The 72089-nt window shown below is 38.1% G+C and overlaps 1 pseudogene; it reads right to left on the minus strand.

The window, feature by feature from the left end:
• Positions 1-28966: 28966 nt before the first annotated feature.
• Positions 28967-42676, minus strand: LOC133763881 (heterogeneous nuclear ribonucleoprotein A1-like 3; annotated as a pseudogene).
• Positions 42677-72089: the final 29413 nt, after the last annotated feature.

Here is a 72089-nt window from a genome sequence, read left to right on the forward strand (position 1 = left end):
CCTTGATGGCCCCATTCTTTCCACTGGGATCTCACTCGCAGAAATCTTTCATTTAGGTCTTTTCTTTTTCTTTTCTTTTCTTTTTTTTTTTCCAGAGTGTCTTGGCTTTCCATGCCTACAATACTCTCCTGGGCTCTTCAGCCAGATCCAAATGCCTTAAGGGCTGATTCTGAGGCCAGAGTGCTATTTAGGACATCTGCCATTCTATGAGTGTGCTGTGTATCCCGCTTCCCATTATGGATTGTTCTCTCCCTTTTTGATTCTATCAGTTAGTATTAGCAGACACTAGTCTTGTTTGTGTGATCCCTTTGACCCTTAGACCTATCAATGTCATCAATTGTGAACTGAAATTGATCACTTGGACTAGTGAGATGGCATTGGTACATGGCACCTTGATGGGATCGTATTGGAACCCCCTTGCACATTTCTAACTCCACTATTAGGGGCAAGTCCAACTGAGCATGTCACAAATTGTACATCTCCTCCCTCTCTTATTCCCACTCTTATATTTAAGAGGGATCACTTTTCAGTTAAAATTTAAACACCTAAGAATAATTGTGTTTTAATTACAGAGTTCAACCAATAGTACTAGAACAAAACAAAGGAAAAAATGCTAAAGTGGATAAAGTATTACATTGTACATCAACAGTCAGCCCAAGATCTGATCAAGTCAATGTTTCTCATAGTGTCCATTTCACTTCAACAGGTTTCCCCTTTGGTGCTGAGTTAGTTGTCGCCGATCACGGAGAACATGTATTTGTCCCTTTGGTAATGGCTTAATTAACTCAGCATGATGTTTTCCAGATTTCTCCATCTTGTTGCAAATGACCGGATTTTGTTGTTTTTTACTGCTATATAGTATTCTATAGAGTACATGTCCCATAATTTCTTTATCCAGTCTACTGTTGATGGGCATTTGGGTTGATTCCAGGTCTTAGCTATTGTGCATTGAGCTGAAATAAACATTGAGGTGCAGACAGCATTTTTGTTCGCCAATTTAATTTCCTTTGGGCAAATTCCAAGAAGTGGGATGGCTGGGTTGTATGGCAGGGTTATATTCAGGTTTCTGAGGAATCTCCAGACTGACACCCATAGTGGCTTTTAACCAGTTTGCATTCCCACCAACAGTGGTTTACTGTCCTTTTCCCCACATCCTCTCCAGCATTTATTGTTGGTAGATTTCTGAATGTGAGCCATTCTAACTGGGGTGAGGTGAAACCTCATTGTGGTTTTGATTTGCATTTCCCTGATTGCTAGTGATCTTGAACATGTTTTCATGTGTCTGTTGGGCATTTGGATTTCCTCTTTTGAAAAATGTCTATTGAGGTCCTTGGCCCATCTCTTCAGTGGGTTGTTTGTTTTGATGTTGTGGAGTTTCTTGATCTCTTTGTAGATTCTGGTTATCAACCCTTTATCTGTTGTGTAGTTTTGCAAATATTTTTTCCCATTCTGTTGGTTGCCTCTTCACTCTCCTGACTGTTTCTTTTGAAGTAGAGAAACTTCTCAATTCGATGCTATCCCAATATTTAATTTTGGCTTTGACTGCCTGCACCTCCAGGTAATTTTCTAGGAAGTCTTTGCCAGTACCTATAGTTATTATATATGATCATGACCAATTTGCAAAAAAAACTAATACATTAAGAATGGATTGAGGTTCAGAAATAAGTATTTTAATGGGTGTTTCAGAGAATCCTTATGTATCAAAGCTTGGATTATTGATGTGTAAATCCAACTTTGAAGATAGGAATGTATAGTGAATAGACATTCACTATACTGACTGGTAATTAACCTTTATATTCCCTAAATTTTCCCTAGAGAGTGGTTAGATGGCCTGACTGCCCTCATTATTTTTAGAAATGCAGTAGTGACAGTACTTTGAGACTCTTTGAAACACCTAGAGTGGAGGTGAGCATTGTAGTACAGTGAGGTTTAAACTATTTCTTGGGTTCCTACATCCCATATCAGAATTCTGGTTCTAGTCACAGCTATTTCTCTTCCAATTAAGCTTCCTAAAAATGTGCCTGGGAAGTATCAGGTGATGCCTCAATTTCTATTAGTTTCTACCTATATGGGAGTCCTGGATAGAGGTCCTTATTCTTATGAGACAATTACATAGAGAAGTAGAGGCAGAAAGAGATTTCTTCTATCTGCTGGTTCACTCCACAAATGGCTGAAATGGCAAGAGCTGGGTGCATCTGAAGCCAGGAGTCGGGAGCTTCTTCCAGGTCTCCCACATGGATGCAGGTGCCCAAGGATTTGGGCCATACACTGCTGCTTTTCCAGACACATTAGCAGGGAGCTGTATCAGAAGTGGAGCGGCCAGGATTCTAAGAGGTGCCCACATGGGATGCAGGTGATGTAGGCCAGGTCTTAAATCTGCTTCACCACAGTGCTGGCCCTGGATAGATGTTCTGACTCCTTGCTTCAGCCTGGCCCAACCCCAGTTGTTGTGGCCATGTGAGGAATGAACCTGTCCTCTGTTACCCTGCCTTTAAAATAAATAATGCAATTATTTAAAGGGAGAAAATGCTGAGGTTACTTTACTCTGTAAGCTCGATATTCTGGCTGGAGATGTTCCAGATGTTATTTCAGTAGATGTAGGAATATTCCAAAGGGACAAAACCAGATAAGCGTCTTAATCGATCCAGAGAGAAGGCATTTAATAAAATGCAACAGTTTTCATGAATAAATACTGAAAAATCAGGTAAAGAGGGAACAACACAATAAATGTTATAGTGACAAACTCATAGCTAAAATAATTTTGAAAAGTGAAAAGTGGAAAGCTTTACCTCTACGATCTGCAACAAGCCAAAGATGTCTAATTTCACTTCAATTTAGTACTGGGAAGTTTTACCCAGGGCAATTAGACAAGAGAAAGAAACAAAAGATATAGTCTTAGGAGAGGTGAAATTAATATCACCTTGTTTGCAGGTAACATGATTCTACATGCAGGAAACCCTTAAGATTCCACCAAGAAACTATTAGACCTGAGAAACAAATCCAATAAATTTGAAGGATACAAAATCAATGTATACAAATCATTAGCATTTTATATGCCAATAACAAATTTACTGAGAAAGAAATGAATAATCCCAATTACAGTAGCTACATATGCACATGAACATACACACACACACACTCACCAGAAAGAAATTTGACTAAGGAATTTAATGATTTCTTCAATGAAAATTATCTGTCAAGCACTGATAAAATAAATTTAAGAGTAAACAAAAATAAAGATATCCTGTATTCATATATTGCCAGAACTAATATTGTTAAAATGTGCATGCTACCCAAAGCAGTCTAAAGATTCAGTGTAATCACTATCAAAACATCAATGTTGTTCTTGATAGAAATAGAAAAAAAAATCCCAAAATTCCCATGGAACCAAAAAGAACCCTAATATCAAAATTAACCCCCCAAGAGAGTAATACTGGTAGCATCCCACCACTGGACTTCAAAATATACCACAAAGCTGTGGAAACAGATAATAGCATACTAGCTTAAAAACAGATGCTTAGGGGCTGACATTGTGGCACAATGTGTTAAGCCACCATCCACAATGCCAGCATTCCCTATGAACACAGGATTGAGTCCTGGCAACTCCACTTCAGATCCAGTTCCCTTCTAATACGCCTGGGAAAGCAGTGGAAGATTGCTTAGACCTCTGTAACCCTTGTGGGAAACCCAGGTGGAGTTCCAGGCTCCTAGTTTGGCCTGGCCTTGCCCTGGTCACTGAGGCCATCTGGGAAGCAATCCAGGGGATAGAGGAGCTCTCTCTGTTTCTCACTTTCTCTCTGTAACTATGACTTTCAAATGACTGTATCTTAAAAAGAAAAAAAAATACATAGACCAAGGGAACAAATATGGAAATACGAAATAAATTTTCAGGTTTAAATCCAACTGACTTTTGAGAAAGGGACCAAGAGCCTATCTTAGAGAAAGCAGTCTTTTCAGTCAATAGTGTTGGAAAAATTGGATAGCCACATGAAGATTAAATCTGAGCCCCTATTTTCCATGCCATGTACAAAAATCAACTCAAAAATGTAGTTAAATATAAAACCTCAAACTATGAAACTATTAGAAGAAAACTCAGAGAAAACACTTTAGAAGTATAGAGCAAAGATTATTAGGATAAGTCCTCAAAAGCAAGTACGAAAAAAGAAAGGTAGATGCTTGGATATAAATCAACCTCAAAAGTTACTGCACAGCAAAGGGAACCAGAGACAACCTGTAGAATGACAGAAATTATTTGCAAACTGTTCACCTGACAAGGGATTAATGCCCACTGGACAGAAGAAACTTTAACAATGCAATGGCAAAAATACTCCACAAATATTCCAATTGAAAAAAAAAAGGCCACTGACTTGAAGAGCCATTTCTCAAGAGACATTCAAATGATCAATGAGTATATGAAATAAAATATCAAATAGGAAATGCAAATCACAACCACAACAAGCTCTCATCTCACCCTAGGTAGAGTGACTACAATCCAAAAGACAAAAGCAAATTCTTATGTGAATGTGGCAGAAATAAACATTAGGGTAGCCATTACTGAAAAGAGTGTGAGGGTTCTTTACATAAGTAAAAGTAGAATAACATGTTCCAGCAATCCAAACTGTTTGTATATATCCATAGTACAGGAAATCACTATACCAAAGAGATGTGCACCTCCATGTTTATTGTAGTACAATTCACAAGAGTTAACATACTGAATCGACCTGAGTGTCCATGCATGCAACTACAAGTTGATACAGAAAATGTGGTTCATATACTAAATGAGTTGCTTTGCATAAAAAGTATGAAATTTGGTCATTTACTGCGATGTAGATAGACCTGGAGAATATTATGCTATGTTCAGTGTTCCAAGGCCAGAAAGACAGCATAGGTTCTGAAAAATATGGTTTTGAAGAAGTGCAAATTTGAACCATGGTCACCAGTACCTACAAAGAGTAGGAGGCAGAAAGGGGTTGAAAAGTATTGGTTATTGAGGAAAAGAATACAGTTTTGTAAGAGTATTTAGTTCCAGTGTTCTATAGAACAGGATATGGCTATACTTAACAATTTATTGAACATTTTAAAATAGCTTGAAGAAAGGATTTTCAGTGTTTCCTGCACCAGGAAGAGATGCTCCTGTTGATATGCTGATGACTCCAATTTGATCAGTGCACATTCTATATATGTACTGAAATGATGCAAGGTAGCTCATGAGTATGTGCAAATTTGAATTAATTAAATAAAGAACAGGATCAAATGCAAAAGAAGCATAAAAATTTCATTGTGGAATTCATAGTTTGGTAAACAGTTAAATTCACTTTAATAAAACTTTTTAAGAGTATTTGTTGTTTCACATTAGGGAATACCGTAGAGAGCAAGAGAAATAGGTGTACTTACCTACATAGGTGGCAAGCTGCCTAGGATCCAGAATAAGTTCATCCCCAGTGACCAGGGGTTGTGGCTCATTGACAGGAGTATAAGGAAAATATCATTTTAAAAAGTGAAGTTTTGTAACACCTGTATAACCCCTTCAAACAATATGAGAGTGTTTTAACTCACCATATTAAAGGGTTGACTTAAAACAAGATTTTCATACCCAGATTCTCATCAAAAATGGTGATACTGAGTAGTTTTTAAAAAGAAATTTGCAACAGTATCATAATTATCTTCAGTGAGCCTCTTTCCCATATTTACTACAGAGGAGGGGGTTACCATTACCAAGGCAAATATGCTTTGAAGGAAAGGTAAAGCCCAATAATTTTAAGTAGTTTCTTGATTTATTTCTTGTAACTTACAACTCAGAATGCTATAATAGAATTTTAGTATTGTGCAGGTTTACGGAGTCATCTGAAACAAAGCAGCTTCCAAATATTGCACAGAAGTTCAAGTGCTTGTTCAAACTAGCACTTGTTCAAACATCTTGATTATCTGAGTTTGTACATATATATTTGTAACTGAGACCTCAGAATCACACAGAATCCTCATTTGTCCATGTGTGTGACCCAGAGGTTAATACCTGTTATGGTAGAAAAAACAAAGAGGGCATGCTTGGAATGCTCTGTAACAACCAAAAGATAGTAAAGAATGGTACTTCATCTCTGGGCAAATGGCATATATTAATTTTACCTTCAAATCAGAAGTTGTAGTCAATGGTTCTAGACCTATTTAAATTCTAGTTTCACCTTGGTAGACAGTAGATACACCTGATAGCTAAGCGACACGGCACAAAGATCTTGCCTTAAGATGAGGAATGACGAGGTTGGAAAACTACAGGAAACACTTGGAAACAGAGGACAATAGCAGCCAGAGGTACATTTTCTTTTTACCCTGAACATGCCTGTTGGTATTCTCTGTTATGCTGTGCTAACACTTGACTCTGGACTTCCTGACACTGCTTTGTATAACTCTTGAATGCCATTGCTGCAGACCAGGGCTGGGTCTTCCATGGCTTGTTCTTACATGATAGATATGGTCTGTGTACAAAATCTAGAGAATGAGAGGAGAGACCTTATTTAGAGAGGAAATTTTGGGTTCAGTTGTTGAAGATATGAGATAGAATGTATTGCATAGTAAGAAAAAATGAATTAAGCCAGTCCCAAAGGAACAAATATCATATGTTCTCCCTGATCAGTGACAACTAACCAAGCACAAAAAAAGCAAACCTGTTGAAGTGAAAGGGACGCTATGAGAAACAGTGGCTTGATCAGCCCTTGTCCTGACTGTTGATGTACATTTTAATACTTTATCCCTTTTAGTATTTTTTTTGTTCTACTTAATACTATTGGTTGAACACTATAATTAACACACATTTATTCTTAGATGTTGAAATTTAACTGAAAAGTGACCCCTGTTAAATATAAGAGTGGGAGTAAGAGAGGGAGGAGATGTACAGTTTGGGACATGCTCAACCGGACTTGCCCCAAATGGTGGAGTTAGAAACATGCCAGGGGATTCCAATACAATCCCATCAAGGTGGCAAAAAAAAAGAGGACCTAAATGAAAGATCTCTGCAAGTTAGATCCCAGTAGAAAGAACAGGGCCATCAAAGAAGGAGGTACCTTTCTCTGAAGGGAGGAGAGAACTTCCACTTTGACTATGACCTTGTCTGAATAAGATCGAAGTCAGCGAACTCAAAAGGCTTCCATAGCCTTGGCAACTCATGACTAGAGCCTAGGGAGATTACTGATGCCATAAACAAGAGTGTCAAATTGTTAAGTCAACAACAGGAGTCACTGTGTACTTACTTGTAATGTGGGATCTGTCCTTAATGTGTTGTCCAATGTGAAGTAATGCTATAACTAGTATTGAAACAGTATTTTACACTTTGTGTTTTTGTGTGGGTGCAAACTGATGAAGTCTTTACTTAATATATACTGAATCGATCTTCTGTATATAAAGAGAATTGAAAATGAATCTTGATGTGAATGGAATGGGAGAGGGAGCGGGAGATGGGAGGGGTGCGAGTGGGAGGGAAGTTATGGGAGGGGGGAAAGCCATTGTAATCTATAAACTGTACTTTGGAAATTTATATTTACTAAATAAAAGTTTAAAAAAAATTTTAAATATATATTTAAAATAAAAAAAAAAAGGATCTGACCTAAGATAGGAAGTCCACAAGTGTTGAAATAACAGATCATGAGTTATTCCCCAGATAAAAGAACAAGATCACTTCATAGCTTTGGTTATTATAACTGCCTTCAATTTGGTGTGCTTAAAAGATTGAACCTTATAAATTACATAAATTATAGAAATTTATTAGAATTATTTGAACTTATAAATGAAGTAATTGATTCCAGGTTTCTGGGTTTTGCTTCCATTGTTCTTAACATAAAGACTTCTAAGTACTTACATGAAAAATGCATAGCTTTCTGCATTACAGGTTTTATGTTGTGTGACTTAGCCTTGTAATGATACTCGATTAACTTCTAAAGATTTCTTAGCACTAATTTCTTTGTAAATTAAGTAATAATCATTTACATAGAAAGTGAATTCTTCCACCTTTTCCCTACCTAAGTTTTAAAAATGTTCCATTGGAATATAGCAATGCCAAGGTATCCAATTTATACCAGGATAGTGAACGTTGGAAGTTTCATTAAAAAGTTGATTTCCCTGCTGGCGCCGTGGCTCAACAGGCTAATCCTCCGCCTTGCGGCGCCAGCACACTGGGTTCTAGTCCCAGTCGGGGCGCCGGATTCTGTCCCAGTTGCCCCTCTTCCAGGCCAGCTCTCTGCTATGGCCCGGGAGTGCAGAGGAGGATGGCCCAAGTCCTTGGGCCCTGCACCCCATGGGAGACCAGGATAAGCACCTGGCTCCTGCCTTGGGATCAGCGCAGTGCACCGGCCGAGGCGGCCATTAGAGGGAGAACCAACGGCAAAGGAAGACCTTTCTCTCTGTCTCTCTCTCTCACTGTCCACTCTGCCTGTCAAAAATTTAAAAAAAAAAAAATTGATTTCCTATTGCCTCCAGCAATAATTCCTAGAATGAAGAAATGATTCCTAGGTTACACTCTATTAAAAGTATGGTTACTATGTTTCTTGTAAACATTAGTTTCTATATACTTTGTCTACAACAAGTTGATAATCGAAGGTCAAGTTGTAGGGGATGCATCCACATTTCTCTCTACCACCTTCACTGTTACCAAATCTATAATCATCTCTCAGTTAAACTATGCCTTCTAATTCTCCTTTCATCCATTGAAATATAAACATTATCATACTAATTCTTTTTCCTAAAACCTTAGAATAAAGTTCAGTATCTTCAGAATGTTTTAAGGACTGTGATGAGTTGACTTTCTTCTCCCTCTGAAGGTTTGTGCTTCCAGTGTCTTCTTTATAGCACTGCACTTTTTTATGGTAAAGGTTCTCATACAAAAACAATTAGAAAAAAAAAAAAACAGTGGGATAACCATCCCAGCTTACAAAGAAGTTTCACAAGCATATGATATTCAGAAACTTCCCAGTGAGTATGTTTTTAGATCCACCTTACTTGGTGGACCTCAGGAGCAGAAATAGTGAATCACATCCTCCTTTTGTGACAAGTAACTTCATTACTCCTTGACACCCTGCTTTTTACTTGTTTAATTCCCTTTTTTGTTTTTCCCCTATAATGTTACTCTCATATGTTGATAGGGATCCTTAATTCTATGTGGATCTGTATACAGATCTGTTTTTACAGGTATAATTTTAAATTTCATCATGACATCACATTATCAACTTTACTTTGTATACAAGGGAAAGCAGATAAAAATTAAATCCAGTTTCTTGGATTTCAGGAAACTTAACTTGTTTTAAGTGCTGAAATCTGACACTCTGATAGCAGGAGAATGTGGATACTACTTCAAACATTGTTTCCAAATCTTGATACAAATCTAAAGTGAATTAAAATGTTTATTTTTTATGAAAGGAATTAAAATCTTTGCATACAGGGCACTTCAAAAAGTTCATGGAGAAGTGTGTTATGAAAAAAAGTGATGCATATATTTCAATATTTTTTCACAAAAAATAAAAAAAAAAACTATAACCAGGGTCAGTGAACTGCTGGTTTTGATGCCAAGGATCCCATATCAGAGTGCTGGTGCAAGGCCTGATGTTCCACTTCGGATTCAGCTCCCTGATAATGTGCCTGGCATAGCACTGGAGGATAGCACAAGTGCTTGGGCTCCTGCCACCCACAGGAGAGATGCAGTGGAGTCACTGCCTCCTGGCTTCAGCCTGACCTAGCCCTGGCTGTTGCAGTCATTTGGGGAGTAAATAAGCAGATGGAAAATGTTTCACTCTGTCTATCTCCCTCTCTCTCTGTAACTCTGCCTTTCAAATAAATAAAACAAATCTTTGATAAAATAAAAATAAACATAATCTTTCAGTCCATTTGCCCATATTTTTCTAATTATCTTATGTAATTTGCAGATACTATATCTTCCTTTTTCAAGAATGGCCTGTACTCTTCTATTTTCCTGGAATTATGAATTACTCCTCCATCTCTTTCTCCTTTTCCCATGCCCACATTCCTTCACTTGGTTAATTCCTTGTGTATCCTTCACTTTTTGTTTCAAAAATCTACAGCCAGATCTTTGGTGATCCCCATACTAGAAAATGTACCCTTTATATGTCCTATCTCAACCACTTTTCCTTTGTATTTATTTGTACATCATCATTAAGTACTTAAATATCTGACTTCAACTTAAAATGCAAGTTACATTTGGGTATTCTGCCTGACTTCTTGTATTTTTATCCACAAGACCCAGAGTATTTTTTTTCTTAGTATGTGCTCAGTAGATATAAGCCAAGTGATATAATGATGACAATGTTATTTTATAGAAAGTAAAAATCACTAATGAATTACTTTTTAGAAAGGCTGGGTTTGAAGTAAGAAGTTAGACATATAACTAAACCAGTATTTTCCTCAAAAGTGCTTGATGATTTAAAACCAAAAGTGGAGAAAACTGGAGATTGGGAAAGATAAGGCTAATATTTTCCAGTGATAAATATATAAATACAGGATTAGCATTAAACTGATTTTTTCAATTTTTAAATTTGAGAAGCAGAGAGAGAAACAGTGTACACATTCAGCGGTTCATTCCCCAAATTCCTAGAACATCTGGGGCTGGCCAGGGCAGAGTCAGGTGCTGAGAATTCAGTTCAAGTTTCCCATGTTGTTGTAGCAACCCAACTACTTTAATCATCTACTGTCTCTGAGGATGTGCATCAGCAGGAAGCTGGACTCAGGAGCAGAGCCAGAACTCAAACTCAGGTACTCTGAATGGGATGTGCATCTACCAAAGGACATCCTAACTGCTAGGGCACATCCCAGTCTCTAAGTTGATTTTTATGCATACAGAGTTGGCATGGTCTAATTGCTTTTGTGATTATGGTAGTGAAACGACAGGTTGAGTCTTATTCCAAATTTATCACACAGTGAGTCAAGTGAATTCATAGAACCATTATGGTTTTCCCCCTATATCCAGCACATGGAGTGGTAACTGATCTCCTTACTAACTTGCAGAATTTCTAATTGATTCCCCAGTATTTCAGTATAGTGTCATGGTAGAATGGATTCCTGGAGTTACCATCACTCACATTTTACCCTTCATGGTCAAATAATAGCCAAAAGCAATACTGCATCCCTGTGTAGAGAACACTTCCGTCAATAACATCAAAGCTGAATGTGTGCTAATCCTTTAAATACTCATACCTAGCTGACTTCTGGGGTAAGTGAAAAAATCGAATAAGTTGGAGAAAATGTCTAGATCACTGTACATTTAGTCAATTAGTGATACAGCTTGAGTATCCCTTAATGGAAATTCTTGGGATCCACAAGTGCTTCAGATTTCAAATATTCTTTTGGACTTCAGATCACAAGTATTTACATGTATATAGATATAGATATAGATATAGATATAGATATCTTAGAAATGATACCAAGTCTAACATGAAGTTTACTTATATATATGTATATGATTATAATAATACCCTGAATATACATTTATATAGTATTTTAGTATATCTTGCATCATGTCAACTATTAAAAAGTTTCATATTTTGAATCATTTGGTATTTTGAATGAGATATCCAACTAGTTATAGAATTAGCAAAATATTGGAATGCAGCTATTTATGTATGACATTATTTCTATTGGTTGCCTTCAGTGAAGACTTCAGAAATAGTTTCTTTATCTCTCTTAGAAAACTATATCACTATTTCCTTAGCTCAAAGTTATGTTAATTCTCATGCTCCCTGTCATAACATAGTTCTAGGAAACTTCATCATCTTGTTATCCCTCAGAGGATCCTCTTTGTCAAAAATACACATGTTATTCAAATTGAATCTTATAAGCAAGAAATTGGAAACAGTATAGATGCCATAGATTAAAATGTATCAGAATTTATGAACAAATTCAAGGGTAAATGAATCTTTCAAAATTCTAGAGATCTAGTTTTGGGGTTCATCTATTTTAAAAATACAAGACAAGTTGCTGTTATTTCCACCACCGATTAGGTTGGGTTTAAGATTTTAGTGGTAAAAAAATTAGTGAAGCTCGAATCAATTTATCAAGCTTCTAGTGCTGCTAGTTTCAGTGATACATAGAGCAAGAAAAGACACTGTATGTCATCTAGACTTGGATAAGCAGCCTGCTCATTTGCATCATATGATCCAACAGTGCATGTACAGTTTCTACTACATATATATGCAGTGATGCCTTTAGCAAGCCAATAGAAGAATCACAGTGAAGGCTCACAAATGTTGAAAAAAAGATAATGTTATATTCTACTGACAAAATATTGAATTTATTTAAAGAGTTCCTATCCTGAGAAAAGACTCAAAGAGACACAATGCCAAGTCATGGAAAATTAAGTGAATTTGAAACTCAAGATATCTGTTGTTTATATAATATGTGCTCTCTGATCCACTCAGTCATAATGTTGGGCATATGAGCAAGCATTCTGATATTAAATGAGTATGGTATATCATGAAAGTAACCACGGAAGTACTGACAGTACACATACATTGATGAGAAGGTCACTCACACTATATGGTGGGCTCTAAATGCTGATCCCCTGCCCTTCTCCCTTTCAACCTAAATATATGGACTCATATGGAGTTTCTGATATCCAGTGAACTGATTGCCTAGTACACCGTGTTTGGGTCAGGCATGTTAATAGATCTGCATGATATTTGGCACTACTGGAAGTATATGTCACTGCACTATAGCCTCACTTCCAAATTACTCTGATGAATGGTATGGAAAGAAAACCTACCATTGAGAAGAGCACTGAGTAGCAGATACATTACATACTCTGCAGGAATGATAGATGTTTTGGGATAGGTATTCTTAGAGATGCACGTAGAGTGGTGCATGGATTGGGATGTACAAAGAACAAAAGAGAAGTCTGGTTACAAGGTGATCCTCTAGCTAGTTGCACTATGAATATATTTATGTAAATTCTCACTAGAATGTTTCTTGGCCAGAGAAACCCATTCTCTAAACCTCTTTGAATAGTCTCCAGTGTACTTTCTCTGATAATTGCTGGTTGTAATCACTCAAAAGCATCTGAATAGATAGAACTGTAGTAAGGATTGTTGCAGTCTCAATCTCAGAGTGAGCTGCAAAACAATAAATACATTGCTTTATCATCCTATAGGATTTAATATATGACCAGTGGTTAAGATTCCCATGTACCATACTGAAGTGCTTGGTTTCAGTGGTTGGCTCTAGTTCCTGACTTGAGTGTTTCACTGATGCAGAGCCCAGGAGTCAGTAGGGATTGCTCAAATAACTGGATTCATGCCACCCACTTGAGAGACTTGGGTTGGGTATCCAGCTCCTGGATTTTGCTGGTTTAGTCATGGAAGTTGCAGGCATTTGGTGAATGAATCAACAGATGGGAATTAATTTTCCCTATCTCTCTGTTTATCCTTGAGTCTATCAAATTAAAAAAGGTGAACGACTAGGCTGATCTTTTCTAGATTTCTCAATTTTTAATGGCCTTCTTCTGTCTTGGGTTTGGTGGCTTAGTAGATACAAGTACTCAAGAAAAAAAATACTTTATCCAGAAACATGGCCTTTCTTATTTTCACATGGAAGCTGACATTTGTCCCAGATTATTTTAGATTGCTTGTGCTACTAAATCAGCATGCTTCTGAATTGCTAACCTGGGTAGGATTCTTGATCCCCTTGATTGTGGTAAATTGCATTATAGCTATACAGTACAGCAAGTAGAACTTCTTCTGAAATCTGGAGAATCATTTGGGTGTAGATCAGTGTTCTTGTTTTTGGTGATAATAAGAAAAAGAAATGACCTCATGAAGATAGGCACTATAAAGATTTGGGGATTGTAGTGATAGATGTTGGAGGCATTCCTCTAGAAATAAAAAAAAAAACTTTTAGTAATGTTGGCAGAAGGCAGAAAAAGATACAATGTACAGTATCACAAAGAAGCTATGGTGTCTGATTGAGGTTTTGTTACCATCCATGAAGTGGGGTCTATAGCAACTCAATTTGATGTTCATTAATATTTTACCCTCCCTTTACTCTACAAATGCATTTGTGGTATTGTGTATTGTGACTAATTTCTACCGATATAAACATACCCTAAATTTTCTGGTGCCCGATGAGACATTGCATTTTTCCTTTATGAAGGAATGAGAGTTTCTTCATCTAAGTAATTACTATGAATGTTCTTGAGAAAATTAATGTTGAATGGAAAAACCAGTAGGTTCTATGCCTAGAGAAATTAGCTTCTAGATTGTATTATATAAACTCTACTTTCTCTTGATTCTAAGATACTGTAAATGAAGACAGATAAAAAGAAGTTGATATGGAAGTCTGAGATGCCCTTGCTTCATCTCTTTCCATGGTTGGCCATTGGTGAGGTTGAGCAATGGCTGTCGCTGTAGCTCTGACTTACGTTGGTTGGCCTTTCTTCCTTTGACTCTACTCTTTTGTCCATCAGAAATTTATTTACTTATTTATTTGGGAGAGATAGAAACATTTTATCTGTTGGTTTTCCAAAAATGGTAGCATTTGGGCAATCTTCTGCTCCTTTCCCAAGCACATGAGCAGTGAGCAGGACTGTAGCTGATGCTCCTATATGTGACGTGTGCCTTGAAGGCAGCAGCTTCACTTACTGCACCATAACACCAGCCCCTCTTCTCCTACTTCTGATGTTCTCTCCAGTTCCTTGTTTCATTAGGTCAGTATGATAGCAACGGTGATAATTCTTTCCCTTTATTTATGGACTTTGGGTACTTCACCACCTATGTAGATTTCTTTTTGTTTTTAATACTTATTTATTTGAAAGGCAGAGAGACAGCTCTTCCATCTGCTCTTCCATATTACTCAGATGACCATAAGAGCCAGGCCAAAGCCAGGGTCCAAGACCTCCATCCAGGTCTCCCAACTGGGTGATAGGGGTTGGAGTACCTTAGGCCATCTTGTGCTGCCTTCCCAGATGCATTAACAGGAAGCTGGATCAGAGGCAGAGTAGCTAGGACTGGAACTGGCATCTCAGTAATGGGAACTGGCATTAAAATTGGCAGTTTAACACCACAATGCCAGCCTATGTTGTAGATTTCTTAATCCACCCTATCTCTTTGAAGGATCCCTTTATTATATTCTGTTCATGTAGATCCTTTAAGTATGCCATTGATTTATGCCAGTCCTATAACTGATTTAAAAGTCATTAAAATTACTTTCAAATCTAATATTTTGTTTCTATAGAAAAAGATAATTTCCATACAGTGTAGCTATAAAATATAATGAGATTTTAGAAATTTGTATGGGCACAATATAATTAATTCTGTGCCCCACACTATTGATTTTAAAATGCCATCCTTTATACTGCTGGAGCTAAGTAGCATGCTGTTTATATATATATATATATATATATATATATATATATATATATATATAGTATTTAGATTTATTTTACATGGAGACATGCTAAGTAATAACCTTATGAAAAGGGATACATTTTAAAAAGGCGGAATAATTTTATGGAAATGTTGCTAAGTTGCTGAGGAGAATTTATCATTAGTTTAAAGAATAAGAGCCCTGAGTCCCTTAAAGTACAAATATGACTTTCATATTCACGAAGTCATGGTCACATTATTCTCTTTCCTTTTTATAACCGCACATCACAGGAATTTGTTCACTCTCCCTTGTGACCTTGTGAAGGAGAGCAAACATATCCTTTTGTCACCTGAAACATTTTATTCATTTCAAAATGGCCACCATGACACTGTGGCTATTTTAAGCTTCTCATTGTTTGTCTAAAATAGATTCTGCTGGCAGAGTGTATGTTCTGAAAATTGTTTTCTTAGTGTGCTCATTACTTCATGTCAACTTTCAGAATGGCAATTTCTAACAATTTCTAAACATCCTTTCCCAAACAGGTCAAGTGAATGATGCTATTTAAGTGTATGGTTTGTGGGCTGTGAGCGAGCTGGGCAATAGTGTGAGTGAAGAATAGGCAGACATACACTCCAACAATCTCTTCTCTGCTTCCTGGGGTAAGCCAGCCAATTTACACAGAACTGTAGAGAATGGAAAATGTGCAGAAGACCAATCAACGTTCAGTTATATCAGGGGCAAGTATGGCAGGTACATAACGGAGTTGATGGATATAGATAGGATAAAATGAACTCTATAGGCCAAAGAGCTGATTTGCATTTCCCAACTCCTTCCTCACTCCACTTCATCTTCCATAGGGACAGGAGAAATAACATAAAGAAAATTTAATTGTGCCACTAATTTACATAATAACACCAGCCTTCAATTTGCCTCTTTCAGGTTTTCTTATTGCCAATGAACTCAAGCTCAAGCCACTTCCCAGTCCCCCAGTTCATTTGTCATTATTCCTTTCTACATATCTCCTATTATCTGTGGTTTTTCATCATTTCTCCAGTCTGTCTTAAATGCATCACCATTTTGACAAGCATAGAATAATTTATTTTTGTTTTAAACTGCATATTGGGCTCAATTGCTTATGCAACATGTATAAATAAGCATTTGGTTGGTGTCATGCAAAATTTAACTTGGGGAGCCAAAGAAAGATCAGAATTGTACTGGAATATGTGAGACCTTGGCTGCAAAAAATTGCGAATCCCTGCTCTCATCCCAGTGGATAGACTCTGTGAATATCACTTCATACATCTTCACAATTTTTCTATTACTTCCTCCAGTGTCCTTTGCCTTGGAGAAGTTTAATGTCTATTCCTTAGCATACACACTCAAGTCACACTTTTTAGGAAAATCCCATCCTGCAGGTAGATAGGTTATTAGCTTCTCTGATCTCTCAGTTATTTCTTCATGGGCCATTAGCTGAGGTGTCTGAGTGTGTTGTATTTCCTCATTTTCACCCCTAGTAAGGGAATTTCTTCAGATTAGAACTTCAATGCAAAATGAAAGAAGACATATAAAGTTGGAGGAAGGAACAATGACAGATGGCTAACTCAGCACAACAGAGAAAACTGTATCTGTCAGTTGATGGAGAGAAAAGCCAACACTAAGACTATTCAGACTGTAAAGTCATAAAGAGTCTTGGGAAGTAGAGATACCAGTTCACTTTGAAAATGGGGACAGAGGATGTGGCAACACAAACAGGAAGAATATATTGAATTTTTTAAAAAGTACTAGCATCATGCTTGTTTGTTTCAGCGCACGTGTGTGTGTGTGTGTGTGTATGAATTATGAATTTGTTTGAAAGGCAGAGTTGCAGAGAAGGAGGGAAGTGGGAGGAGAAAGAGAAAGAGAGAGATTGTCCATCTTCTGATTCACTCCCCAAATGCCTGCAGTGACCAGAACTGCGCCAGGTCAAAACCAGGAACCTGGAACCCAATCCGTGTCTTCCACATGGGTGGCAGGGCCCCATGTGCTTGGGCCATCTTCCACTGTTTTCCTAGGTGCATTAGCTGGGAGCCAGATTGGAAGAGACTCCGGCCAGTGCTCACCTGGGATGCTGATGTCCCAGGAAGAGGCTTAACTGTTGGTGCCACAATGCAGGCCCCAGCATATACTTCTTAGCTTCACACAGCAGAGACTATCCCTCCTCTAGTGCAGCTGAAAAGAGTCTACTCTATGGAAAATTAATACTTAAAAGTTTTACACTTGAATATGTTGAAGAAAGCTAAGAAGGCTGTAGGGCACATGAAGATATTAAAATACGAAGATTAGATAAATTTCTCCTTAGTAAACTAAGACTGCCTCCCACTTTGCTCAGCTTTTAGAATGCTAAAAGCAAGATTTACACTACCAATTTTGAGAAAGAGTCTGAATCATGACACAAAGTTAAAAATACTGAAATGACTGGATCAAAATAAAGAACATATTAACTACCAAAAAAGTTAGCCATTCATATTTTGGATCACCTCACACCACAGATGTTTTATCCTGAATAATTGATAACTAAATGAATCTTAAATAGGAATGGACAGCTAACATATATGAGTAACTTTGAACACAGATACCTAGACAAATACATGTATGTATAGAGCAAAACAAAAACAAAAAAAATGGACAGATCAAACAGAGGAGAACTTCAAAAATAATAAATACAATTTCAACAGCAACAGTAATACCAAGAGATGTGAAATCATGGTACAGTAATATGTTATTTTTATTTTTTATTTTTATTTTTTGACAGGCAGAGTGGACAGTGTGAGAGAGAGAGATAGAGAGAAAGGTCTTCCTTTGCCATTGGTTCACCCTCCAATGGCCGCCGCGGCTGGCGCGCTGCGACCAGCGCACCACGCTGATCCGATGGCAGGAGCCAGGTGCTTCTCCTGGTCTCCCATGGGGTGCAGGTCCCAAGGACTTGGGCCATCCTCCACTGCACTCCCTGGCCACAGCAGAGAGCTGGCCTGGAAGAGGGGCAACCGGGATAGAATCCAGTGCCCCAACCGGGACTAGAACCCGATGTGCCAGCGCCGCAAGGTGGAGGATTAGCCTGTTGAGCTGCGGCACTGGCCAAGATATTATTTTTAAAGTACAGCATTCAGCCAATAAAATAGTTCTGAAAAATTTTAAAATGTAGGGTCAGCATTGTGGCACTGTGGTTAAGTCACTGCCTGCCATGCTTCAATCCCATCTGGGTGCCAGATTGAGTCCTGGCTGCTCCCACTTCCTGCTGGAAGATATTAGCAAATATATTATCAAATCAATTAAAATAAGCTTTCCTTAAATACAAGGGACATGATGTTCCAGATTGAAAGAATGTTAAATGTGAGCCCAGTCAAATTATTACTAAAAACACAGATGATGACATATCACTGTGCAATTTACAGTTCTCAATATAAAGGGAATATTCTAACATACTGAGGACAATATGTCTCTATATGGGTATCTGTACAGATATTTATCTAAGAGCATCAGAATCAAAATGCTTGGAACAAGAGTAGATAAAACAAATTCTACACTTAAATAAATTATCCTAGTGCAGCAGTGTGGAATAAATTTATTTTCATATATGCAAAAGTTGTATATTTTGATTCCCATGAACAATTTTCATAGTTTATGGATATGTTTCATAAAATGAAAGAGTAAGTCAATAAAGAAAAAATTATAAAGATTTTTAAAAGGAATTTGAATATCCAAGAGGCTGAAACGGAAACACCAGGATGACGACTTTGTAATACTCTGGAAAGTACCCAGCAGAGATTGATGTGGCCAGATGGAGTTTTTAAGGGTCAAAGGATAGAATCTTAACTTCTTGATCACTGGGTAATGGTGACAGGAGGATTTAATCTTTAACTAAGAGACTGGAGAAAGAAATTCTAAGTAAACAAAGTATTAGCATAATTATAGAAAACAAGTATGGAGTGTGAGGTGCCCATCTAAGTGTTTTATACACAATAACTTACTAAACTCCATAGCAACCATATACATTCAGTAATTTTACTATCATTGCTTTCCAAATGAGTAAATTCTACAAAAATAAGGTATTATACTAGAATATGTAGTTTAGTTATTTTTTTACCTTTTTATTTATTTTTATTGTTTGTGATAGGGACAGAGAGACAGAGATCTCTATCTGTGGGTTCATTTGCCAAATGGCAGTAACAGCTGGGACATCTTCAAGCCGAAGAGAGGAGCCAGGGACTCCATCCAGGACTCCCATGTTGGGGGCAGAGACTCAACTACTTGAGCCATCACCACCCAAGATGATCATTAGCAGGAAGCTAGAATAGAGTGTAGTCATGTCTCAAACCCAGGCACCCTGATAAGAGGGACAGGCAGTAAGCAGTGTCTCAATCACTGCCAAACACCCAGCTCTGGTTTAGTTGTTAATATTTAAATAGAAACACTTAAGAGATGGGCCAAGGACCTCAATAGACATTTTTCAAAAGAGGAAATCCAAATGCCCAACAGACACATGAAAAAATGTTCAAGATCACTAGCCATCAGGGAAATGCAAATCAAAACCACAATGAGGTTTCATTTCACCACGGTTAGAATGGCTCACATTCAGAAATCTACCAACAACAGATGCTGGAGAGGATGTAGGGAAAAGGGGACACTATCCCACTGTTGGAGGGAATGCAAACTGGTTAAAAGCCACTATGGAAGTCTGTCTGGAGATTCCTCAGAAACCTGAATATAACCCTACCATACAACCCAGCCATCCCACTCCTTGGAATTTACCCAAAGGAAATTAAATTGGCGAACAAAAATGCTATCTGCACCTCAATGTTTATTGCAGCTCAATTCACAATAGCTAAGACCTGGAACCAACCCAAATGCCCATCAACAGTAGACTGGATAAAGAAATTATGGGACATGTACTCCATAGAATACTATACAGCAGTAAAAAACAATGAAACCCAGTCATTTGCAACAAGATGGAGGAATCTGGAAAACATTATGCTGAGTGAAATAAGCTAGTCTCAAAGAGAAAAATATCATATGTTCTCCCTGATCAGCAAAAACTAACTGAGCACCAAAGGGAAACCTGTTGAAGTAAAATGGACACTATGAGAAACAGTGACTTGATCAGCTCTTGTGCTGACTGTTGATGTACAATGTAATACTTTATCCATTTTAGTATTTATTTTGTTCTAGTACTATTGGTTGAACTCTGTAATTAACACACAATTATTCTTAGGTGTTTAAATTTTAACTGAAAAGGGATCCCTCTTAAATATAAGAGTGGGAATAAGAGAGGGAGGAGATGTACAATTTGGGACATGCTCAATCGGACTTGCCCCAAATGGTGGAGTTAGAAACATGCCAGGGGATTCCAATACAATCCCATCAAGGTGGCATGTACCAATGCTATCTCACTAGTCCAAGTGATCAATTTCAGTTCACAATTGATCACACTGATAGGTCTAAGGGTCAAAGGGATCACACAAGCAAGACTAGTGTCTGCTAATACTAACTGATAGAATCGAAAAGGGAGAGAAGGATCCAACATGGGAAGTGGCATACACAGCAGACCCATAGAATGGCGGATGTCCTAAACAGCACTCTGGCTTCAGAATCAGCCCTTAAGGCATTCAGATCTGGCTGAAGAGCCCATGAGAGTATTGTAGGCGTGGAAAGCCAAGACACCATGGAAAAGAAAAAAAAGAAGACCTAAATGAAAGATCTCTGTGAGTAAGATCCCAGTGGAAAGAACAGGGCCATCAAAGAAGGAGGTACCTTTCTCTGAAGGGAGGAGAGAACTTCCACTTTGACTATGACCCTATCAGAATAAGATCGAAGTCGTCGAACTCAAAAGGCTTCCATAGCCTTGGCAACTCATGACTAGAGCCTAGGGAGATTACTGATGCCATAAACAAGAGTGTCAAATTGTTAAGTCAAGGAGTCACTGTGTACTTACTTCTCATGTGGGATCTGTCCTTAATGTGTTGTCCAATGTGAAGTAATGCTATAACTAGTATTGAAACACTATTTTTACACTTTGTGTTTCTGTGTGGGTTCAAACTGATGAAATCTTTACTTAATATATACTAAATTAATCTTCTGTATATAAAGAGAATTGAAAATGAATCTTGATGTGAATGGAATGGGAGAGGGAGCGGGAGATGGGGGGGTGCGAGTGGGAGGGAAATTATGGGGGGGGAAGCCATTGTAATCCATAAACTGTACTTTGGAAATTTATATTTAATAAATAAAATAAATTTAAATAGTCATAATATGTCAGTTGAAATATCTGTGCACACTTAACTAAAAGTAGTGAAATTATAGGAAGTGGGGAGGGGAAGCTTTTGATGTGAGGCCAGGATGTATGTGGAAAAAATAGAAGATGTTTCCTCATCTTTTATGATGGAACTTGTAATGTCAAAAACTGTGGAATGAAGAAATAGCAAAATTTTATCTCATACAACCTGTCTTAGAGTATTCAGAATGGTGGATAATCTTTCGATGGGGCCCATGATTACATAAGTAAATTGAATTAAAATATGTAACAAAACCCATTGGTCCATGTCAGATGCAGTTTGAACATTTCTAATCTAAAAATCCAGTTTCTTGACTGTTAATTGTGTTGAGATTCCAGAACATTTGTGTTTTTAGATTTTTGCATTAGGGTTGCTTATCTAGTGAAGTCTATGCAAATATTCCAAATTCTGAGAAACTCTCAAATAACACTTCTGCTCACAAGCATTTTGAATAAAGGGCACTGAATTGTAGAGGTGTTTAATTTACTGAATATGTGGAAAACAGATGAAGTACTCATCTATTTGTAAATACCATAGCTTATAGGCATCAAATCTTCCTGTTCAGGTCCAGGAACCATGGCTTTCAGTTCTTTATTGAAAAAAAATGTCATCCCTGGGTAATTATATATCTCTCAAAATGAGAAAAAATATCAATAATATTGATAACACATAGAGCTTCAGAACCTGCCTGTATTACAACAAAGATGTTTCCAAACTCTATTTATTTGAAGGCTAGTTATATCAGTACTGCTTTTGCATACCAGCTTCAAATGACTTTGGAAAGTAGTTAATGTATTGGAGCAAGTACTGTGGTATAATGGCTTAAACTGTCACATGGATAGTCCCACATCAGAGTGCGTGAGTTTGAATCCTAGCCTCTCTGTTTTCCATCTAGCTTCTTGCTAATGCACCTGGGAGGCAGCACTACAGTACTTGAGTTGCTGCTACCTACACGAGAGACCTGGAGTAAATTCCTGGTTCCTGTCTTTGACTTGGCCCAGTCCCACTTACTGGGGGCCTTTGTGTAGTGAAACAATGGGTGGGAGATCTTTCTCTGTCTCTGTCATTATGCCTTTCAACTAAATAAATCTTAGAAAAATGTGTTGAACTGATGATGATCACAAATCGAAGTCCTTTCTAGAGTGTGCAGGGGTATGTGAATGGCAATGTTCTTTGTTGTTGTTGTTGTTGTTTTTGTTAAAATTACCATTTGGAATTTTAGAGTGAGAAGATAGAACAATACCTTTCTAGCCATGTCTTCTTGAACTCTGTAGACTATAATTTCTCAGTTCCTAGGATGTAATATTGGCCAAATCCCTTCCTTTATTTTTTAAATAGTTGGCATTTTTTAAAAAATATTTAACATGTACAAATTTAATGTATTTCATATCTACAGACTTAGGGACATAGTGATACTTCCCACCCTAGCCTCTTGCCCACCCACACTCCCACCCTTCCTTTCTTATTCCCTCTGTTAGTGTTGACAATGATCTACTTTAGGTTTACTTTATACTAATAAGATTAGCCTTGCACTAAGTAAAGAGTTCAACAAATAGTATGAAGAAGAAGACGACAGCACTGTTCAGGGCTATCGCTTGCCACAAGCATGAAGATAAGTGAGGGCAGATGAGTGGAGACAGAAAGAGTGGCACTGCTTATGGAGTGACTGTTCATCCACATCATATCGCCTCTATTGGAGGCCGAAGCCAAAACTGATAAAAAGTGCCAATGATGCAGTTGAGAAGTAGTCTTGACAGCTTTTGGAGAAGATAACACAGCCACTCCTATAGGAGCTGGTGGATGATACCGGCAGCAAGAACACAGAGGATGAAGAATGCCTGCCATCACCACACCTCACCCTTGGATACTGTACAGCTGGAGTGGTAGGGTAATCAGAACATGGATGAGCGAGAGCCAAGGCATGCGCCATCGATGTGCATCTCCAGGTCAGATTTCAACAATAGATTGTAGGTATCTCAGGGTCAGAAATCATCCTATATCTGGAATAAATAATTCACCTCAAATTGGCATCATTTTGACAGTTCAATCTTTTGAGATACCAAGAAAGAAATGCTCACATTATCCAGGAGTAATCACCTGATAATCAGGCCACTGTCCGAGAACTAGATCCATACTTGTCTGGTCTAAGAATTGTACTGATAGGAAACATGGAAGCAAAAAAGAGTGAGTTGTAGTGTTGAGCTCATTTATTCTAGGGGCAGTCTGAGGAGGAAGAAGTATCAAGTCAAGGGATTTTTTTTTTTTAATAAACCTTGTAAACTACATGGATGCATTAAAAAGAGAAAAGAAAAATGAAATCTTTCCATTTAAAAAAAAAATTTCCCCAGCTCCAAACTGCCATATAAGCTTAGCTTATGGGGAGTTGAATACACTATAAAATATTAGAAAAAATCCAGTTGCTTCCCATTTATCTTTAAAGGGCTACATTTAAATATGTCTTGATTGGTCTCATAGAAACCTAAAGGTCAGTGACCAACAAAGTGAGATTTTAACTTAAGCCACTTAGAAGAAATAAGAGGGAAACCCTTGGTATCATTAGAGATACAGAAGTAGTTAAGGCCAGAGCTAGGCCAAAGATACAAATCCAAGGTTGCTCATCTATGGTGCCCTGCCTTCCAGATCCTGTCTTCCCCTGGGGGTTCCTTTGCTTGCTGTCAATTAAACCCCACTAATGAAGACACAGATAACAACAGCATAAGAAAGGCTCCTCTCCATTGAGTATTTTCTTTCTAATAAGAAATGTCTTATTACAAGCCATTTTGAAACTCCAATGAAACCTGAAAAATGACTAATTTTAGTCATTGTTACTGGCAATAACAGTGATATTTAGAGACCTTATGAACTCTCTACTTGCCCTCAAGTTTTGCTTTAGAGTTGGCTGAATATTATGAAGCTGACCCTAGTAATATATGACCTTGATAAAATGGTCATTGTTTTAAATAAAAAAAAATGCCATGTTGAATGAAACAGGATATATTTTTAATTTATCTTATTTGAGAAAGAGAAATATTCTATCTCCGATTCAGTCCCCAAATGCCCAGTAGCCTGAAAATCAATCCATCTCTCCCATATGCATGTCAGGGATCGAAGTACTTGAGCCATCACCTGTGACATCTTAGGATCATTTGGCACTCTATTGTTGGATGCAGGCATCTTCATTGCTAGGCTAAATACCTGCTCCAAAAACAGGTGTTTTGGTTTGGCTTTATTTGCATACAGGCTTTGGCATATGAGAATATATCATAAGGGTATGAAAATTAATTTGATTATGTGCATTTATTTCAAGGAACCATGAAAGCATCCCTACACATGTACATATATAAATTGTTAGATCTCATTGAACAAAGCTTCCTAAAAAAGAGGATAGGTCATATTCTACATAAGTATAACTTAAATATGTAAATAATCTGTGCCTGCATACTCACAGGGAAACACACAGTAATATCTAATTAGCTTTGTAGCATGAGAGAATCATTCTTTATATATGAATTAAAAGAAATGTAATTAAGTCCTGTGATGTGGCTCAGTGGGTCAAAGCCTGCCACGCCAGCATCCCATATGGGCGCCGGTTCAAGTCCTATCTGTTCCACTTCAGATCAGGCTCCCTGCTATTGCACCTGGGAAAGCAGTGGAGGATGGCTCAAGGCCTTGGGGTATAGGAATCCAAGAGGAGACCCAGAAGAGGGTTCTGGTTCTTGGCTTCAGCCTAGCTTAGGCAGTTAACCAGCAGATGAAATATCTGTCTCTCCTCTCTGTAACTCTGCCTTTCAAATAAATAAGTAATCTTTTTAAAAATTACAAATATGATTTGTGTTTTTAAGTGATTTCTATGTTATATCACCATTCCTTATTCTCCAAATTCCTGAATTGCTTGTAAAGATTTCAGAGGCAAAGAGTTATGGTAAAATATGAATTGACATGTATGTTATAATTGCTACCCCCTGCAAACATTCTGGTTAGTCTCAGAAAACTCTGCTAGTTACTTTGTTTTTGTAACTTTTTCACACTGGCAGGCTATCCAGTGTCCCTTTTTATTTCTGTCAAAATGTTCTACTCTAGCTGCTGATTTTTTTCTATCCTAGGATAAGTGTTCAATAACTATATTGTTGAATTAAGCAACATTGTTCTCTACTCTTGGACAGTGTTATTGTAAAGAAATATGAATAAAGAACTGAACTGTTTTTACAGATCACAAACCATGCATTATTTTTTCACTTTGACTGTACCAGCCACTTAACCATACCTGATTTATTTTCAAATCAACTCAAGCACTGAAGGTTAACACCCTGGCAATAAAAATTCAGTTAGCTCTGATCAGTGTGAGAATACATCTAATAATCACTGACATATGGCTCCTCTTTCTGGGAGTGAGCTAAGTATTGTCTGTTACAGAACTGAATGTGGAGGGATACTGACAGCATTTGTAAGAGGATTTGAAACCATCCCTTCATAACCCACATCATGATGCTCCTGCCTAACAATTGCTGTGAGTCTGGAGAACGTATGGCTCATCAGGAGCATATGTCTGAAGCCATATGTGCTGGTAGTTAACACTGATCTTTTCATTTCCTTCTACTATCATCACTACCCCTCCCTTCAAAGTAAATTTTCTGTTGAATGTCTATTTTAATGCTTATTCCACATCCCCTCGAGGTACTAAGCAATTTCACTTAGAAATTAGAAAACTGGAAGGCAGAAGACCATTTTAAAGCTGGTTTATTTCATGACCTCATATTTTTAAGAGTCTTGAAAGACTCATCTCCAAGCAATCAAGGCAGTCAAGTTTGACTTTATGGTTACCCTAGGCAGAACCCTTTGATGGATTAAAAATTGTTTTTTATCAAATTGACATCTGCGGCTTTGATGATACAATGTAGACATTTTAGGTTTATATTCTAAATGGAAATCTGACTTCAGTACATTGAAAGTAAGGTTCAGGAACACTAATTGCCACATTAGTGTCTTTGAATAATTTCTAGTGATGGTTGTAAAATAATAGCACTGGAGATATTTGCTATGGAAGCAACATAGTCTACTAGTAGGAATGATGGCATCAAGCTTAACTTGAAGATTTTTAAAGGCTGGTGTTATACCAAAGTCTCTGCATATTTATAATGGATGCTTCTTTCTCTAGGTTTTAAGATTTAATTGTATTTATTAGAAAGGCAGAGTGACAGAGAGGAAGAGTCAGAGAGAAAAATATCTTTCATCTACTGGTTTACTCCCCAATGGCTGTAATTGCAGGGGCTGGGCCAAACCAAAGCAAAGAGCCTGAAACTCCATTCAGGTCTCCTGCATGGGCATCAGAGGTCCACATCCTTGAGCCATAATTTGCTGTTCCCCAAGCCTATTTGCCTATTTATCTTCCATAAGCTGTACTTTGGAAATTTATATGCATTAAATAAAAGTTAAAAAAATCAATAGATGGTAAATGTGAGGATTTATTTTTGGACTCTAAATTCTATTATATGTGTGTACAATTGTGAATAGTTAATTTGCATCTGTGTGTGTATGTATGTGTGTGTGTGTCTGTAGGTGTGCACCCAACATTTTGATAGTACCACTCTGTTTATTGTATAGATTTGTACTAAGTTTTTTTTTTTTTTTTTTTTTTGATAGGCAGAGTGGAGAGTGAGAGAGAGACAGAGAGAAAGGTCTTCTTTTGCCATTGGTCCACCCTCCAATGGCCGCCACGCTGATCCAAAGCCAGGAGCCAGGTGCTTAGCCTGGTTTCCCATGGGGTGCAGGGCCCAAGCACTTGGGCCATCCTCCACTGCACTGCCGGCCGCAGCAGAGAGCTGGCCTGGAAGAGGGGCAACCGGGACAGAATCCGGCGCCCCGACCGGGACTAGAACCCGGTGTGCCGGTGCCGCTAGGCAGAGGATTAGCCTGTTGAGCCACAGCGCCGGCCATGTACTAAGTTTTAAATCCAGGAAGTGTGAATAATACCGTCTTGTTATTTTTAAAGATTATTTTTACAATCTGCATACTTGAATGCCCATTTGAATTTTAGAGTCAGCTCACTAATTATCTGCAAGCAGACAGCTGGAATTTTAACAGGACCTTCACTAATTCTGTAAATTGATTTGGAATTCCTACCATTTAAACATTAATTAATCATCTGATCTATGAACATGGTATATATTTCCATTTATCAATATTTTCATCAATTTGTAATAGTGTTCTATAATTTTCAGGATGCTAGTTTTGAAATCACTTCATTAAACCTAAATTCCTAAGCATACAATTGTTTTCATAATTCAGTATTTTTTTTCATGCAAGTGTGTGGATATACAAATGGGTTTTGTGTAGCAATCTTACATGCTGCAGTGTTGCTGGTGGACTTCTTAGGATAGCATATATACAAGTCATGTAATCTGCAAAGACAAATAGCATTCAAACCTGGATCTCTTTTCTTTATTTTGCTTGTCCTGTTGCCCTTACTAGAACTTACAGTATGATGTTATAAAAGAAAAAAGGTGATAAAATCATTGCCTGTTGAAAAAATAAGGATTTTAAGGGAACAGTATGTATGTAGTCTTTCACCATTACTTGGTGCTATTTCTTGGATTTTGGTAGATGCCATTCATCAGTTGAGAAAAATTCCTTATAATCATAGTTTGTGGGAGATTTTTATAATGTGGGGATATTTGATTTCGCCCAATTTAATCTCTATTGTAAAAATCATTCTTCTGTTTTTACTGCATTGAAATGTTGCATTACCTTACATAATTTTTGCATATTAAATCCACTTTGCATTCCTGGTATACATTTGCACGCTGGTCAGGTGTCTAAAATTTTTATGTGTGGTTGGATTCGATGTGCTGGTTTTGCTCCTTTCATTTAAATTATCTAATTTGTATGATATTAATGAGTTTTCTGTGACAATACATTATTTCTTCAAGGTTGATAATAATGCCTTTCTTTTATTTTTTAAAAATAAGATATTTACTCAGCATCATTATCAGACTATTATATCTAGCAATCAACAGCATGGGTACAAAAAGAGAAAAAAGAAATATAAAGAAAGAACTGCATTAAAACTCTTCATTGGAATGCTTTAAATCTTCCACAGAACAGAAACTAAAGTAACCTATTATACAGTTAGTCCCAAATACAGTCCTTGATTGTTTTTGCCCATACATATGAGTATTGTCCAATATATGTCTTCTTTGTAGCAGCTAGGCCATGCCACCACTGTGCTTGGCTGTGTTGACAAATCTGTTGTAACCTGTAGCTTTCCTGCCACATCTCAGGGTTTCCTCTCCTACTGTTTTATTTCCTGGAAGTTATTAAAACCTGCCACTGAAATAGCTACTGCTGCTGTTAGAATCACCATAGCCACCTTGATTTGGAGGTTTGGCAAAATATTGGTCACTACCACCACAGAGGCCAGAGCTTCTGCCTCTAAAATTTTATCCCTTCCTGAGTACAAAATTTGAATTTTGTAATTGTTCTCACTGCCAAAATCATTGTAGCTTCCACCACTTCCAAACTAACTTCCATCATTACCAAATCCATTGTAACCATCCCCATTGCCACCGTAAGCACCACCACCTCAGCTGCACCAAAGCCCCCACGACCATTTAAGTTTCATCCACAACCAAGGTTATCATAGCCACAACCTGTCCCCCGACCCCATGACCAAAGTTTCCAGAACTATTTCGACCTCTAGAGGTGGATGAAGCACTGGCCATCTCCTGCTTCAATAGAGCCTTCCTTACTTCACAGTTGTGACCATTCGCAGAATGGCATTTCTGAATGACGATCTTATCCAGAATCACGGTCGTCAAAGGCACAAAAGCAGAACCCTTCTTCTTGCCACTGCCTCATTCAGTCATGATCTCAATCACTTCAATTTACCCATACTGTTTAAAATCGTCTCGTAGATGATGCTCTTCGGTGTCTTCATTAATGCCACCAACCAAGATCTTTTTCAGCTTGATGGGCACCTGATCTTTGGGAATCTTGTCTTGAGGCAGCCCTCTTTCGCTCCACAACTCTTCCACCTACATTGTGTGGCTTTGCATTCATGGCTGCATCCACCTGTTCCACAGTGGCATAGGTGACGAACCAAAGCCCCTGGAACACTTGGTGTTCAGGTCTCTTGTTACCACACAGTATTTGAGTGTTCCTTATTGCTCCAGATGGCTGCTCAGGTTCTCATTCTGTTGTTGCAAAGCTCAGCTCTCTGATGAAGAGCTTCCAAGGCTCTTCCAGCTCTTCAGTAAGGTTTTGACTTGGACATGAAGGTGGTGGGAAGAGAGAATTTGACAGTGCTTCCTAGGCAGCATCCACTGCTTTGGTAATGATGGAAGCTAGTTTGGAGGTAATGCCTTTTTTACATTCCTGATTTTAATTCTGGATTCTCAGAGTCCAGAATAGTAGGTCAGTTCTTTCTGAGTGACCACTGCTTTAAGAAAACAGTGATGGGCAGTGTGAATGTCTCTGGTTTCTTCGCAGGCTCTTTCTAGTGTGGATTCTTTCTTAGAAATAAGTGGTGTGAGAGCTCTCATGGCCTCTGGTATTCTCAGCATGCTGTGTCTAGGGAGCCTCTACTGATGAATAGCACTCAGTGAATTGAAGGTAGTCCTTGACCTCTTCAGCACTCAGCTGCAATTTATCCTCTGCAAAATAGAGACAAAGTAGAAAAAAAAACTTTCTGGTGACCTGCTCCTCAGTCAGATACAATGTGCTGTGTTCTTGGTTGTAGCCACTTGAAAGGGGGCGGGGCGGGCTTTGCTTCAGATTTCTGACACATTCTCATTGTTCTCAAAAGTTTCAGCAGATCTTCTTGAATAAATGTATCTTTATTTTCTGTGTGCTCTTAGATTAATTCCAGGGACAATAATTTACCTGGATAGCATTTAGGCATCAATAACCTGTTTTAATATCTGCAAAAGGGTTGTCTTATTTTAAATTGTTCAGAAATAAAAGTACATACACATAAAATATTTTTATCATTTATATTTGTTTCATGGGGAAATATTGTCCATTCAGTTCTCCGTGATGTCATTACAGAAGTAGAACTCACTTATATGAAGTTATTTTTTCTTAGTGTATTTTTGTGTAACTGAAATAGTTGTAGGCTGCAGAGAAGAATATACACATTTAAAAATTAAGACATATCTATGAATAAATAATCTATCCTTACACAGCATAAACATTATGTTAGTAAGCTCTGTTACTGCCACTGAAATACTTGAGGAAAGATACCTACGAAGGAAGGAGGTTTATTTTTGGCCCATGGTTTGTAGGCTTACAGTCCAATTAATATTAGCTCAATTAATCTAACATCTGATGAAGATGGAGGTTGGCAATGGCAGAGTATGTGTAGAGGCTCAGTCACATGGAAACCTAGGAAACAGAAAGAGGTATGATGAAGTCTCTCCCTATAATCATGATTTATTCTTGGGGCTTTTCTCTGGCAACGTAATCCATTCACTCCCCAAAAGAATTTCAGGCACCCTAATTGGATTAATTTGACATCATTAACATTAATCCCTTAACTGTTTATATAGAATTTTGAGAGTTAAATCTCTGAATAAGTTGGGTAGCCAAAACTTGTTTAACACATAGCATTATGTTCTTGGCTCCAAAAACAAATGTCTTCTTTACATATAATATATAATCAATTCATCTCCAGTAGTGTTAAAATCTTAACCCAGATCAACAATAATTTAAACATCCAAATTCTCACCTGAGACTCAAGGCAAAATCCTTCTATTGTGAGCTCCATACAATCAAAACTAAGTTTTAAACTTCTAAGATACAATGGCAACACAGGGCATATATTTACATTTCAGAAGTGGAGAGACAGAGAAATAGAAAGGAATAGAGACTAAAGTATGACCAGAAACCCATGGGTCAGACATTAAATCCTAAAACTTTAGGTCCAGAAGCATAATAGCCCCTATGGCTTTGCTGGTCAGAGCTCATACTTCAGTTCCCATAGGTTGGAGTTTCCTCTCTGCAACGCCTCTATGCATTTCTTTAGTGGGGACTCTCACAAACTGAACCCATTTCTAGTTGACATTGCCTAGTCCAGGCTTTTGGCAGTGGCTCCAGCCCAACAGCGGGTTCTTTCTTGGGCCCCCAGGTTATCAGCAATGTCAACTGCATTACAGTTGGAGTTCTCCAAGTCTGTGTGGCTCACTTGGTTTCTGACCAAATAGTATTCTCTTAGGCTGAATTGTGGTATCTGCAGCTTTCCCAGGCTTGCTTGGAGACACTACTGTAGTTTTCTCACCGGGTACCTTAAATGGCTAGTATCCCTTTCTTGAGTCTCCACTGTGGCTTTATCCACTGCCTAACTAGGCACAATCTCATCAAGCACTCTGTGCAGAAATGCAAACCATGTGGTGTGACTCTGTCAGGTTTCACAGGATTTCCTTTGAAATCTCTCTGGAGCCCAACACAGCCCCATAAATTTTGTATTCTGCACACCTGTGAAGCCAGCATCATGCAGTTGCTGCCAAGATCTACCCCAGCAGGAACCACACCTGGGCCTCCTTGAAACCTGATTGCAGCAGCCATAGGGAACTTTGCCAGCAAGCCAGAATCCAGAGCCAACTGTAATTAGACAAGAGGTCCTCAGGTTCATTCTTTAAATGTTTCTGTCTCAAAAAATCTTTAATACAGCTACAGATTTCTAGGCCACTATTGGGACTAGGATAACAATTGCTCCTGGAAAACTCTGCAATGCCTCTAAATTTGAACCCATTGCTTTGCTCAGTAACACATGGCTCCCTTTTCTTTCCTCCTTTCTTTTTTAAAAGATTTGTTTGTTTATATGAAAGAGTTAGAGAGAGGAAGAGACAGAGAGATCTTCCATCTACTAGTTCACTCCCCAAGATGACTGTAAAAACCACAGCTGAGGCAGGCTGAAACCAGAAGTCAGGATCTTTATATGGGTCTCCCATATGGGTGGTGAGGGCCCAAATAACTATGCCATCTTCTGATGCTTTTCCCAGGCACATTATAAATGGCTCCTTTTTACCTGTACTCTTATCTATACCTCCCATGCCCTTTTTAACAAGCTTTTTCTCCACCATACTCTGAACAGAACATGCTTTTTCTTTGTTCCTTATCTGGACAGACTGAGAATTTTCCCCATCTTATGATCTGCTCCTTCTTGTCTGATTCTCACTGTAAAATTACCAATAGAAGGCTATAATATTCATGCTGTTGCCTGAACAGTCTAGGGCCTTGAAATTTCCTCTGCCTAACAAACTGGTTCACCATCTTTAAGTTCAGCCTCTCACAGTGCAAGGAGAGGGACACAGTACAGTCACATTTATTGCAATGGTATAACAAGAGGCAGACCTTCAGTCCATTCTCAACATAATCTTCCTTTCAGTCAGAAAACTTAGCAGCATGGTTTTACCATCCACACATCACCGTGGTTATTTAAACCCCCATCGAACTGCCTGAAATGCTCAACAATTTGGGTTTTTTCAAACTTTCACATCCTATTGTAGTAAGCCAATTGCAAACACTGCCTCACAACTTTAAACACAGTTAATAGTAGTGACAATCCCACTCTTGGTACCAATTTTCTGTATTACTCAGACTTTTGTTACTTCAACTAAAATACCTGAGAGAAGGTTCTTCTGAAGGGAGATTATTTCAGCTCATAAATCATATGTTCATAGTCCCATGATCATGCAGCCCCATTTGCCTAGCAACTGGTAAGGGTAAAAGCTAGCAATGGTGGAGCATGTGTAGAGGAAAAATTATGTGCAAGTTAGGAAGCAGAGAGAGAGAGAAAAAACATGCTCTTCTTTGTGTTGCCTTCTAATCCAATCAATCGCTTCCTAAAAGGCTTATGCCTATATAACACAATCGACTTAACTCTCTACCTTTAACTAATTAACCATTAACATAATTTGTCTGCATTTGTTGAGGTGTCTAAATCTTGTTCAAGCCATACTAGACACCCACATACCCAAAAAAGCATAAAATTGTTCCCAATCACTTTAACTTTCAAATAAAAAACATATATTTTATATATAATTATATATAATTATTACTCCTTGGTAAACTACTTTATATTAAATTGTACAATAATTTTTCAGAACTTACTATACATAACTAAATCACTAAACCCTTTTTAAATATGTAGTGGTCCATCCCAGTGTCTATTATTGTATTATCAGTCAATTTATTCATTCTTGTGGTAACAGATTTTAAGAAGAAGGGATAGAAATATAGGTCATGCAAGGGATTGGCTTTTGACTTTTTAAAGCTAGGATGATAAGTAAGATTGCTTTCCTTTCTAGTGCTAAGTTGGTCTAAGAAAATAAACTTTTTATATGTAAGAGAATTGACAATTGATGTCATTCATATCCAAAGTATACATCCTTGAATGTAACTAAAGTCAAACATTAATTACCTTTTAAATGACGTGTGTCTGAAAGATGGTGTAGTCTTTAGTTTTCGCTTCAATTAACTCAAGTTGACTTTAATTACTTGGAGTCAAAGGATACTGACTGATTAATATGCATAGCAAATGCTGACCAATCATTTAGTCTGAAAACACATTCCACAAGGGTTTTATAAACTTCCAATTAACATGTAATAAGTGTGTACACTTACGGCATACAGTGTGATATTTTAAGATGGTTATATGGTATGTACTGATAATCTCATAGTAACTAGCATTCATCAGAAAGTTCTTGAAATTAAGGGGGAGTGGAGATTCTAGCCTTGAGTAAGTGTGAGTTCCAGGATTAATCTGGTAAACTGTATGATTAACCTTGGACTCAAAGCATTACAAGAACTGAAAGAAATAGGAGAAATTTAAGAATTTTAGGAGGTAAAAAGTTAATGAAAACCAAATATTTCCTATTAAAAATGTAGTTCTTTTAGTTAATAAAATATTTATAAACTAGAAATCCTTTTCACATATGCTTAAATCTATGGAATAAAAATCAAGTGAATATCTTACAAAGCTACTATAAAGGGGATGGCACTGTGACGGAGCAGTTTAAAGCTCCGGCTCAGTTCTGGCATCCCATGTGGGCACCAGTTCAAGTCGCCGCTGCTCACTTTCCAATCCAGCTCTCTGCTATGGCCTGGGAAAGCAGTAGAAGATGGCCCAAGTCCTTGGGCTCCTGCACCTGCATGGGAGACCTGGAAGAAGCTCCTGGCTTTGGGTCAGCCCAGGTCCAGCTGTTGTGGCCATCTGGGGAGTGAACCAGTGGTTCATATACTTGGGTCTGACCCCCAAGTTGGAAATCTGGATGAAGTTTCAAGCACTCCTGATTTTGGCTTGGATGAACCCTAGATGTTATGGTCATTTTGGGAATCAGCCAGCAGGTGGAAGATCTCTGCTTCTGTCTCTCTCATAGCAACCCTCCCTTTTCCTCCCCTCTTCTCTCTTCCCCTAATCTAAATGTTTCAGAAAAGCATTAAGTGAAATAATTGATTAAATAAAATTTAATTGCAGATTGTTGGGAGATTAAAAAAGCCAAAGACTATACTTTAATATTGAGGAAAATATTTTGGGAGATTTTTTTCTACATTATAGAAGTTTTGTTTTTGTCATATTATGAATTTATTTTCTTTTGGCTTTCTAACACATATCTACTATGTTAAATGTAGAGATCAGAGGAAATGGTAGTTTTGAACTTAGACTTGTGTCAGAGATTTGAAAGGGAGGAAAATTGTCTTATTCTCAGTGTGTTGCAGATTGTCTGTAATAATCTTGGAAAATTTACAAATCGAATGACAGTTGAAGGCTAAGAGTATGGCAACTTTGCCAACTTGAACATATGCCTGCTGTACTAAAATTTGAGCAGTTCTAAGAATTATTGTAATGAGAGTACATTCATTTACCATTGGTAAGCATGCACCAAGAGCAGTACTTGACCCAAGATAATTTTTTTTTCCCAGTAAGTTAAGCTGGAACTGTACCATACAGGAATTTTTTCCCTCAAGCATAATAAGGCACTTGAATGAATCATTTTGAATGAATCATATTTAATTTTAGGTTTCAAGTTTACTCAATATTCATCTGTGACATCCTTTACATAAAAAACCAAGAGTAAAAGTACTTGAAGCTTATAATTTTGATGTTTTGAATGATAGCTCATGTTTTTGTTTTTGGTATACATACTTCTTTAACACTGATCTATATTTAGTAACATATTTTGCAACTGAGTGGTCAAATGTATAAAACAATTCATAGACTAGATCATTCTAAATGGTCATCTCCTATTGAGTTCAAAGCAAATATTTTAAGGCTTGGTCCCCATTAATACATTTTTTCATCCAGTATGAATTATGTAAGGACTTTATCAAGTTCAACTTTTCCTTGATGACATTAATAATGGCAGTCTTCAACAAGTAAAATGTAGGAAGACAACAGTTCTACTATGGTTTGTGGTGACTTAAACCTATGATTACAGAGTGGATTAAATTTATGTCTTTATAAAAATTCAAGAGGAAAAAGAAAAGGAAGTAGGAGGACTGAGGGAGGAAGAGAAGTGTGGTTAACTTCTTAGAACTATGCCCATGAAATACATGAAATCTGTTCTCTTTATATTAATAGAAATTTTTAAATTTATTTTTATTAGACAGGCAAAGTTAGACAGTGAGAGAGAGAGACAGAGAAAGGTCTTCCTTCCATGGATTCACCCCCCAAAAGCCCACTACAGCCGGCACTGTGCCGATCTGAAGCCAGGAGTCAGGTGCTTCCTCCTGATCTCCACGCAGGTGCAGGGCCCAAGCACTTGGGCCATCCTCCACTGCCTTCCGGGCCATTGCAGTGAGCTGGACCGGAAGAGGAGCAACTGTGACTAGAACCCGGTGCTCATATGGGATGCCAGCACCGCAGGCAGAGGATTAACCAAGCAGAGGATTAACCAAGTGAGCCACGTCGTGGGCCCTAATAGAATTTTTTAAATAGATAAAAAATAGCAATCTTTGGTAAAGTCACGGAGATGCAGAATTAAGAAAATAGAAAGCATGCCTTAAAATGCATATTTAATTATTGAGTCTATAAGAAGTGGAAGTGTGGTAGAAGGGGATAGGTTCTATATTAGAAATTAAGTATTAGAATACTGATTACATCATGTAAAATTGGACAAATCACTTGTCTCCCAGTGCCATATTTTTCACGGACTGTTTTTGAAGAGTATGACTACAAACATGTAAATTAAATTCTGTGAAAGAAAGTTTGAAAATGCTACAGATTTACATGGTGTAAATAAAGGTTAGTGTGATACTCAAGTGTAATACTAAAATGTCTTTTTCATAAGTAATGAATCAGTAAGTGTACTCAAGGGATTCTAGAGCTTTGAAAAACATGAAGAAGGCAGCATTTTACATAGTAAGAGAAAAGGAAACCAAATTAATCAATGAAAATAAAAAAAATCACAGAAAAATATTTGTAAAAACAAAACATTATTTTTAGCTACAGAAATTATAAATTCCAAATTTCTTTAAGTGGCAAAACCAGTAGTTGACACAATTAAATGCATCACCTTGAAAACTCTGTAGAGTGCTATTCAGGTGTATCTTTGAGGTTGGGCTTCTCTACTTCACATCTACTTTTTTGTTCAGATTCCCATCATATCTCAGAGCATTCTTGTTAAATTTTCCATTTCAGTCATTATCAATATGTTTCCCCAAATTATCTTTAAATAAAAATTTGAGAATATGCCCATTTTAATTTACAGAACTCTTCATTTGCATGCTGCCTTGATTTTAAAAATCATTAAAAATCCCCCTTCTTTGCACACTAAATGCAGCCATAAACTCTCTCTCATCAATTCTTACATGCATCTAACTTCCTCTTTAACTTTCACTTTACACAAATTTGTCAGTATTGCTATTTTCATCTGTAACTTGGGATCAAGTTTTTCTAGAATGCCTTCCTCCCCTTTTCACTCCTGACAAATTTGTGCTCATTCTTTAAGACCCAACTCAAATAGCCCATCCTCAGAGAAACATTCTCCAACTCTAGAACCCTTGTTTTTCTCTATGTCAGTGCTATCATCGCATTTTCTCTGTTGTGGGGGTAATTATTTTGCTATGATTATTTTTTGCTAAGTTGCAAGTCTCTGTTTACAAACAGTTTTATAATATTTTTGTACACTTAAATCCTTAGTGTGTGGATGCACAGATATGTAGACAGAAAAAGAGGAATATGGTAGTCTTAGGACCAAAGAATCAGTCCCATTATCAGTTCAGTTCTCTTGTTTCTCTATTTCCTATACAATATATCTATTCTGCCCTTACTTCGGTTCTTTCTTGACTAAAGTAACTATCTCTTGTGCATCTCCCATGAAGTAGGGACAACTCAGTACATTTCTTCTCTATCCTTATAGAGAAGACCTGGGTAAATCCAGGGGGTCTTAGGCGGGAAATATTTGAAACCAAACCACAGTGTTAGTTCAAGGAATACTTAAAGATGCTACCTGTTGCTATTAGAATTAGGTCTTTTTTCTCAGTTACCGGCAATTAAAAATATAGTGCTATTATTCATAATAGAATACTCCGTTGGTGTAGTAACAATTTTATCTTGACTGAGTGTGATGTATGAATATTACCAGACTTCCCAACACTCCTGAATGGGCATGTCCAGAAATGACACTCTTTCAAGAATGTCACCTTAATAATGCCAGAGTGTATCTGCTAACTACAAATCGCTGCTTTTCAGAAGTACATTACTTTTAAACCAGTGGGAAAGAATTCTTGCTTTAAATATTTCTCATGCTCATTCTAGTTTACTCTAGTTCCTGGACTGAGGCCAATGCTTAATTCTAGCCTCCTACAAATACGAACAAGTGAGTGACAGAAAACAAATTATTGAAGTCTCCTGCCTATAAGCCAATGCAGTCAAAATGTTAACAAGGAACTCTGATTCCATAAATAAGAGTTTCCTTACCGGCAGTAAAATTTCTAGAAACTCCTGCTGTGTAAGCTAGAAGGCTTCAAGCTGAGCTCTTTTTTTTTTAGTGGCAAGTTGCCCTTAGATAAATTACACTGATGACTAAGTGAAATGCAGGTAATGTGAGACCAGAGTATAGCTAACATTCTTCACGTCATGCACCATTATCAGACTCAATGAAGCAAGCCTTTGGAGATCAAAGAATAAACCTTGTCCTCACTGCTTTCTGCTGTGCTCAAAATTTTAACTGCTTGGTTAGTCTATTTTTAACTTATTTAAATGGAGACAACTGCTTACTGGCTCACAGGGTGCCGAGCTGAGAAACTACGGCATGGTTTATGTGGTCCTATCGTTTAAGCACCCAATGCCCTAGATTTTCCAAGCCAGGCCCTTTTTTAGGAGTTCCAGGTTTAAGATCTGATTTGCATGCTCCAGTTCCAGTGTACATTAATTTAAAACCAATCATTTGGAGATAGAATTCATATTAGGGGTGATGCTAGATTAAAAGACCTGAGTAACAGTTGGAATGTAGAATAAATGTCATAGACCATAAACCCCTATACTAGATTCTTGACTTGAAAGGAGCATGATAAATTTTTAATAAAAGCCAGTACACTAGACAATACTGCATATTATGTATTAATTATGGAGTTATAATGGTATTAAGATACTGTGGTTGACTGCTTTGCTACTTATCTATCCTTAAGCTTTGTGTGTTGAGAAACCACCTCAGAGCTGAAAACTGCCCTCTGTAGAAGAAAAGGCCAGATTTAAAAAAAAAAAAAATGCAGCAGCAGCTGCAGATCCCTCCATAATGACTGCATCACTGAAAATCCACTAGAAAAGAAATTAGGAGACTTAATTTCAGGAAGAAGTTTGCAAATGGGGGACCTGCAGCCTTTGGTATAAAAGGAAACTATGCTCTGAAGAAACAGAGAGGCTCTGTCTCACACAGAGAAATTTCTCACCCACATTCCTACTACTACCCATTGCTATGCAAATGAAAGATACAAGCTTTCTGGAAAGCATCCAGTCTTGACTCATAGACTTTTAAAAGTGACTTCAGGTCACAGTTCATTGGGCAGGTCCAGGTAGTGAAATGGGACTTTTCAGAGGCTGATTAACTCATCAGTTACAGGAGGAATATGTCTGGGTCAGGACCACAATCACAGAGTGCAAATGAATCTTCTGGTCAACGAATGGCTGCTCAGTTCCCTTTGGAATTTTAGGACTATAGCTCTACTCAGGAGGTTCAGCTTTCTCATAGTAGACAGTAGGTAAAGATTTATATTGGTGGAACTTAAGGAGGAGAGAGCCATGTGGGCAAGATCCCTAGGGCAACTGACTGTGATTCTATGTGGTACATCACTACAGTGATGCTGCCACTCTTATTGTTGCTGCACACAAGCATTCAGTCCACCTGTGGTGTAAACAATTAGCCTCAAAGGGGAGTTGCTCAAAGGAAGGATTTATTTACCTGTGGCAACTAAAGGTGACAGTGGGAAGATGTAGTTCCTGAAAAGAACCTGCCTCCTGAGAAGTAATTTGACATTGAAGGTTAGAGGAGTGTCCAAGGGACAAATTTAAAGAGAGGAAGGCCCCTCCTACTCATACACATAAGCACTTGAGAGTTTTCTGTTTCTTCCCCCCATGTGGAGAAGTTAGTATTTTAATGAAGAAAGTACATCTTAGGTCACAATGATCTGTTTCAAACTACTTTCTTGCCCCCTCAACTGCTCCTGGTTTGTAGCAGTCTGATCCCATTCTAAGTACAATGCAGCAAGATAAGCTCTTCTGGAGCAATCTCTGAAAAGCAAGCTTGAGAGAGTTCAGGTTCTCTGCTTGTGTTCCAGTGCCCCCTCCTGCCATTTTTGTCTAAAGTTCACATTCTTTCTTAAGTTATCTGGCATTCTGTTTTGATAATGGCAAAAGTCCCACCTTGCACCAAACTTAAAATATCTAGTGCCTTTTATTTTAAAAAGCAGGTGTTTTCTTATGTGCATTGTTTCTATGTTTATGACTGGAATGGTCTGTCTACTGTTGCTGAGAACTTATCTGGAAAAATTGATTAATGTTGTTTCTATGAGTTTTTTTTACTTTTTAAACTAACTTAACTAATAAAGAGGGCAGCTAGATGATCCTACCAGTAAGAGAGAGATGTCCTCATCTGGTTTTGGAGTATGTGTCATTGTCTGTTTATTTAGTTCCCATACCACTGACCAATGCCCTAGCAACCTGGGGGGCAGTGGAGCATCCAGGGCCACAGGTTTACACTACCCAGTCATTGTGTTTTGCTGGGGGCCACCTAGTATATGTCCGGTCAGCCCTTCTAGTCAGTGGATAACAGGGATAGTCATAGATTTATGACATTATAGATATACAGAGACACTCTGTGCATATATGGACAGATCTGTGAAACTTTGTCCTTAATGTGGTTCTTTGTTTCTAGCAGGGAGGACCAATTGACTCAGCTTTCATACCATGGGATTATACATTTATTTCAGATCTCTATGAATCTTTTGCTAACTCTTTCACCACTGATTTTGGGACTATTTTGAAGCTTTTTCCCCTCTTTGTGGTGTTAGCACATACAAAGAATCCATTGGCTTGAAATGTCCCCAAATAATAAGTCTTAATCAGTAGCCGCTGAGGAACTCTTGACTAATTTGTGGTAAGTAGGGAAGTATAGTTCCTGAAAAGAAACTGCCCAAGGGTGAGCTTTTGGTGCAGTGATTAAGTCAACACTTGGGACCCCAGAATCCCACAGTGGAGGGTCTGGGTTTGAGTCCTGGGTCTGGTACCTATTTCACTTTCTTGCCAGTGTGCACTCCAGACGACAACAAGTTTTGGTTAACATGGTTGGGGTTCTGGCACTTAAGTGGGAGACTGGAATTGAGTTCTGACTGACTCAACACTGGCTGTTGTGAGCATTTCTAGACCTCCTCCTTCAACAGGGATTACACCAGTAGGTTGGTCAAGAGTAGTTTAAACATCAGGTGCCCAGAGTGGTTTCCTGGGAGGAGTGCACCCTATGAGACAGAGGGAGAGATAACATAGCTTCCTGTGATTTTTGTCACTGTGTGAGGAAGTTTATAACCTAGGCGAGGGACCTGGAGACTTCCCTCGGAAAAATGTGAGTCCCTTTCCCTTGGAATGTTATGACCTCAGATCCAATTTTGAAGTATGGCCGGAGTCCAGTCAGAAATGTGAGGTCTTACACCATTTAGGACTCTGAATCCCACCAAGCTTGGTGGGGTATCCCATGCCAGTTTCAACTGCAGAGAGCACTCTTTTAATACAATGTCTCTAGGGGTATATTCCCATATTGCGTTTAGTAGGTGCCAGTTGTGCCATGATTGCTTCTTGCTCTGTGTGTCATACATTTACATATATCTAGGGCTTGTGTAAGTGCTGATATCTGCTATGTGGATACCCTGGATTTATTTGTTTGTTTTTCCCATAGCTACTCTTTTGGTTGTAGGTTACAGGATACATGGAAGTGATGTGGAATTTACTTTGTTGTGTGCACTCTTGTATGTCATGTCCTTTAAAATAAATATGTTCCAATTATGGGACATATCATATAAAACAGTTAATATTTGTCATTCTCAAATTGCTGCTTATTGGTTAGCTCTGTTACAGGGGGAGACCTGCATTAGGCCAGAAGCTGGGATCACACACATTATTGCATACTTTGCACTGTCACTTGTGGATCAGTGCAATTTATCTGCCATTCTTTGACGGTTGCCATGCCTGCATGTATCTGCCCAGGAAGCTTAGGTAAAATCCTTGAGTGCTGAAGGGATAGGCTGGATACCATTTTATCATCTGTCGGATATTATTAACTTCACAAGCACACCTGTATTCTTGGCAATTTTAATTTTACACTTGTCTGTTTGTGTCCACTTTGCTTATGAACCTTCAGTGCTGTGTCCTCTGTTGGTGGACCACAGTACCCATTCTGAGGGCAATCTCTTACTGATGCCCAGTGGTAGCAAATGGTGTGGGCTGAAATGAGGAACACTTTCATACTTGCATGGGGTTTCTGTAGGCTGTCATATATGGCCTGCCTCATTTCTTTTTCACAGATGTACTTTCCCACCATTATCTACTTCTTGATTTTCTATTTCCCTATCCAGAGTCAACCCTTTCTGGGTGGCCCAAGTATTAGTGCAGAGTATTAAAGGCTAGGTTCAGGCATGAGAGTCATCCATACAAGCTGGAACTGTTCCTGGCCACTCAAGTATTCCCTGAGCTCAACCCAAGTTGTATCTCTTTCAGGATGAAATAGTACTGCTGTGGTAGAGAAGGATTACTTAGCTGGACTTATCTCTGTGTCATGCCTGTGGTGGAATAAGGCCCTTTCTTTCCTAGACTGTCTGTGGCACTGCCTCAGGAATCTGGGAAAGCACAGATTTTTGCTTGGACCTCAGTAAAATCCTCTATTTTCCAGCAGCGGGTTTGTAGGTAGATTTACTGTTTGAGGTATTCAGTCCCTAATTATTTCCTTTTGCTGAAGTGGTACACTTTGAGTAGCTATTCTCCTTTTGCTAGTGTCCTCACTTTACTCTGGAATCATTCAATTGCTCTCAGATCAGTAATAATCTGCCTCGCTTAGTGGACCCCCTGGTCTGTAAGAGTTGAGCATAGAAACTAAGGTTCCGTGGCAAGTAGAGGAGTTTATTCTTTCTTTCTTTCTTTTTTTTGACAGGCAGAGTGGACAGTGAGAGAGAGAGACAGAGAGAAAGGTCTTCCTTTTACCATTGGTTCACCCTCCAATGGCCACTATGGCCGGCACACCGCACTGATCCGAAGCAAGGAGCCAGGTGCTTCTCCTGGTCTCCCATGCGGGCGCAGGGCCCAAGCACTTGGGCCATCCTCCACTGCACTCCCGGGCCAGAGCAGAGAGCTAGACTGGAAGAGGAGCAACTGGGACAGAATCCGGCACCCCAACTGGGACTAGAACCCGGGGTGCTGGTGCCGCAGGCGGAGGATTAGCCTATTGAGCTGCAGCGCCGGCCAGAGGAGTTTATTTCAAGATAATGCTTTTCATCTCTACAATGCAAATGACTTTGTCTAGCCTCTTAGAGGGAGACTTGGACACTGCCTGTGACATTCCCAAATCCCTTGTTTGCTGTACTTCCTCTAAAACTACCAGTTTACTGTTGTGGCCTAGAAAGCCCCTCGTTATTGGCCCGTGGTTGCTGAATGGAAGTAATAACCCAATTTTATAGCAAGTGGGAGCCCGAGATGCTTCTCATTCCAGATAAGCCCTGTGACAGAGCAGGATGGGAAGTTATATTGCTCACTTTTTCTAGGTTTTGCTGGTGAGAGAAATGCATTGTCGACCCATAACCTCACCAGTTGTTGCAGAAAGGCTCTCCCTAGGTTTCTCTCTACACTTGGCAGTAATCTCCATTAGTTCAGCAGGTGTGTCTCCTTACAAGCTACATGTTTATTGCCTGGTGCCTACTCCAGCCTGTGCCTGCATCTGGTCAGTCTTCAGCTTAAACTGAATATCAGGCTGAACATTGCATGTTTTTAAATATGTTTATGACTACTCTAGTATTGTTGTTAGATTTATTTTTCTCAGTTTCTGTGACATTGTACACTAATACATCCACAATACAGTAGCACTAACTTTTATCTTACTGAGCTTACTTCTGCATACTTTAGTGCACCTACATGCTAGAATTTTTACTCTTTAATCTGAGTCTCAACCTTATTTACAAGCCCTGTGTGGCCAACAGAGTAGCCAGCATTTGCATATTCTTTTCTAATTTCAGTTTCATTTCCAAATTCCTTAACTTGCTACTGCTCCTGTGAATCCATTGCCTCTTTTTTATTAATTATTTTATTTATATGAATGGAACAAATTTCATGCATCACACATAATTTTAAGAACATAATAACAATTCCTAACCCCATCTTCCCTTCCTCCTTCTCACCCTTCCTCCTACATACTTTCTTATTTTTCTTTTAACTTTTGCAATAATATACTTTGTTTCTTTGAGAACAGTTGTATCATTAATTGAAAAAGTACCTAAGAAGACAAGCAATGGAGTTAGACGTTTAGGCTTATTTAAAACTTCTGAGACATAAGAATATCCTCTACTTAACATACTAAAATAAAGCGTATCTTTGAGAACAAGTCTTACTATTATCTCTTCTAACTCTCAACTCTTTGAGCACAGAGGTTCTGCATGGGGAGTCAGTACACAGTGATTCCTGTTGTTAATTTAATAGTTAACACTGTTTTGTAATCACCCAAGGCTCTTGACATGAGCTGCCTAGGCTATGGAAGCCTTTTGAATCAGTAAACTCCTTCAATATTTAGATTAGGCCACAAACAAAGGGGAATTTCTCTCCTGCATTCAGAGAAAAGTACTTCTTTGATGACCACTTCTTTCCACTGGGGCCTCACCCACAGAAGTCCTTCATGTAGGACACTTTTTTGCCACAGTGTCTTGGCTTTCCATGCCTAAAATTATCCGGTGGGCTTTTCCACCAGACTAGAATGCATTAAGGGCTGATTATGAGGTCCTAGTGCTACTTTATGAGTGATTGTCTATCTATGAGTCAGGCTGTGTGGACTTGCTTTCCATGTTGGATCATTCATGACTTTTTAATTCTATCTATTATTACCAAACACAAAATCCTATTTACATGATCTCTTTAACACTTAATCCTATCTTTATGATCACTTTTATACTATCCCTGTTATATGATCTATGATCACTTTAACAGTTAAAATACTTCCCCTACACCCTTGCTTGTGTGCATTTGGCATCCCATGACAAGTTTTTAAAGTGTACATTTAAAGGAAGTCCACAGGAATGTGTGCAGAATTATACAGCTTTATACATTTCCATAATTACAACTCTAGGAACATGGTGATTCTTCCCATCATGACAGCCCTCCCCACCACACTCCCAACCCTCTTCCTTCTCTCTCTTATTTCCATTCTTATTTCTCACTAAGAACTATTTTAATTAACTTTATACACATATGATTAACTCTGTGCTAAGTAATGAGTTCAACAAATAGTATAAGGGGGGAAAAAAAAAACTGTTTCCCAACAGTCAAAACAAGGGCTGATCAAAGTCATTGTTTCTCAAAGTGTCAATTTCACTTCTACAGATTGCCTTTTAGGTGATATATTACTTATTACAGGTCAGGGAGAACATATGGTATTTGTCCCTTTGGGACTGGCTTATTTCATTAAGTATGATGTTTTTCAGTTTCATCCATTCTGTTGCAAATGACCAGATTTCATTTTTTGTTTGTTTTACTGCTGTATAGTATTCCATGGTGTACATATCCCATGATTTCTTTATCTAGTCTTCAGCTGATGGACATTTGGGTTGATTCCATGTCTTAGCTAATATGAATTGAGCTGCAATAAACATAGGGGTACAGATAACTCTTTCATATGCTGATCTCATTCCCCTTGGGTAAATTCACAAGAGTGGGATAGTTGGGTCATATGGTAGGCCTATCTTCAGATATCCGAGAAATCTCCTTAGAGTCCTCTATAGTGGCTTTACCAGTTTACATTCCCACCAGCAGTGGATTAGGGACCTTTTCCCCCACATCCTCACCAACATTTGTTGTCTGTTGATTTCTATGTGAAAGCCATTCTAATCGGGGTGAGATGAAATCTCATTGTGGTTTTGAATTGCATTTCCCTACAGGCAAGTGATCCTGGGCATTTTTTCATATGTCTGTTGACCATTTGGATTTCCTCTTTTGAAAAATGTCTGTTTAAGTCCTTTTCCCATTTCTTCACTGGGTTGTTTTGTTGTTGTTGAGTTTCTTCATCTCTTTGTATATTCTAGTTATTAATCCCCTTTATCAGTTGTGTAGTTTGTAAATAATTTCTCCCATTCTGTCAGTTGCCTCTTCACTTTGCTTATTGTTCTTTTGCAGTACAGAAGCTTCTCAATTTGATATAATCTTATTTGTCAATTTTGGCCTTGATTACCTGTGCCTCTGGGATCTTTTCCAACAAGTTTTTGCCTATGCCAATGTCTTTCAGGGTTTCTCGAATGTTCTGTAATAATGTGATGATATCAGGCCATAGATTTAGGTCTTTAATCCATTCTGAGTGGATTTTTTTCTGTAAGGGGTAAGGTAGCAGTCTTGCTTTATACTTCTGCATGTGGAAATACAGTTTTCCCAGCACCATTTGTTGAAGAGACTGTCCTTCCTCCAGGGGTTGGTTTTAGCTCCTTTGTCAAAAACAAGTTGGCTATAGATGCATTGGTTGATTTTTGGTGTTACTATTCTGTTCCATTCATCTATCCATCTGTTTTTTTCACCTGTACTAGGTTGTTTTAATTATAACTGCCCTGTAGTATGTCAAAATCTGGTATTGTGATGCCTCCAGCTTTGTTTTTGTTGTATAAGATTGCTTTAGTTATGTGAGTTCTCCTATGTTTCCATATGAATTGCAGCATCATATTTTCTATATCTGAAAAGAATCTACTTGGTGTTTTCATTGGTATTACATTGAATCTGTAGATATCTGTCTATAGTATGGATGCACTGATTCTTCTAATCCATGGATATGGACTATTTTTCCATTTTTTGGTTTCTTCATTTTTTTATGTTTTGTAATTTTCATTGTAGAAATGTTTGATATTCTTGGTTAAAGTTATTCCATGGTAGGTAGTTGATTATTTTTGTAGCTACTGTGAATGGGACTGATCTTAGCTATTCTTTATCATCCATGGTGCTCTCTGTGTATACAAATGCTATTGATTTTTGTGTTATTATTTCATATCCTGCCTCTTTACCAAACTTTTCTATGAATCCCAGTAGCCTTTTATTTAATCTTTTGTATCACCTTTACATAGTATCATGTCATCTGCAAATAGAGATAGTTTGATTTTCTCCTTTCCAATTTGTATCATTTTGATTTATTTTTCTAGCCTAGTGGCTCTGGCTAAATCTTCCAGGCCAATATTGAGTAGCAATGGAGAGAGTGGGACATCCTTGTCTGATTCTGGATCTCAGGGGAATGCTTCCAAGTTTTCCCCATTCGATAGGATGCTGACTGTGGGTTTGTCATAAATTGCTTTGATTATGTTGAGGAATGTTCCTTCTGAATCCAATCTGCTTAAAGTTTTCATCTCAAAAGGGTATTCTATTTTGTCAAATGCTTTCTCTGTGTCTATTGAAATAATTATATAATTTTTTTCTTCATTTTTTAATTTGATGTATCAAATTGATTGATGTGCAAATGTTGAACCATCCATTCATAATAGGGATAAATCCCACTTGGTCCAGGTGAATGATCTTTCTGATGTGTTGTTGGAGTGAATTGGCTAGAAGTTTTTTGAGGATTTTTGCATCTATATTCATCAGGGAAAATGGTCTGTAGTTCTCTTTGTTGTATCTTTTTTCAAGTTTATGAATTAAGGTGATGCTGGCTTCATAGAAATAATTTGGGAGGACTCCCTACTTTTCAATTGCTTCGAATAGGTTTAGAAGAATTGGAGTTAGTTCTTTTTTTTTTTTTTTTTTTTTGGACAGGTAGAGTGGACAGTGAGAGAGAGACAGAGAGAAAGGTCTTCCTTTACTGTTGGTTCACTCTCCAATGGCTGCTGTGGCCGGCGTGGTGCGGCCGGTGCACTGCATTGATCCGAAGCCAGGAACCAGGTGCTTCTCCTTGTCTCCCATGTTGGTGCAGTGCCCAATTACTTGGGCCATCCTCCACTGCACTCCCGGGCCACAGCAGAGAACTGGACTGGAAAAGGGGCAACCGGGACAGAATCCGGCACCCCGACCGGGACTAGAACCCAGGGTGCTGGCACCGCAGGCAGAAGATTAGCCTATTGAGCCGCAGTGCTGGTCTGGAGTGAGTTCTTTAAATGTCTAATAGAATTCCTCAGTGAAGCCATCTGTTCCTGGCATTTTCTTTGTTGGGAGATTCTTTGTTACTGATTCAATTTCTGTCTCAGTTATGGATCTGATTAGGTGTTCTAGGTCTTCATGATTCAATTTAGGTAGGTTGTATCTCTCCAGGAATCTATCCATTTCTTCTAGGTTTCCCAGTTTGTTGGCATACAGCTCTTTGTACTAATATCTGATGATTCTTTTTATTTCTGTGGTGTCTTTTAAAGTTCCTTTTTCATCTCTGATTTTATTTGTATCTCCTCCCTCTTTTTTCATTAAAATTTTTTTCAATAAAACACCTTTATTTCACTGTTTTGTTTTTTTTTTTTTGTAGTTTTTTTGGTTTCAATTTTGCTTATTATCTAATTTTAATTATTTCTTTTCTCCTACCAGTTTTAGGTTTGGTTTGTTGTTGATATTCTAGGTCCTTGAGATGCCTGGATAGCTTATTTATTTGGTACCCTTCCAGTTTCTTCATATAGGCTCTGATTGCTATGGACTGCCCTCTCAACACTGCTTTTGTTGTATCCCATAGGTTTTGGTATCATGTATTGCCATCTTCATTTGTTTCCAGAAAGTATTTGACCTCCCTTTTGATTTGTTCTATTTCCCATTGTTCATTCAAGAGCATGTTGTTCAGTTTCCACATATTTATGTATGATTTAGGGATTTTTGAGTTGTTGACTTCTAGCTTTATACTGTTATCAGAGAAGGTGCATGGAATGATTTTGATTTTTTGAATTTGCTGAGACTTTGACTGTGGCTTAGTATATGACCTATCCTAGAAAAGCTTCCATGTGATGGTGAGAAGAATGTGTATCCTGCCACTGTAGGGTGAAAGGTTCTGTAGATATCTGTTAGCTCCATTTGGTCAGCAGTGTCAATTAACTGTTGTTTCCTTGCTGATTTTCTGTCCGGTTGATCTGTGCATTGCTGAGAGTGGGGTTTTGAAGTCCTCTGTTACTATTTTATTGCCATCTATGTCTCCATTTAGGTCTATTAGTATATTTTTAAGTAGCCAGGAGCCCTATAATTGGGTGCATATACTTTTATTATTGTCACAGCTTCTTGTTGGGCAGATCCCTTTATAATTACATAGTGCACATCTTAATTATTTTTAATTGTTGTTATGTTAAAGTCTATTTTGTTTGATATTAGAATGACAACTCCAGTTTTTTATTTATTTATTTTTTATTTATTTATTTTGGTTTCTGTTAGCATGGACTATCTTTTTCCAGCCTTTCTCTTTCAGTCTGCATGTTTCTTTGTTGGTGCAATGTTTTTCTTGTAAGCAGCATAGAGATGGGTCCTGTTTTCAATCCAGTCAAACAATCTGTATCTTTTAACTGGAGAGTTGAGGCCTTTTGGATTCAAGGTGACTATTGATAAGTAATGACTTTGTCCTGCCATTTTTCTGTAGTTATTCCTATTGTTTACTCTGGTCTTCTTTTGTAATTCTTCCAGAGTTTCTTCTGCCTTCTCATTCTTTCATAATGGTGGCAATCTTCTTGTGTTTCTGTGTTTGTAACACATCCTTAAGCATCTTCCATAAGGCTGGATGAGTGTCAACAAATTCTATCAATTTCTGTTTGTTAAATAAGGTCTTTATTCCACCATCATTCATAAATGTAAGCTTTGTGGGATACAGTATTCTGAGTTGACAGATTTTTCTTTTAAGACTTGGACTCTATGTTGCCATTCTCTTTTGGCATGTAGGGTGTCTGATGAGAAATTAGCTATGAATCTAATTGGAGATCCTCTAAAAGTGTTGTGGCATTTTTCTCAGGCCCATTTTAGAATCTTCTCTTTATGTTTTGTTGTGGAGAATTTAACTAAAATATGTCATGAGGAAGATCTTTTCTGGTCATGTCTGTTAGGAGTTATATGTGATTCCTCTAGTTGAACATCCCTTTCTCCCATTTGGGGAAGATTTCTGTAATTATTTCACTAAATAGGTTTTCTATTCTCTTCTATCTTTTCACTCCTTCAGACACTGCTAAGGCCCATATGTTTGGTCATTTGATAGTATCCTGTAGGTCTCCAACACTGTTTTTACATTTCCAATTTTCTTTTTATGTTGTGTTATTTATTTATTTATTTATTTATTTATTTATTTTTACTGTTGTTGTTTTCTGACTGTATGATTTCCAAGGATTTGTCTTCTAGTTTGGGTAATCTATCTTCTGCCTCATCAAGTCTTGTGTTAAGACTTTACATCACATTTTTTTATTTGATCCATTGAATTCTTCATTTACAAGAATTCATTTTGATTTCTCTTTATATTCTTGATTTCCTGGGAAAAGTTTTCTTTCATGTCTTGTATAGTTTTCTTTGGTTCATGGAGTTGCTTCTGATTTTTTTTAATAATCTTATTATTAACTTAATTTCATTTTTGGAATGTCCTCAATCTCTTTATCTTCACATTCTAATATTGAAATCCTGTTGTATTCCTCTTTTTATTATTTGAATTTTGCTTCTTATTTTTTGGCACTTTTGGAATTGGTTTTTAATTTTTTTTCTTCTCTTACCTTTTTTGGCCAGAGGGATGGAGGTTATGGATCCATATGGGTCTGTGTCTTCCTGGGATGTCTGCACTTTCAGTGTATACCAGGAGGTTTGTGGTAGTTATGGCTTGGGGGTTCTGGTCAGTGTTCTAGCTGGGGTGAGTTTCTATGGAAATGATTCCCAGCTATGCCCTGCAGCTTTTCATGTAGCCACCTAGGCCCCAGGTCCCAGCACTGCTACTGTGGTGCCCCTTAGTTTCTGTTAGCTGCCAGCCTCTTCCTGGTCAATCTCTGAAGCAGTGGGGGCTGTGGGCCATTTCCTCAGTTCCTAGCTCTGGGTCACATGCCACAGTTATTGGATTAATGCCTGCCAGTGCTGCGTTCACAAGCCCTGTCTCTGTGGGCTGTTATGTGCACACCTGCAGGCTTCCCTGGCTGCAGTCCTCATTCAAAATGGCATCCACCCCTTTCTCAGCTGGGTCATGGATTTTGTTTTGAGGGGCCTGGTTTGAAGGGTGCCTCTCTGCAATTGTACTTCAACCTCTGGCGACCACCATCACCTGCTGGCTCCCTGGGTTCTCGACTAGAAAGTACTACACTCTTGTGGATTATTGCCATCTTGTCCTGCACCCTCTGCCCTGTATCAAAAATGCCTCCAGCTCTTGCTATTGGCAGCTCTGGGTGTGTGAGCTCTCTGGGTGCATGCCAATACTCACTACGCTGGTTCAGGCTGATTTCCCTCCTCCCATGGGGCTTTCAGGGAAATATTCTCTCTTAATCTCCATCAAGTATATACCTCTTATGCTTCTCTTTGCTGTTTCTCCATAGCCCTACAAAGTGTGCCACTCCCTAATTCCCCTCTTGAATCACCCACAACAGAGATTGCCCTATTGCAGTCATCTCTCTTTTTTATCCCTTTCTGCCACGGATTATTTGTAGTTCCTTAAATAGATCTTTCCAGTACATTCCCATGCTCATGCAGAGGTGTGCATATACCAAGTATATAAACCACTGATATCCACAAGACATAGGCTATCAACCCAGGATTTCTGCAGTAGATGCCTCATTTCTCAAACCTGTGTTTCTGTTCTATTATTCTTTGGCTCATCATTTGTTGAAAAAATACCATTTATCCTCCATTAGCAGAGGCAAAGTCTAGACCCTCCACCCCTGAAAAATGAAGACTACTTCAGGTTGGTAGGTTGTCAAATATTTATTCAAGAAAAACTGTGTGCAAAGCAGTCTTGGGCAGCAGCAAGACAAGGAAGATCTTTGTGCTTGTACTGCACACTTACCTGGTTTTTATACCATGAGAAGGAAAAGGGAATGAGGAAAAGAACAGCAAAAGTAATTGATAGCATATTAAGTCATCTGTTTGCTTTCTTACTTGGTTTGCTCTCTATTGAAAGGGATAGTTTGGGTTACCTACAACATGGTCATCTTTCTTAAGGAAGCTGGGTGTTCCAGGCATTAGAAGTTGCATTGGTGAGGCTGCGTTTCGTTCAGTCACTAAAACTCATTTTGCAGCCATGCGCCCAAAATACATTTCATAGCATTGTATAAGCCATATAAATTATTTTGGTCCAAGTACAGATATTACCTAATTAGAATGTCTGTTAAGCATGTGATGAGTTTCTAGAATGGGGCCAGGTATACTGTAGTCTCTCAATAAATAATTGGGGAATTAATGAGACAATGTGGCTGAAAGAAAGCAAGATGTAAATGCAAAAACCATTACTACAGGGCATGTGTAGGCTTGCTTTAAATTAAAAAAAAAGACTTCAAATTAAGTTTGGGGAACACAATGTATATTTTTGAAAATGAGAATAATTAATAGTGAATAGTGATCAGAGGGCTGCAATAGCTTTTTAAATCCCTATATTTTTACTGTCTCTGTATTTCTCCAATGTCGCCTTCTCAATAATCTGTAAAATCTCTCCCTCTGCCAAATTAATAAACTTAGCCATTCCTACAGAAGCCTTTGCTTTTTTTGCTTTTCATCATTTCTTATACTGATCTCCTACTTATAATGCATCTTCTCCCATCCAACTGCTTTAATCTTGCATGTTCTTAAAGAACCAGCCCAATTCCAATCTCTCTCATGAAATTTTTTTTTCTCTCACTTGGGTTTCTCAGGAGATATTCTCAATTTCAATGTTATTTTGTGTTACTACTCAAGCCTTTAATGTATGTACATTTTTTGTTTTATTTCTATGCCATGACTCCACAAGTGTCATGCTTATGAGAGCATGGATTCTATATCATGCTATGAACTAAATGACCAAAGTGATGGTTGGTAGTCTGTTTAATCCAGGATCTCAAATAAAACTGCAAGGACTGTTTCTGACAGTTCATATATATCATAAATGTCGTCACTTCATTTCTTCAAGGAAAACTTTTCCAGACAGTAGGATGCAGGAATGAACCAAGCAAATAAAAATTCATAGAACTTGTATTTTGATTGCTCCTCAGTCTTTTAGCTAAGATTAAGTGTAGAATTTGTGTTTTAGTTATTTTTATTTAAAATGTTAACATTTTTCAAGATTCTTTAATAAAAAACCTGGTGTTAAATTGGAAATTGCATAGAAAATTAATTTTTAAAAAATATCATGTAGGATCTCTGTCTTTAATGTGCTGTACACTGTGATTTAATGGTATAACTAGTACTCCAACAGTATTTTTTCACTTTGTGTTGCTATGTGGGGGCAAACTGTTGAAATCTTTACTTAATATATACTAAACTGATCTTCTGTATATAAAGAGAATTGAAAATGAATCTTGATGTGAATGGAAGGGGAGAGGGAGCGGGAAAGGGGAGGGTTGGGGTGGGAGGGAAGTTATGGGGGGGGGAAGCCATTGTAACCCATAAGCTGTACTTTGGAAATTTATATTCATTAAATAAAAGTTTAAAAAAAAAACCCTACCTGTAAAATAAAAAAAAAGAAATTTATATTTATTAAATAAAAGTTTTCTAAAAAAAGAAAGAAAAAAAGATTCTTTAATATATAATAGCAGTATTAAAGTACTTATTATAATAGTGTAATATGTATGCATTTCATTGCCGTTTCCTCAGACAGCAATCTTTTTAGAGGTGTTTGTGTAGAAAAAGTTGGATTCAGCATCTTGTAAGCAACCTGACTGTGAGATATGCTTACCTATAAAACAAGTTCTCAAGGGAACTTGTGGAGTTCCTTTGTGTAGCCTCTTTTAAAACGTTTCAGGCAACCTGCTCAAAAGTACCATTCAGGGACTATTTCTGCTTTGGTGGGCTAATGACCTAATGAAAGGAGTAATGTTCTATTAGACTTTGAAATAAAACTTAATGATATGCCAGTTTTAGGGTAGAGACAATCTGTCAGTTTCATCATTGAATCCTATGAGTGTATACGCTGCCTTTGACATAGTGTAAACGCAATAAATCTGTACTGACAAAATTACAATCTCTTAAATTATTTAGCCAACTGCTTCTTCACTGGAAGTCTTAAATTATTACAGTGCTAATAAACAGCTTGTATTTAATCTATTTAAAGTAGTTGATTTTTTTAAATAATAAATTTTCAGTTAGTAAACTTTGTTAAATACTATTTAATTATGCTAGTTAAACACAGGGTTTTTTTTCTTTTCTTTTCTTTTTTTTTTTTTTTTTTTGAGATTTACAAAGATTTATTAGTCTCAAAGACCTCCAGCCAAAGCAGCATGAAGGGGGTTTCCAAACTAGGAAGAAATCCAAAGGCCCCATGGTGCTGAAGTTTTTATTTATTTATTTATTGACAGGCAGAGTTAGAGAGAGAGAGACAGAGAGAAAGGTCTTCCTTTTCCCATTGGTTCACCCACCAAATGGCTACTGCAGCAGACTCGCTGCACCGATCCGAAGCCAGGAGCCAGGTGCTTCCTCCTGGTCTCCCATGCGGGTGCAGGGCCCAAGCACTTGGGCCATCCACCACTGCCTTCCTGGGCCACAGCAGAGTTCTAGACTGGAAGAGGAGCCACTGAGACAGAATCTGGCACCCCAACCGAGGCTAGAACCCAGGCTGTCAGTGCCGTAGGAGGATGATTAGCCAAGTGAGCTGCGGCACTGGCCAGTACTGAAGTTTTTAAATACAATTTCTAAGGGGAAAAAACAAACAAACAAACAAACAAACAAAAAAACTTGACAATCAGATTGGCACTCAGTTACCAGGCCAGAGCAAAACCCATCAAAAACCTGATTCTGCTGGTTCACTCTCCAAATGGTTACAATGGCTGGTGCTGGGCCAAGCCAAAGCCAGGAGCCAGGAGCTTCTTTCAGGTCTCCCAGGTGGGTGCAGGGGCCCAAGCACTTAGGTCATCTTCCACTGCTTTCCCAGGCCATTAGCAAGAGATATATGGGAAGATACATGGGATGCTGGTGTCACAGGTAGAGGCTTAGCCAAAAATACCACACTGCAAGCTTCTCTCATCGTGTTTTTGAGTTGCATTTTCCTAATGGCTAGTGATGTCGAGTAGTGTTTCATATATTTGCAGGCCATTGTATTTCTTTTCTAGATAACTATCCCTTGAGGTCTTGTACTCATTTCTTAACTGAATTGTTTGCTTGTTACTGTGTTATTTGGTCTGCTAATACATTTGGGGTATTAATGCAAACATTCTGTCCAATTCTGTTGGTTGTCTCTCCACTTTGATTATTTCCCTTGATATGCAGAAGCTCCTGTGTTTGATGTGATCTCATTTGCCTATGTTTGTCATTGTATCCTATGCTTTGGGGTCTTATCCAAGAAGTCATAACCTACATCAATGTCTTAGAGTGTTTCCCCCACATATTCTTTGAGCAACTTCATAGTCCCAGGTATTAAATTTAGGTCTTTGACACCTCCTGAGTTGAATTTAATGTGGTGAGAGGTAGGGATCTAATTTCATTCTCCTATGTATATACATTCAGTTTTGACAATACTATTTATTGAAGAGACTACCCTTTCCCAATGTATGGTCTGGGCCCAATACAGTAAGTAAAAAAAAAAAAAAAAAACCTCCCTTTCAGACCAAAGGGAAATAAAGTTTTAAAGTGAGAATATAATTTTCCTCATGGGCATTGTCTACCTTAGAAAAACTACTACAGAACATGCCTGTGAATATAGACTTGTAGTTCAGGCCACCAAAGATTAGAGATGGGACACGGGCACTCCCTTGACTTGCATCGTCTGGTCTGCTTTAACACAAACCAGGAGGAAAAGAAAGCTAGGCATCAGAAGCAATGGATGGCAGGCCTATTAATGGCTGATCTGTACAGTGATCTGCCCTCAAGGAGACCCAACAGGCCAGTCCACTGCAGTGGCTTTCAATGTGGTAAGCCTGGGCTTCAGCAGAAGTCAGCTTGTGAAGAGCCCTGGCAGCTCTGCCAAGAGTTGGATCACTGGAAATGGACCTGCCCTGGAATCGAAGGATGCCCAGGTCAGAGCCACAGATCTTATTGGCTCCAAGCTGAAAAGCCCTTCACTCAGCCCAACTTCCAAAGTGACCACTGCAGTTGAGGGGACAGCCAAGTAGGGTCAGCAACATTGCAGGCAGAACTGTAAATTTCTTGTTAGAGATGCCCCCTGCCTTTACCTGGCCAGCTCTCCTCCCAGGCCAGCCAAGTAATGCAAGTCAACAGAGTGCCTTCCCCTAGGAGGTTCACACCTCCCTTAGGATATACCCCATGTGAAGAGATAGATAGGTCTGGGCCTCTTAACTTACAAGGCCTAAAGCCCACCAGATTATTATCAAGCCCCTTCTATCAGGTTCTATTTGCCTCTCAATCAGAAAACTTAATTGTAGCTTAGACAGCACCTTTCTTAGCTCCTCTAATAATGACTCTGTCCTTTGTTCTAGGCCCTGTCTAGTGCACTTGGGCCTCATTCCTTTGTAATCATAACCTCTACTCTACCACCAATGGCTCTACTCCCAACCTGTGTGTACTGATGGTCCTCTTCCCCACTTAATGCTGTATAATTGTTCAGACCTGGTAAATGCCACTCTTAGGATCATTGGTTACTATCCTCAACCTGTCTTTTATGACCTTGTCTAAATATGATCAGAGTCGGGGAACTTGGAAGGCTTCCATAGCCTTGGCAACTCATGACGACAGCCTAGTGTGGTTACTGGCGCCATAAACTAGAGTGTCAATTTGTTGGGTCAACAACAGGAGCCACTGTGCACTTGCTCCTGATGTGGGATCTCTGTCCTTAATGTACTGTACATTTTGATTTAATGCTATAACTAGTACTCAAACAGTATGTTTCACTTTGTGTTTCTATGTGGGTGCAAACTGTTGAAGTATTTATACTAAATTGATCTTCTGTATATAAATAGAATTGAAAATGAATCTTGATGTGAATGGAAAGGGAGAGGGAGCGGGAGAGGGGAGGGTTGCGGGTGGGAGGGAAATTATGGGAAGGGGAAGCCATTGTAATCCATAAGCTGTATACTGGAAATTTATATTCATTAAATAAAAGTTAAAAAAAATAAAATAAAAAAAAACAAAAACTGCTGTATGTAAGTGTATTAATTTCTTGGTTCTCTATTTGGTTTGATTGGTTTATGTGTCAGTTTTTATGTCAATAACATGCTGTTTTTTATTTTTAATAAAATTGTTTATATAAAAGAGATTTCATGTATTTCATTCTTAGCTTTAAGAAAAAAGCAAGGCTGGCACCGCGGCTCGCTAGGCTAATCCTTTGCCTGTGGCGCCGGCACCCCAGGTTCTAGTCCCGGTTGGGGCACCAGTTCTGTCAGGTTGCTCCTCTTCCAGTCCAGCTCTCTGCTGTGGTCTGGGAAGACAGTGGAGGATGGCCCAAGTGCTCGGGCACTGCACCCGCATGGGAGACTAGGAGGAAGCACCTGGCTCCTGGCTTTGGATGGGTGCAGTGCGCTGGCCGCAACGCGCCAACCGTAGCAGCCACTTTGGGGGTGAACCAATGGAAAAAGGAAGACCTTTCCCTCTGTCTCTCTCTCTCCACTGTCTAACTCTGCCTGTTAAAAAAACAAACAAACAAAAAGCAATACTTTCCAACCCTTTACCCTCACTCAATTTTCCTTTCTTTACTTTTCTTATTTTTCTTTTACGTTTTGTAATAACATGTCTTCAATTTACTTTACAATCATAAGCTTAGTCATCCACTAAATAAAAAATTCAACAAGTAGAATGTAGCTATAGCTTTGTATTCTGCTTTGAAGTCAGGTGTTGTGATGCCTCCAGCTTGATTTATTTTACTTAGGATGAGTTTGTCTATTCTGGATATTTTGTGATTCCATATGAATTTTAAGATTTTTTCTAGTTCTGTAAAGACTGTAATTAGGGGGCTGGTGCTGTGGTGTAGTAGCTTAAGCATCTACCTGTGGTGCAGGCATCCTCTTGGGCTCTGGTTCGAATCCCAGCAGCTCTACTTCCAATCTAGCTTCCTGCTGATGACCTGGAAAAGCAATAGAGGATGGACCAAGTACTTGGGCCCCTGCACCTGCCTGGGATACCCAGAAGAAGCTCTTGGCTTCTGATCAGCCCAGCTCTGGCCGGCTGTTGTGGCCATTTGGAGAGCAAACCAGCGAATGGAAGACCTTTCTCTGTTTCTCCCTCTGTAACTTTGCCTCTACAGTAAATAAGTTAAAACCTTTTTTAAAAGGGATCTCTGTATCTATATATACATATATGTAATTCTGACTTGAAAAATACATAAACAATTTTAAAAATAATGTAATTTGTATTTTGATAAGGATTGTATTGAATCTATTGATTGTTTTAGATAGTATACACACTTTAATGATATTGATTCTTACAATCCACAAGTAAGATATCTTTCCATTTTTTGTGTCCTTGTTAACTTCTTTGATTAATGTTTTATAATTTTCATTTTAGAGATCTTTTACTTCTTTGGTTCATTTTTTTCTAAATATTTAATTTTTGTGGCTATTGTGAATGGGATTTTTTTTTCTTGATTTCACTTTTGAAGAGTTAATGATTAGCATATAAAAAGGTACATTTTTCCATATTTTTATTTTTTAACCTGCAACTTTACTAAATAGTTTTGCTGTTTCTAACAGCTTTTCAGTGGACCATTTAGGTTTTCCTATGTACAACATCATGCCATCTGCAAACATGGATATTTTGACTTGTTTCTTTCCCGTTTTGATAGATTTATCTCCCCAATTGCTACTGCTATACTTCCAATATTATATTGGGTAAGAGTGGTAAAGGTAGATACTCTTGTCTTGTTCCAGATCTGAAGAGAAATGTTTTCAGCTTTTCCCCTTTTATTATCATATTGACTGTTGGTTTGTTCTATACAACTTTTACAATTTTGATGTATGCTCCTTCTCTACCTAAATTGTAGAGTTTTTTAACGAAGGGATATTGAACCTTATCAAACATTGTCTATTGGGATAACCATATGGTTTTTGTACTTCATTCCATTGATGACATATGATATTTACTGATTTGTGAATGTTGAATCACCCTTGCACTTCTGGAATCAATCCCACTTGATTGTGATGTATGATCTTTTCAGTGTGGTATTGGATTTGGTTTGCTAGTATTTTGTTGAAAATGTTTCCATCTGTCTTCAAGGGATATAGGTCAGTAGTTTTCTTTTCATACCATGTCTCAGTTCAATTTTCGTATCTGAGTGATGCTCGCCTTATAAAAAGTTTGACAGGATTCCATTCTTTTCAGTTTTCTGTAATAGTATGAAAAGAGTTTGTTTCTCTTTAAATGTTCTATAGAATTTTTTTTTTTTTTGACAGGCAGAGTGGACAGTGAGAGAGAGACAGAGAGAAAGGTCTTCCTTTTGCCGTTGGTTCACCCTCCAATGGCCGGCGCGGTAGGCGCGCTGCGGCCGGCGCACTGTGCTGATCCGATGGCAGGAGCCAGGTGCTTCTCCTGGTCTCCCATGGGGTGCAGGGCTCAAGGACTTGGGCCATCCTCCACTGCACTCCCTGGCCACAGCAGAGAGCTGGCCTGGAAGAGGGGCAACCGGGAAAGGATCGGTGCTCCGACCGGGACTAGAACCCGGTGTGCCGGCGCCGCAAGGCGGAGGATTAGCCTAGTGAGCCGCGGCGCCGGCTTAAATGTTCTATAGAATTTAGTACTAACGCCATCAGATCCTGGACTTCTTGATGAGAGACTTAAAAAAAAAAAAAAGATTTGCTTATTTATTTAAGAGACAGAGCCACAGAGAGAGCTATATCTGTCCATGACCATAAAAATTTTAATTTATTTAGGGCCTTTAGAACATTTTTAATAAATATTAATAAGTTTTCTCAATAAAAGATTTTATGTACACACAATTATATTTAGTCATAAATACCTAATTTTTGTAATTAAAATCGTTATTTCTATTATTTTATGTTTTTAATTAGTTGATTTTGTACTTGAAAAATAAAATTGCTTTCTGTATACTATTCTTAAACCAGGTACCATTAAAAAAACTTGCATATTCTAAAAATATGCACACAGATTCTTAAGATTTTTCAATGTGAATAGTCAAATCAGCATAGACAATGATTAGTTTTCTTTTATGAAATTACTTGAAGATTTATTTTTTCTAAGACAAAGTAGATGGTAGTTAATATAGTTAATATGTAACACAATAATAAGATTTTAATTATAAAATATTTAGGAATAATTCCCTTTTCTTTATTTCTTGTGGTAGGCCAAAAATTATGATCCAATAATAGCCATGCTCTAACTCTAGGAACTAATGAGTGCTAAATGTTATTTTTTGTAGATGTGATGCAGTTACCCATGTGGGTCCCAGATGCAGTCACAAATGTCCTTGGAGAAGCAGAGTGATATTTGACCTAGACAGAAGAACTGAAGAGATGATGACAGGGTAAGCAGAGACAAGCTATGGAGTATCAGCTGCCACAGGAATCTGGGGGAGGTAAGAGCATATTATCCTCAGGAGCCTCTGGAAGGAAACAAACATATTGACAGCATAGTGTTAGCCCAGCAGCAATGACCCCTGATGATTTCTGGCCTCCAAAACTGGGAAGAAATATCTGTTGTTTCAAGGCACCCATTTTATAGTAATTTCTTATAGTGGTCATAGGATACCAAGGTATTTCTTAATTATTTCTTCTTAAAATGTTTGCTGTAAGTTTTAATTACATTATCCTTATGAGATTGAGAATTTAAAGGTTCTTCTTAGTGTTTGAAGGGTTTTTGTGGTGAATGGGTGATGAATAAATTTTTGTATTGATTATTTCCTTTTACCTTTTAACACAAATGATGCACATACACATAGGTTGTTCTAAATATAAACTGTTTGCTTTCCTAAGATAAACGCAACATGAGCATCATGTTTTATGTTTTAGTAGATAAGGTTTGTTAAAATTTATTTAGAATTTTTATGTCTACATTTACATGAATTGAATTATACTATTCCTTTCTTGTAACTTTTTTATTTTGGTGTAAGACAAAATAGCTGTAATGATAACTTGTGCTTGATTTCTTTGTATTTGCTGGTGATGTTTATGTAAGAATTAATTATCAATTCCAAGGCCAGGCTTAAATTTACTCTATACAAGGAAGGTGATAGTAATGACTCTACAAAAAGCAATTTTAATAGACTCGAATTTAACAATATTTTTATGGTATTATGGAATCAGTCATGACTTCAATCCATTTAACAAATCAGAGTTAACATGAACACAACTCCCCTCTGGGACAAGTAGAAGACTTTATTATATCTCTTTATATCATAATTGTTCCTCTCATACAGACTCCTGATATTTTTCATGATCTCTACACATATAAACTACTGATAATTGTTTGAAATGCTGGCCTTATGAAGTACATCTGCCAATTGCAATGGTCGGGGAAAAGTCTTAGTTTATCTATGGGAAAAGAGTACTACTTGAAAGACAGATTTCCTAGGTTCAGAACCTAATCCTCATGTTTCTGTGTGCCATTGGGCAGGTTACTTAACCTCTGTGCAATTTAGTTACCTCATGTGTAACACGGTAACAATAACCCTAGATTTGTGATATGTGATTATTCTGAATCTTAGTGAGCATATGATAAAGCAAACCAAACTGTTTCTTGTATCTATGAAGGCTTTCGTAGCATTAATTACTGAAATTTTTGTCATGTTTTAAATTATTTTTCCTCTAAAGATACTAAAACCTTTCAAATCAGTTATCTTGCCCAGTGTACTCCTCAACGTATATTTGGATACTGGAGGATATTGGCTGGCTGGATATTAGAGGTCTGTGACCTGATTATTGAGAAGTGAGCCTTTGAGGGGCACACTGCTGATAGAAGCCAGGAATTACTCCAAGCTGTGGCTCTTTCTGACTTACATCGAGTTCACCTGCTGTAGTAAATAAAAAAGGAAGGCAACTCTAATTAGCGTGTAATTTGCCTTTTGATCCATTTCTTTTCTCAAATTCTGTCTTGCAGTCAAACTTGATGAAATTGCTAATGATTAATATTGCACTGAATTATTTATCTTTTCATTTTTTTTAACTTTTATTTAATGAATATAAATTTCCAGTATACAGCTTATGGATTACAATGGCTTCCCCCCCCCACAACTTCCCTCCCACCCGCAACTCTCCCCTCTCCCGCTCCCTCTCCCCCTCCATTTGCATCAAGATTCATTTTCAATTCTCTTTATATACAGAAGATCAATTTAGTATAAAGATTTCAACAGTTTGCACCCACATAGAAACACAGAGTGAAACATACTGTTTGAGTACTAGTTATAGCATTAAATCACAATGTACAGCACATTAAGGACAGAGATCCCACATGAGGAGCAAGTGCACAGTGGCTCCTGTTGTTGACCCAACAAATTGACACTCTAGTTTATGGCGCCAGTAACCACACTAGGCTGTCGTCATGAGTTGCCAAGGCTATGGAAGCCTTCCAAGTTCCCCGACTCTGATCATATTTAGACAAGGTCATAAAAGACAGGTTGAGGATAGTAACCAATGATCCTAAGAGTGGCATTTACCAGGTTTGAACAATTATACAGCATTAAGTGGGGAAGAGGACCATCAGTACACACATGTTGGGAGTAGAGCCATTGGTGGTAGAGGTTATGATTACAAAGGAATGAGGCCCAAGTGCACTAGACAGGGCCTAGAACAAAGGACAGAGTCATTATTAGAAGAGCTAAGAAAGGTGCTGTCTAAGCTACAATTAAGTTTTCTGATTGAGAGGCAAATAGAACCTGATAGAAGGGGCTTGATAATAATCTGGTGGGCTTTAGGCCTTGTAAGTTAAGAGGCCCAGACCTATCTATCTCTTCACATGGGGTATATCCTAAGGGAGGTGTGAACCTCCTAGGGGAAGGCACTCTGTTGACTTTCATTACTTGGCTGGCCTGGGAGGAGAGCTGGCCAGGTAAAGGCAGGGGGCATCTCTAACAAGAAATTTACAGTTCTGCCTGCAATGTTGCTGACCCTACTTGGCCGTCCCCTCAGCTGCAGTGGTCACTTTGGAAGTTGGGCTGAGTGAAGGGCTTTTCAGCTTAGAGCCAATAAGATCTGTGGCTCTGACCTGGGCATCCTTCGATTCCTGGGCAGGTCCATTTCCAGTGATCCAACTCTTGGCAGAGCTGCCAGGGCTCTTCACAAGCTGACTTCTGCTGAAGCCCAGGCTTACCACATTGAAAGCCACTGCAGTGGACTGGCCTGTTGGGTCTCCTTGAGGGCAGATCACTGTACAGATCAGCCATTAATAGGCCTGCCACCCATTGCTTCTGATGCCTAGCTTGCTTTTCCTCCTGGTTTGTGTTAAAGCAGACCAGAGGATGCAAGTCAAGGGAGTGCCCGTGTCCCATCTCTAATCTTCGGTGGCCTGAACTACAAGTCTATAGTCACAGGCATGTTCTGTAGTAGTTTTTCTAAGGTAGACAATGCCCATGAGGAAAATTATATTCTCACTTTAAAACTTTCTTTCCCTTTGGTCTGAAAGGGAGGTTTTTTCTACTTACTGTATACTTCGCTGATGGCGAAGTGAATCTAGCTATGAGATTATTATTTGAGTTCTTATTTTGGCTATGCTATTGCAGAAAAATGTTAGCCATCTCTTTTATAAGGTCTAAAGATTAAATTGTGCATCCTACAGATTCCTTCATAATAGAATTAGTTTCCTACCTTGAAGAGAATAGAGAAATGAAAGAACAAGTTGGGCTTAGAATAGAGAAATGAGGGAGCAAGTCCTAGATCGCTTGCTGACAATAGCAATATCACATGAATACTTAGCAAACCGTTTCAACCATTAGATAACAACTTAAGAAAACATTTACCAGAAGGTCCAATGCCTTCTATAAATTTTAAGAGTCATGTATTTGAAAACACCTCTTAAATATCTAACATGGTGTAGTTTGTTTAGCCAGTAAACTTAAGCACAACCATCTAAAATGTTTTTAGTTTCTTTCTACCAACAAGTCTAAAACATATGATACACAGATTCAGGTCACACAAATTAAAATGTATCTTTGATTGATTTTAGCAGCTTAAATTTATGGACAATCTTATCTATAAGCCATTTAAAATAAAACTCTTAATAAAATTTCCCCATGTGGACATACAATATGTACACACATATAATATAGCATAATAGACCAATATAGCAATTTTAATAATAGCTTTTAAAATCTTTAACTCTTTTTGTAGATTGCCAATTGATTTGAATTGCTTTTTGTTTTTAGTACCCTCAGTTAACCATACTTTCTCTCAGTTGGTACTGTTAATACATTATTGGCTTCATCTGTTTACAGAGCCATCCCAAAGTACTGAATACAATAAAAGTGGCTGGAAAAAGTCCATAGGAACCTATAGGAGGACAGCTAAACACAGAACCAACAACGCTTTAGTTTTATGAGCAGCAGATCATATATAACTGTGGATGACAAAAGACTTTAAGTCGCCATGTTTAAAATTATAAACTCATCAACCAACAAGAGGCACTTGCTTACTTCACAGTATTTTTGAAAGCACCTGTAGGATTTTACAAGTATTTAACCCTTTAAGCCTCTGGGGCTTTCTCATTATATCTTTTCATTTTAAAAGTTTATAGAATAAATTGTAGATGGCAAAATATGGTAATGCAATACCATGTTTGATATTAGAAAAGTCTTCTATTTCAGTATTTTGTCTTTGTTTTCTTATTAATCAATTGTTATATCAATGTAGCATGGAGCAGAAACTTACTTCCATCATTGTTCTCAGATAATTTCCTATGAATCATAATTACCTGTCTGACTTTAATATATAGATTATATTCCCTATGATCTAAACTATACAGTGACTCTAAATTGTAGGGCATGATTTCATAATTATATATATAGTGGTTTATTATATTAACTTTATCTTTTAAAGTATGGGTAAGTTTTCCCACAGTATGAGCAGTCTTTCGCAACATTTCCCCAAATGTAATGTTACTTTTTAGGTCAATTGGGGCACATCTGGCAAACTATTTTTTTTTACATGGAGATATTTCAGTCTACTCTGTACTAAACTGGCTGATGCTGAATATCTAAAATTAGATATGTGCAGTCTACCTTGCCAGGAAAATAGGAAATACATTTTAGAAGTGTAATTTGGGAAATAATGTAGATTCTCAGGGAATCCTTGTGGAATTGTTAGCTTAATTTTTTTTTTTTTTAAACTGGGGCAAGTGTTGTGACTCAACAGGTTAAGCTGTAACTTGAGAGACCAACATCCTAAATTGGAGTGCTGGTTAGTGTCTCTGCTACTTCCCTTCCAAACCAGCTTCCTGCCAATAGATCCTGGGAGGCAGTAGACAATGGCTCAAGAGATTAAGACCCTGCCACCAATGCTGGAGAATCAGATAGAGTTCTGGATCCCTGGCTCTGTCCTGGCCCACTCCTGGCTGTTGTACACATCTGGGGAGAGAACCAAGGGACAGAAGACATTTCTCTGTTTTTGCCTCTATCTCTCTGTCTCTACCTTTTAAACAGATGAATATAAATAAACATTTGAAAGCAATTTTATGTACCTTAGAATTTTTATGCCAACAGAATAGAAAAAGTTTTTGACTGACTATAGCTTTTAGATATTATTCAAGTCAATTTTTTATGAATCATAATATTGAGATAATATTGAGAAAGGAGAAATGACAGGGAATATGATAGGAGGAAGGGAGGAAAAAATGGTGGAAGAAGAGCAGAAGGAAGGAATGGAGAGAGAAAATCATTTTCTATAGTCTCCATTATAAGCAGTTATTTATTTCCATTTCAAACAAAACCAAGAATATAGTTGGAGGGGTAAAAATGTTTAGTTCACTTTAGCTTTATTCAACAGAAAATAAAAGATGGACATATATTCAACAATATTATGTGTGTATATCATACATATTAGAGTTATAAAACAGTACACAAAATGGAATAATATTAGCAAACTAATAGAATTGTTAAAGTATTAAATAAGACAGATTTTAGTTCTGACATTTTACAGTTATTAAATGCAGGTGTTATCAATACTGGTAATAACAGCAACCAGAGGAATAGTAGAAATAGACTCTCAATCCTTTACACAGAAGTGTGTAAAACCAAGGTATTTGATTGGGATGCAGTTTTCCTGAGTGACATGCTAGTTTTAGAAGAAATGCAGAGTCTACCCTAATTCAAATAAAACTATTAATGTGTACCTCTGTGAATACTTCTAATCTATTTTGAAAATTAAATAAGTGGATTAGAAAGGAAAGAATAAAATATAGATTGTAGGTGATTACCAGTACCAGAATTTAGGATTTAAGGTAGGATGTATTTTTTTGCAAATTTTTTTTTAATTTTTATTTGCAGTTTTTAACAGATACAATACAATTTACATATAGTGTTCTAAAAATATATTGATAACCCCTTCCTCCCTCCATCCCTTTCCCTCCTTCCCCCTCTCCTCTCCTTCTTTTCCTTTCCTTCTTTCTTTCTTTAATTTTTCAGATAGCATATTTTTAATTTACATTATAATCAAGGGTTTAATGCTTAAACAATAAGAAGTAAAAAGCAAAAAAAATCCGCTAGTTTGGTGGGAACATGGGCAAAGGTTAGAAACATGGCCATTTCGCCCATATATAGTAAATTTTAAAGCAATAACAGATCATTAAAACTATAGTGGTATAACATTGTTAACCACTGATTTGACAAAAGTATAAAACAAAGACTGACAAGGCTGTATTTGCATCAACACTGATATACACAGGTATGACTTTTTTTATTTTTAAAAAATTTTATTTAAAAAAAAATTAGCTTCCACTAGAGCCCGGTGTGCTGGCGCCACTAGGCAGAGGATTAGCCTATTGAGCCACGGCGCCGGCCAATTGTTGAGTTTTTTTTTTTTTTTAAGTTGATATATTCTGGATATTAATTATTGTTGGATAAGTAATTCACAAATATTTTTCCCATTCTATTGCATGTCTCTTCACTCTATTGGTTACTTTCTTTTGCTGTGCAGAAGATTCTGAGCTTGATATAATCTTGTTGTTTGTTTATTCTTTTGTTTCCTGTGCTGTTGTGGTCTTGTCCTAGAAGTCATAACTTACACCAATGTATTGGGGTATTACCATTTCATTTTCTTCCAACAACTTGAAATTCTCAGCTCTTACATTTAGATCTTTGATCCATCTTGAGTTGGTTTTTATATACGGTAATAGGCAAGATTTTAATTTCATTTTCCTACATATCTCATTTCATTATATATGTATATATATATATGCACACACACACACACACAATCTCCAGTTTTGCCACTACCATTTATTGAAGATATTATGCTTTCTCCAATATATCAATATATGATTTGGACATTTATGTCAAAAACCAATTAGCTGTAGGTATGTAAATTCATTTAGGGGCTCTCTTTTTCTGTTCCATTGATCTATGTGTCCATTTTTTATGCCAATACCATGCTGTTTTAGAGACAGAGAAAGGTCTTCCTTCCATTGGTTCACCCCCTCTAGTGGCCACTGCGGCCGGCGCACCGTGCAGATCCTAAGGCAGGAGCCAGGTGCTTCTCCTGGTCTCCCATGGGGTGCAGGGCCCAAGGACTTGGGCCATCCTCCACTGCACTCCCTGGCCACAGCAGAGAGCTGGCCTGGAAGAGGGGCAACTGGGACAGAATCCGGTGCCACGACTGGGACTAGAACCCGGGGTGCCTGCACCACAGGCAGAGGATTAGCCTAGGGAGCCATTGCACTGGCCTCATTTTTTCTAATTTGATGTCCTTTATTACTTTTTCCTCCTGAATTGCTCTTGTCAAGCTTCCAGAGCTATCTTGAATAAGAGTGCATATTCTTGCAAATTTTTGAAAACCTTGGATTTACACAGCGGGAGGGGGAAAATAAAGGCCATTGGCCTCAGAGGGAACCAGGATGGTTGATTGGAACTGCACCTTCAGGGAGGTAATTGGCACGGTGGTTAGCAACTGAACCAAAAATGTTACTGGACATTGAAAACATCAAGGCAGTGGGCAGTCATGGAAAGTGCCATGATATGAGAGGAAGATAAAAGTTGCCTCACAAAAATATAAGACTGTTCCAAGTATAATTAAGTTAATGGGAAATTGGTAATTGGATTGCTTTTCATTTTCCCCACAGAATCCCTGTACAAGTATACAGTTTGATGAGTTTTATTAGTCTAATATATTTGGCGTTATTAAAATTAAGAGCTCTACAAAACTGAATGCTTGTTTTTAAGAGTAATGTTCAGGTAATTTTCTTACAACATGATGTGTCTCTTTTATATAAACATCCATGTGGCTGGCACTATGGCATAGTGAGTAAAGCTGCCGCCTGCAGTGCCAGTATCCCATATGGGCACCGGTTAGAGTTCTGGATACTCCACTTCTGATCCAGCTCTCTGCTATGGCCTGGGAAGCAGTAGAAGATGGCTCAAGTCCTTAGGCCCCTGCAGCTGTGTGGGAGACCCTGAGGGAGCTCCTGGCTTTGGATCAGCTCGTCTCTGGCCATTGTGGCCATCTGGGGAGTGAACCAATGGATTGAAGACCTCTCTCTCTCACTTTCTCCCTCTCTCTCCCCCTTCCCCTCTCCCTCTTTCTCTCCCCCTTCCCCTCTCCCTCTCTCTCTCCCCCTTCCCCTCTCCCTCTCTCTCTCCCCCTTTCCCTCTCCCTCTCCCTCTCTCTCTCCCTATCCCTCTCCCTCTCCCTTCCTCCCCCCCACTCTGATTTTCTGTAACTCTGCCTCTCAAATAAATATATCTTTTAACCAAAACAAAAAATCTATCAGCAATTTGTGTGTGATCATTATTCTGAGAGTGATACTACTCTTGAATAATATATTTAATCCTATTTCATGTTTTATGAATTATACAACTGTCCATTTCCATGTTGAACATTTTAAGTGCAGAGACAAATTTTACTCAGACCAAACTATCAGTGCATTATGAGACAGAATCACAGGTTGTCGAAATGAAGTATCCAAGTTCCAACAGTGACTTTTGGATTTTTCGGTCAATGACCCCAAAATGAGTCAGAGCATTATCTCAGAAGTTCAGCCACAAAACAGCAAATAGAAACAATACATGCCTGAGACATGCTATATGAATTATCAACCCCTGCTACCTCCTTACCCCAATTCTTTGCAACACATACATCGTGTAGCCATAGGAATGAATGTATTGAGTACGATATTCTAAAGTATTTTGCTAATTATTTCCCACTCTTATTTTACACCCAGGCCAACTACACAACGGATAGGAATGTAAAATAAAAGCATGCAGTATGCACAAAATGGAAGAATGAATGAGGCAGGCATTTGGCTCAATGGTTAGGACTCTAACATCCTGCATTTGAGTGTGTATGTTCAAGTCCCCACTCTGCTTCCAATCCAGTCTCCTGCTGTTATGCACTCTGGGAGGCTGCAGGTGATAACTCAAGTATTTGGTCCCCTGCCACTCATATGAGACACTCCAGTGGAATTCCAGCTCCTGGCGGGCATGTGGGGACTGAACCAGTGGATAGAAGACCTGGGTCTGTGTTATTCTGCCTCTCAAGTCAATAAAAAAATCATAAAAATAAAAACAAAACTGAATAAAGACGATAGTGAGGATAGAGTCAAAAAGATTCATTTACTTAAGAAGGTCTATTTAGAGTTGAAGTAAACATGAGACTAGATAGAATGCTTACTAGAAGATGTAAAAGTTACAATGTTGGAAGGCTCTGACTATAACAAAAAAGAATTTGTCTTCTCTAATTTGACAGAAAACTTATTTTGAATCTTATTGTATGGCACTAATAGTCTAGGAACAGTGTTCCAGGGTATTGAATTTGGAACTGTGACATTTTTTTATTTTAACAATTACTTGTGTAGTTCCTACTGTTTTCAAGATATTATTTCATTTGCTATTACTCACGTTTGTGTTGAAAAGTTTAAAAAGATTATGTTTAATCATTGCTATGTAACAAGTATAGTGGTAGGTGCTCAGAATCAAACAGTGGAAATGGGAGAATAAGGAAGAGAAGAACATAAACAATTTAGCAGGTTTGTTTACTTGGGTTCTTATAAATAATGCATAATCTAATGCTGTGGAAGTTCAAAAAAGAGGAAATTACATCCCATTGGATACAGAGGACAGCTACTACCAGATTTCTCAACAGTATTGGCCCTGCCCTCATCAACACATTCCTTATCACTTAGAAAGCTAAAAAAAACTGCCATCCCTTCTGATGAATGGTGCCAACTGTTGGTATCTTTATTTTATACAAGTATAATAAACATGCCTACATTGTAGCATGTCTGGATTAGCCTGTTGAGCCACGGCGCCGGCCTGCTTCTCTAAGCTCTTCTAACAATCTTTTGTGATTAACCATGGACATTTTAGAAGCTAGACTTCTGAGTGTCACAGCCTGTACCAAGCTTCCATTAGTCACTCCAGAAGCACATTAGAATTGATTCCCAAGGTCCTTGGCACCAAGTGAAACCTTATGGCAAGGGAGAGTTTCCCTATATTAATATATATTGGTGAAATCTGCCTCATCGAGTTTATAGTTTCCCTCTCTTTATCCAGTGCCTTCAGGATCTATTCCTAGGCAAACTATCTAAATTCTTACTGGTACACGTCACCCATAATCTGCAATGTCCTTGGAATTTAATAATTTTCCTCTTGTAGAAACTTCAGTGTTTCCCACTGGAGTCATTTTCAGTTTGACTTTGTTATCTGATAGCCACAGGATAGTTCTTTGGGTGGTCTCTGATCAAGTTCTCCTGCCTTTTATGCTAGTAGTTTCAAGAATAAGTGTAGAACGTTCTGGGAATGCAACATCTGGAGAACTGTGGGGTCTGGCTGGAAAAGCCTGGGCTCTGTTTCTCCCCTGGAAATAGCTCTTCAGTGCTTTAGCAATTCATGCTGCCCCTGATGCATGCAAGAAGCCTGCAGTCAGTTCAGGGAAAATGTGTATGATAAAAAAAAATTCACAAATTTCAAGAATGTATTTGCAACAAAATAAACTTACCTCTTAACTGTATTTTCATGTTTACATAAAGTCTTTTGATATGCCCTCTGATAAACTGGGTGAGCAGCTCTTTGCAGTCACTTAGCTGAGTGTAAGTAGGAAAGACTCCAGACACTCGTACCCCAGGTAGCTATGCTGAGCCTTGGGGGACAAGTTTGCCAAAATTCTAAACTTTTTTTCTTTTAAAAAAGTATTACTTTAAAAGAGATAGGGATAGGTCTTCTTCTGCTGGTCACTTTAACCCCATTGTCTGCCATAGCCAGACCTAGGCCAGGTCAAAGGCAAAAGCCTGGAAGTCTGTCTGGTTTTCTCCATGTGGGTGTTGGGGACCCTAGCTCTTGAATGATCACCTCTGCCTCCCAAAGTATGCGTTAGCTGGAAGCTCAATTGGAGGCAGAACACCTAAGACTTGAACCAGGCACTCTCACATGCAATACAATTCTTCCAAGTGGTGATTTTAATCACTATGCCAAATGTACACCTGACTACTGGGCTTCAGTTGCCCCCTTGCTGCCTGTCTACAAGGAATTAATCTTTGTGTAACTTGAGTGTGGGGGCCTTCCGTGTCGCCAGATTCAGATACGCTATTAACCAGTGCACAATGAACTGCTTCATTGTGTTCAGTCGGAGAGAGAAGCATAAGTCCTAAGGAAAGAAAGCATTTTC

The sequence above is a fragment of the Lepus europaeus genome, chromosome 7, assembly GCF_033115175.1.
Source record: "Lepus europaeus isolate LE1 chromosome 7, mLepTim1.pri, whole genome shotgun sequence".
NCBI classification, from domain to species: Eukaryota; Metazoa; Chordata; class Mammalia; order Lagomorpha; family Leporidae; genus Lepus; species Lepus europaeus.